Source organism: Akebia trifoliata, chromosome 1 (genome assembly GCF_017979445.1).
Source record: "Akebia trifoliata isolate Shusen 1 chromosome 1, ASM1797944v1, whole genome shotgun sequence".
NCBI classification, from domain to species: Eukaryota; Viridiplantae; Streptophyta; class Magnoliopsida; order Ranunculales; family Lardizabalaceae; genus Akebia; species Akebia trifoliata.
The window spans coordinates 30,149,737-30,219,125 of NC_141375.1; the positions used below are offsets into that span (position 1 = coordinate 30,149,737).

General features: G+C 34.6%; 5 protein-coding genes across 7 annotated transcripts; all 5 read right to left on the bottom strand.

Moving 5' to 3' along the window:
* Positions 1 to 2,461: 2,461 nt before the first annotated feature.
* Positions 2,462 to 9,532, bottom strand: LOC147411628 (chromatin remodeling protein EBS-like). Of its 2 annotated transcripts, XM_086450543.1 has the most exons (6): positions 8,925 to 9,315; positions 8,473 to 8,815; positions 8,292 to 8,360; positions 3,537 to 3,675; positions 3,200 to 3,267; positions 2,462 to 2,895 (listed from the first exon to the last, which is right to left on the bottom strand). In XM_086450543.1, the coding sequence occupies exons 1-5, from the start codon at positions 8,995 to 8,997 to the stop codon at positions 3,241 to 3,243; spliced, it is 651 nt and encodes a 216-aa protein (XP_086306669.1). In that variant the 5' UTR covers positions 8,998 to 9,315; the 3' UTR covers positions 2,462 to 2,895; positions 3,200 to 3,240. The 2 variants fall into 2 exon arrangements, with proteins under 2 accessions (XP_086306669.1, XP_086306677.1); XM_086450551.1 differs by lacking the exons at positions 2,462 to 2,895; positions 3,200 to 3,267 and adding an exon at positions 7,852 to 7,921 and having other exon boundaries at positions 8,925 to 9,532.
* A 1,237-nt stretch (positions 9,533 to 10,769) lies between these two features.
* On the bottom strand, positions 10,770 to 23,018 carry CNX5 (co-factor for nitrate, reductase and xanthine dehydrogenase 5). Its single transcript, XM_086450530.1, has 11 exons — positions 22,656 to 23,018; positions 22,082 to 22,174; positions 21,656 to 21,711; positions 18,809 to 18,873; positions 18,538 to 18,612; positions 18,351 to 18,429; positions 15,779 to 15,817; positions 15,496 to 15,604; positions 14,746 to 14,864; positions 13,619 to 13,735; positions 10,770 to 11,509 (listed from the first exon to the last, which is right to left on the bottom strand). Exons 1-11 carry the CDS (start codon positions 22,906 to 22,908, stop codon positions 11,117 to 11,119), a joined length of 1,398 nt encoding a protein of 465 aa, XP_086306656.1. The 5' UTR covers positions 22,909 to 23,018; the 3' UTR covers positions 10,770 to 11,116.
* A 3,502-nt stretch (positions 23,019 to 26,520) lies between these two features.
* On the bottom strand, positions 26,521 to 36,325 carry STM (KNOX/ELK homeobox transcription factor). The gene is made up of 4 exons (XM_086450564.1): positions 35,257 to 36,325; positions 34,223 to 34,466; positions 27,515 to 27,759; positions 26,521 to 27,001 (listed from the first exon to the last, which is right to left on the bottom strand). The coding sequence occupies exons 1-4, from the start codon at positions 35,515 to 35,517 to the stop codon at positions 26,798 to 26,800; spliced, it is 954 nt and encodes a 317-aa protein (XP_086306690.1). The 5' UTR covers positions 35,518 to 36,325; the 3' UTR covers positions 26,521 to 26,797.
* Positions 36,326 to 51,987: 15,662 nt separating this feature from the next.
* Positions 51,988 to 56,726, bottom strand: LOC147411631 (plant UBX domain-containing protein 4-like). The gene is made up of 4 exons (XM_086450577.1): positions 56,469 to 56,726; positions 55,723 to 56,011; positions 52,762 to 52,857; positions 51,988 to 52,660 (listed from the first exon to the last, which is right to left on the bottom strand). Exons 1-4 carry the CDS (start codon positions 56,615 to 56,617, stop codon positions 52,274 to 52,276), a joined length of 921 nt encoding a protein of 306 aa, XP_086306703.1. The 5' UTR covers positions 56,618 to 56,726; the 3' UTR covers positions 51,988 to 52,273.
* A 1,843-nt stretch (positions 56,727 to 58,569) lies between these two features.
* On the bottom strand, positions 58,570 to 67,552 carry LOC147411632 (P-loop containing nucleoside triphosphate hydrolases superfamily protein). 2 transcript variants are annotated; one of them, XM_086450589.1, is made up of 14 exons: positions 67,280 to 67,552; positions 66,534 to 66,688; positions 66,279 to 66,443; positions 65,018 to 65,148; positions 64,680 to 64,824; positions 64,243 to 64,538; positions 63,006 to 63,130; positions 61,805 to 61,848; positions 60,942 to 61,073; positions 60,644 to 60,721; positions 59,663 to 59,745; positions 59,438 to 59,560; positions 58,989 to 59,049; positions 58,570 to 58,899 (listed from the first exon to the last, which is right to left on the bottom strand). In XM_086450589.1, exons 1-14 carry the CDS (start codon positions 67,401 to 67,403, stop codon positions 58,732 to 58,734), a joined length of 1,830 nt encoding a protein of 609 aa, XP_086306715.1. In that variant the 5' UTR covers positions 67,404 to 67,552; the 3' UTR covers positions 58,570 to 58,731. The 2 variants fall into 2 exon arrangements, with proteins under 2 accessions (XP_086306715.1, XP_086306724.1); XM_086450598.1 differs by lacking the exon at positions 67,280 to 67,552 and having other exon boundaries at positions 66,279 to 66,453; positions 66,534 to 66,682.
* Between the last annotated feature and the right edge of the window lie 1,837 nt (positions 67,553 to 69,389).

Here is a 69,389-nt window from a genome sequence, read left to right on the forward strand (position 1 = left end):
AATGATTGTTCCCTTTATAGATGAAAGTTTATCAAGAAAGTAAGTTAAAAAGGATAACAAAAGGATGATGTTTGGATGCAAGGTTTAGTCTTGCTATACTGATGCAAGTTTTCTCTTATTAGATGGCTATTAGGCAAGGTCGTTAGTGTAAAACATTTCTTTTTGCTGGACAAGTTTGTTTAGACCAACTAGGAAAACGTTGGACTGACTTCGTTTGATATTGCAATCCAATTTTCCTTATGTTAGGCTCCAGCACATACACACACACACACACACACAAAATTTTATATTTTATTTGTTATTTTTTTAGAAAGAGATTAAAAGATTAAAACACTTCATATCTTGGTGGTGGTTACTTTTTTGTGTTGCTACTGTGCTGACATGGCAGTGTGGAGAGAATCAAAGATTTATTTTTGAGTCGTGATAAATGCATGTGATCAATACGCGGCTGACGTTGCAAGGGCACATAACCATAGATCTTTTTCTTTGGAATACATAGAAAAAAGATTGTATGGTTCTATACCCTTGCTACATTTTCAACCACGTACCAAAATCACATGCATTCATCATTATTCATTTTTTTTCCTTGTATTTTAAGGTAAAAAAATCTGGGAGCAGATTCTCTGAAGTATTTTATTCCCAAGTTTCTAGTAATACTCTTGTAATATTAAAGAGTCGATGTTGAAAATTGAAATCTAACACTTTAACCATGTCATGATTGTGATTTAGATCAGATTTGGAAAAGAAATTTAAAGAAAAACTCCTATTCAACTCTGATTTGTGGCCTTGAAAATGAATGGTCACTGACCTCCTATGTTTCAACCTCAAGATTTTGTTGGGTTTGCCAAGTAGCGCTCTCTGAACCATATAACGCCACCACAGGAAACTTCAAGAATATCAAACTACAGAGGAATGCTCCCAAAAAAATCTTTGGTTCTCTCCACACTGCCATGTTAGCACAATTTGAAGGAAGTCAATTTAGACTCCATCTGTGTTGTATTTTTTTTATTATAGAAAATTGCTAAAGTGACATACTACAACACTGCATTCAACACTGGGCTGACGTGGAGGTGTGCATAGAACCATAAATGCTTTTCCTCAGGATACAAGTAAAAAACATCTATGATTCTGTGCATACCACAATGTCAACTTAATGTCTAATGTAGTGTCCTGCAAAGTCACTCACTCTAGAGGATGGTTGCTTTAGGTTGATAATTGATGTAAAAATCCATCACAGCGTAACATGAATCCGTTGGCTAGGATTCCTCCAGGAAAACATCACAAAGAAATAGCCGATCCCAAATCTTTAGAATAAAACTTTGATGATGATGATGATGATGGTTAGAAATTAAACTAATTGAACTTGACCACAATAAGTCCTACAAAGAAGGGTGAATCTAATTGAAAGACCTAATTCAATGAGATAACCCTAACCCTATTTTTTGATCGTTCACTTGGGGGGACCCTAACCAACTAAGGCAATCAAAACCATGACTTTTATGGATTGTGTTTGTCTAGATTTATGTTTTACTTGAATGTACCAATCAACTATGATTAAAATAAGAAATACGGTCTCCACAATTGACCAACTTTCCTTCTAAAAAGTTCCTGTTTAAGACATCCCTTGACCATGGTATTCTTGGAGAGGCTAATACCAGTACAAAAAACCTCAGTATTTAACATCTTACCTCCCAAAAAGACCATTTTCTTCAACCTCTTCATCTGTAATATATAAGCTTTGATTTACAATAATTTTTTTTTTCCACCAAAAGTTTTGAATTTTCTCAACAAAAAAACCAAAAAAAAAAATTATATTCTTTTCCTTTTCTTTTTATCTTTCTATAAGCAAGCCCATCATATTCACCCTTGATTTATTTGGCAAAAGTAATTTCAAAGTACAAACTAACTTATTTTCTTCCACTTGATTTAAAAGATGAAATAATATTGAAAATTAAGTAATTAATCAAATCATGTGGAGATTGAAGGATTTTTGGGTAAAAATATGGGTTTTCTTGCAAGAGGTTAAAGATGGAGTATTTCAATCATTTTATATTAGATGAATGTGTCCAAGTTTTAGAAAGAAATGCATTCGGATGAATGTACGAGTTACGCCAATAAGCAACAAATTACGAGAGTCAACTCAAATGTTTGGGCATGTCCAACAAAGGCTTTGTTAACCCTAATTGGAAGAAATATTCAAGTTGAAGCTTCCATAGGAGTGAGAAGAAGACATAAAAGAACAAGGAAGGAGAAAATGAAAGCAAATATATATATGAAGCCTCTTTCAATACCAAAACCCCTGCTCTTGGACAAAGTGGAATGGAGGGAACATGATTCATTTAACCAGTCCCAAATCCTTGGGATACGGATTTGAGGGTGAGGATGATTACGTCTATTTAAGCAAAACTACAATGCACCCCCTCACCCTAAAAGATTAAAAAAAAAAGGTTAAAATACCCCATTATTGTTGAGAGAGCAAAAACCAAGACAAATGAATTAGAGATAAAATAGTTGGTCTCAACATGCACATAGGCTACAATCAAGATTCTCAAATACACCATTCTATATAAAACTATTATTGTCACCAACTCCAACGGACAAAATTGAGAAAATGGTACACCTTTTCACCATGGTCTTCATGGGAGCTGCAGAACCAGAGATTCTTGGATACGTAGATCATCTGGTTTGCATAAGCCATCTCAGTTTTGCCGATTAAGAAAAATGTAATCTCATTTCAGCATTCAAGAAAACATACGACATTGTAAAGATACCAAGAAGGAACATGTGATTCACCGATTCTCTTTCGGTGCTCCATCTCTTTGATTGACCACTCTATAACGGCAAACTTATCAGATAGTCAAACAATCCAATGAATAGGTTAGGGTTTTCGGCACACTGCAATAATTATAAGTTTCAACGATAGTAAGCACACTATGGAACGAAAATCCACTCTCTCTTCCCTACAGAATCCTAAACTTGACAACGAGACCAAGTTCATCAGAGATAGTACACATTAGACAACATAACACAAAGGTAACAAAGTCAACTCCTACATATAGCACACAAAAACATATGTATAAAGTTAAAACACCCAAATTGAGAAAAGGCTCCTGTTGGTGCATGCATAGCATATTCTCTGCACTATACAATTCCACATAAAACCAACAATGAAGAGCTAACGTGCAAGAAAAACAAGTACCTCCTCATCATGCACCACATGCTCTTCTCCACATCAACTGGTCACCTTTTCCGGCGCTTCGGCTCCACCTGAAAGAGCCAACTCACGCCATAAATATAAGATGACAGTCATCAACAAAAGTAACAAAGGAGGGGGCTGAAGAAGGCCTAGCCATTACAACTAATTCTTCTTAGCAACGAGAAACTCTTATGGCTGTTCCACTCTTCTCTTGCTGAGCAATTGAGGAGAGACAACTATCCAATCGAATATGCTTAATCTTTACTGAGCAATTGAGGAAAGACAATTATCCAAGCACACAAAGAAAAAAAAGAGTATAAACAAGAATCATTATCCTCACCTTAGGCTCAACAGGTGGCGAAACAGGAAATGAGTTCAGGGATCTTTTGGCATCATCATCAGAAGAACAATCAGAACATAAGAAGCGATCTAATTTTTTTGCTTGTTCTATAGTCATGCCCATACATGAAGGATGAAACCTGCTAGGACAACGTGAAAGGAAAAACACATCATGCATCATACATGGATAGATGACTAGAACTAGAAGTAGAACAGCTCATCGTACAACCTAATTGCATCTACTAAATTATTCACAATTAAAAGCAATCTTTCTTCTCCAAGGAAAACAAAACATATTTCTCAAGGATATTGGGCAGAATAAAATGCATCAATGCTATAAATAACGGCAGTACATGATTATAAACGTAATCTATATTCATTTTTCCAATTCTGATTTGCCCAATTTTCCATTTAGATCAAGTTAAACGTCTCATGTGGTCAAACCTCTATCAGGGTGCAACATTATCGGAAAATGGCATGAGACAAGTGCTGAATCAAACTAAAATGCCTCGTGTACCCGACATGATTGCATTCTTACTTCTTTCATTTTTATTTTTATTTTTGATAAGTAAAGATAATTCTATTAAGAAAGAAAACAGGGGCCGAGGTAACCAGCCGAAAGGATACAAACAGACACAACCTATCAAAAAAGAAACCCGAAGAAAAAATACTCCATCGCTAAATTACAAACCCCATCCCACCTTACAAGAAAATCTTCTTAGAAAACACCCCTAAATTCCTTATACAACTTAGACCAAAAGAATAAAAGAGAGAATATCCAGCAAGATGTCCTGAAGAGAAGAAACTTTCCCCACAAACGTGTGATTGTTTCTCTCCTTCCAGATACTCCAGCACAAAGCAAAAGGCAGCAAACCCCACAACACTTGTTTCGATCTAGCAAAATGATACCCCCAGCCCAACCAACTACCAAACAAAACCCGCACAGAATAGGGAAAGCAACCCTCCAAACCAAACAGAGTGGCCCACAAACCAAAAGGAGTACTCTAATTTAAGAAAAAGGCCATTCTTAGCAGAGACTTAAAAGCAGTAATTACAACAAAAAAGAGAGTAAAGGTAGCTATAAAAAAGAGACCTTGCCATCTCCTTTTTTTTTTTTTTTGTTGGGGGGGGGGGGGGGGGGGCAGCAGTGGACAATCATAAGAAATAGGATAGCTGTACTAAATAAAGAGATTTTCCATACTAAATAAAGAATTGGGTGAAAGGGTAGAAGTGGACGCTAGTAAAGCCACTCCAAGAGGCTTAAAAGCTTTATTCTTTTCACCTCAAGAAGAAAGAATCAAGTTCGTTAATATCTTTGTTTTTCAGATAAAATATCTGGATCACCGCTCATATTAAATGATATGTTCAATAACATGTGCTAATTCTTTTTTTTTTTTTTTTTTTTTTTTATGAATAAAATTATATTTATTAACAGGGGGGTCGAGTGACCTAAAACCCCAAAGAAGAACAAAGCGAGTGAAACAGAAAAGAAACAAACAAACAAAACCTCCACGTGTGCTAATTCTCCACTGACATTCCATCTTCCTAGAAGCACAAGAGATATAAAATGGGTCACTATCAACCTATGGAAGCCTCGTTTTAAGAAGAGCATATACATCTTACTTTAGTGGAGTTACTTCAATCCAATTGAATCAAACACCTTCAGAGTTGCTGCTTCTCGTCCTAAATAGGCAGGCCTATGGGTTGCAGGACCCACCCTAGATACATTTGAGAACCCCATCAAAATTTTGACTCATCCTCCTCTCACAGTCTGAAAATCCATTAATCTTCCTAGTTCCTACTATCAATTAAAAATATTATCAGCTACTACTATTGTTTCTTTGCCACAACCCTAAACATTTGAAATCTAAGGCCTTGAACTTTCTCAAGATGGAACCAAAACTAATTACTTCAAATTTTATACCCTGAAAACAATTTCACTAATCTCATCTTATTGCTTCTCTTATCCAAATTCCACAACAGAAAACATAAAGACATTCAGCAGAAACTTGCCCCGTGGTAATGCCTGGTACAGCATGTGTCTGACAAATACACCACCTTGCCAGCAAACTGTTATGGGAAGAACGAAAGGAGGAGAAGCCTTTATGCTCACATTGATATTCTTCAATTCTCATAATCAATCGGTACGTCATTTTCAACCATTCAAGCTCGTAGATCATGCCATCAATAGAACTATATTTATTTAAGTTTCAAAAAAACTTGGAAGTTCAACATTATTGCCACCTAACCTGTAAGCACTATATTAGAATAATACTACCTTAAGTAGGAATTGGACCATTCTACGTAAATTATAAACTCAGAACAGATTTTTTACTCTCCACACAAACTCCCAAAACCTGATCCAATCCCATTAGAAGTTCTTGGTTGAATCAATAGTAGTTACAGCATCATCCATACATATCCCCGATCTAGTAAAGGAATTTAAGTCTGGAGCTTGATTTGGAGACCCTTGCACCACTTCAAACGAGGTCCTTCTTGTAGAACGATCAACTGATTTATTGTCAGAAAACTCAGTCTGAAACAACGCCAAATCCCATTGTTTATGTCGATCCCCATGGCGTTTGTCTGTGTCTTCATGAGACAACTAACATCTTCATGGCCTTCTAAAGCCGCATTAATCAGAATGAGAAGGGTGGTGTTGAAGTCCACCTCACCACAAAACTCCCCTCATGCTATGCTACCCCCCCCCCCCCCCCCTCCATGCATCACATGACAAGTAGTTGATCGAGTAGAGCCTGCTCTAAGCAATCCATCCAGGACACGAGTGCTACTATAAGGGGGCATCAAGAATCCTCAAAATTGATTACCATCAAATCCCATGATAAAAATTGGATGAAAGCTTGGCCATGGAAAACTCAAGTTTGCACCAATCAATTGAATCACACAAGATATGAAAACCTAACGTAGAAGAAAATGAAAAGAAAAAAAAAAACAACTCTTTAATGCTTAAACAATGGGGTTCAATGCATATTCATGCTACAGATGACCACTTTCAATAAAGGTCTTTCCCAAAAGACAAGAAATTTCGCTAAATTCACCATCTTCTCCGTATTTTTTCCCCATCTCCAACAATCAAAAAGTAGTTTCTATTACAAATAACGTACTTAAAGTAACTAAAGTAAATAGAAGAGGAAAAAATAGATATGAAGTTCTCTAAAATAAACAACTAATAAAGCAAGAAATTAGATAAGTAAACTACATTATACATGATGATGCTCCACAGTCACAACCACACCCAGTGAGGAATATCAGTTCCTATCGTGATGGCCTTGTCTCCTCATTACAGAAAATGGTAAGTGGTAGTAAATGATTGATTAATTTTTTTGTTTTTTATTTTTAATTTTTTTAAAATGAGAAACTAAGACACGAGAACAAGGAAAAACACCATGATGGTTGAGGAGACCAGACCAAGGAAAAGTCACCAAAGAAAGACAACAAAAGGTGAAAGATCCATACACTTACAACCCAACTCCCTAGTATGAAAGATTCCCACTTAAACATTAACACCTCAAAGAACACCCATTTAAACTCCTGATGTAGCTGATATCAATAAAAAGATATTTGCTGTCACGTCATACATATATTGATAAAGGACACTTCAGACCCCTCAAAAGCTCTTGGTTGCCCTTCTTCCAAATACTCCAACAAATCGCAAAGGGGAGCTTGCTCCAGTGAATCCATCCTCTAGCATTGAAGCATGGCACTCTTGGCTGGAAAACAAGCTTACCACCGAAGAACAAAGAATCGAACAAAAATTTAGAAGAGGAAAAAATGGGTCCACACAGAATAAGCGATACGATAGTGAATAAGGAAGTGGTCCACTGGTTCCCCACAAGCTTTGTAGATATAGAAACAGTTGACACTACAATTTCCATGAGCTATTAAGTGATCTATTGTCAGAATTTTTTCTAGAGAAACAATGACAATTTCAATGGAACCCAGGGCCCCCAAATCTTGGATTTAGGAAAATTGGATCCCTAAATCTTTAGAGAGGCGCACATTTTATTCTTAGAATTTCCACTGAACAGACGATATCTATGAGCTTTTCAAGTAAGCTTTGAAACATATAATATGTAGCCCTAACACAATGAGATAACTTAAACTTACTAATGCGAGAAAAAAGACATTAACCCAATCAACGGTTCACATTTTTCGGTTACCATGTATGTTACGCTGTTAAAAAAAATGCAGTGCTTTGCTACCAATTAAGTTGAAGTTCAGGTAAAAATTAGCAACAAAAAAAAATACAAAATTTATAACACCATCATCGTAGAATAGCAGAAAAAGAATCGTACTTCACTTTTAGAGTAGCTTTGTGGATGCTAAAGCATAAGCAGAGGGGTAGCAGCAATCAATGCAACCAAACTGGCAAAGTTTATATAAAATAAATTTAGCAATAACTACTTCTCAAGTACTAACCGCTCATGTAAGTGCACTAAATCCATTCCTCCTATGTGAACTTCAAATGATTAACCTAAAAAAATTAGCTCCCGAAATGACAAATTCCAAAGGTCTTGAAATAACAAAAACCTTTAAAATCAACCAAATATATGGAGGCCAAACAAGAAAGAAGAAACAGTATGAAAACTCATCTAGCAAACTAAACCTCTAATCATAATGTCCTTCAAAGCAGAAAAAAAAACTACGAATTTCAAACACGATTAATTATCTTCGTCGATGTCAAGCTCCATTAACACTAAAACCAATATGTAACAAAAAGAAATCGATAGATTACCAGTCCTTGCATCCTTCACACTGAACCATGAGGTCGTCCGGATTATAGGGCATCTCGCATTTGCAATACCTTCAAAGTTAAAACAAAATCCAAAAGAAGAAAAATAAAAAATTCAAACACCAACAAGTACACCATAAGGACTTCAACAAAAAGGATTAAAATCAAAAGAACTCTAACTCACACTGCAACTCGATCGGGAGTGAATCCACCAGTAGATGCCTTGTACTCAAATCTACAGAAGTAATCCTCAGCTCCAACATTCTCAAGCTTAGTGTAGTTCTTGAAAGAGTGAACAGTGCACTTCCCCTCAATAGTGTGAGCACTTTGAACATCATAGTGGTCAGATAAAAACAGCTCCTTTGCTCCATGAAACTGTCTCCGCCCTCCCAAAGATTCCTCTGGACGATAGTACCATCTCACTCGAACCTTCACATTGTTTCGAAGATCCATTTCGATCTTCTCCACTTTTGCCACATAAGGTGGTTTATCGGAATCCGAAGGACGCATTAACACACAATCTCCAGCTGTGGAACTCATCCAAGAGTTAAAAATTATACAAATTAAAACCTGATTCATCCGAATACTTGATATAACAGTTGAAGATTAGTAGAAAAATTAGAGTTTTTTTTTTACCTCTGACGACCTTATTGGTGCCTTTGATGGTATAGGAATCCAAATCTTTCTTTCCTGGTCTAGTTTTCGCCATGATTGTTGAGCTTCTTCTGTTCAAAATAGAGTATTTTAAGGAGTGGAGACTGAAGAAAGCTTAACAAGTATCGATCCGAAGGTATTTTAATGGCGAAATCGGAGACCTAAATCCATCGTTTGGATTCTATTACGATCTGATCGAGGTAAAAAATGGTGGTTTTTAAACCCTAAATTAGTTGGGGGAGAGCAAAAGGCCTTGTAGTCAGAGTGATTAGAGAGAGGGAGAGAAGTTCGGGGCGCTGCGAGAAAGATTGGTTCGGATCAATGCGAGCATGAACAAGAACAACCGCGCTCGTATGGTATCCGTAATTATGTTTACACTAGCAAACGCGTATAATACGGAACAACACAGTATTCGGGTATATTATTGGGTGTTATGCGGCTGTATATTTTATGCAACAATCGTTCTTGACTAACGGTAATAAAAGGTGGACCCATCACTAGATCAGAAAACGACGCTTAAGATGAGCTGTAATTTTGAATTACGTACTTTCTGTTCTACTAAATAATCTGGACCGTACGTTTAGTGGACCAACTCTTTAGTCAAAGATGAAGAATAATTACGATTATAGATCAATCTGTGTAACTTTGCTATCAAGATCTTAAAAGCTGTGGGCACCACAGGGTATACTTTTTTGCCTTTTTGACAGTTGAAGACAAGGGACCAAAAGGTCTACTAGAGAGAGTAGAGCCTAGGCTCTTTTGGGGACTAAATAGAACTGAGTCACATTGCGAAGACCCGTCTATAGTGCATATGTGGTATACCATGAGACATGCCACATGTTCGAACAATCTCTATTGTTTGGTCACATTAAATGCCTAAACTAAGAGGGACCCATCAAAATATAAACCCTGACTTTCATGCCACTTCACTCCTTGCAATCGTTATGATGGATGATTCAAATTGTCAAGAACATTTACTCAAATCATTGACCTTTGTTTCAATCATTGTGATCGACCTTTGATTCAATGTTTGAACATGAATCATTGAGTTCAACACTGCTCGGATGCTGTACATTTTTAAATTTTGTTATTTGTTACAAGCACCTGATGCCATTGGATCTTGTAAAATGGATGACATTCAAGAATTGTAAAACATGTTTGTATAAAATCTGCCCTGATGATCCCATCGCTGTAAACATCAAATCCAAACCACCATTGGGACATACTCGAGATAAATTTGAATGGAATACATTTTATCAAGAACCATATAAAATTTCCATCCAAGTAAACCCCATTTTTTGTGTGAATATAACTGTCCCGATGATCTCGATGGTGTAAACATGAAATCCAACCAGCCATCGGGACATCCTCAGGATAAAGAACCTTATAAAATTTCCATCTAAACCCCATTTTTGGGGTGTGAATATAAATTCTATCTCCTTCAAAGAAAATTCATTTTCATAATATATTTTACAGGCACACTGACTGCAAAAATGGCCACTGAAGATATATGAAGAGCAAAAGATGACAACACACTGATTTCCACGTTCTGGCCAATATTTCTCCCTTCTCAACCACCACTGAGATCATACTCAATCCTCTTTGATTATAATTCCAGGCATCAGGAAGGAAAGATGCTTTTAGAGGTGAAATGGATCAAGACACCATATTCAAGTTCCGTGGCCAGTCTACAACACTCTGTAGTACTCGTCATTGAAGGAAATAACAAGATATTTTTACTAAAAGAATTCATTCACCCAATCAATTTTTCTACATTTGAAATTTTGGGTTAAATCATCCATTTCCATCTTTCAAAGCAACAGAACATAGCAAAATCAAAAAAGATTTTTTATCCCAATAATTATTCTTCTTTTTTCCTTGGATACAACCCCCCAAAAACATCTATTTAAAATATTACCAACTAGGAACATGAGACTGTTTACCAGACTAGGTACATACTATAGTTACTTTGAAGTTCATACGGTATTTGCACTCAAAATGGTACATCAAAACCACATCAGAGGAATGATAACTGCGAAATATAAATTAGAAAACAATTTAAATTTAAGAGAATAAAGGAATCACACCTAAGGCATCTCTTTAAGCGAAGCCCACCTGCAGCCATCAATCAACAAGAAGATGGAATTGTTTGAAAAAAGTTAAGAGCGCACCGACTAGTAAGTTGGGAAGCTGGGATCGACATCATGGGCCCACGACTCCAGTCCCCCAATAATATCTTTGGCTGAAGTGAAACCCATCTTGTGCAGATATTGAACAGCTCTCTGTGAATCGTTACCTCTTCTACATAAAACATATAGTGAGGCACCAGAACCAGAACTGAGACCAGTTTGTTGTTCCGCTTCCTTTAAGGCGGAAGAGATTGCAGGAAATTTACTCTCCAAAGTTGACAGTGGAATGTTCAAGGACTTGGGCAGTGAAACAATGTCAAAGTGGTGTGTCGGACGGACGTCCACTAATATATGTGCCTCACCATTAACTACTTTCTCATTGTACTCTTTACTAGTTATTCTGGCACTCTCTGGAAGAAGGTTCAGCTTCAAGGGTGACTGCATTAGTTGAAAGCCCAAAATAATTAAGTTCAGAGGATTCGTATGTTTTGGATATGCTTTAATGATCATTAAGGTGGTGCTTTATCAAGATATGCAAGGCATCCGGTTAAAGATTGCAGAAGAAAATTGAAGTTTAGGGTATATATCACTCAAATTTATATATTTCTTCATTTATTTATTTTTGAGTGTGGGTGTTTGTTAAGTTTGAAAAAGCAGGAAAATGACCAATATAGAAAATAAATTGTCGTTACTCATAAATAGTTCGATACAATCTAGGCATATAATGGCCACTAGCTTCCCATTGGTCACTGTGATATGGCAAATCATAATGGAAAAGCCTTTTGTTTCAGCACTCCCAGCATTCCTATTGGATAAAATAACTTGAGATCCATCTCATGTTAGCCTTAACCACTATGACAAGAAATAATGTATCAATTTAAGGAACAGAGGGTGAAAGCCAGATCATAATGTGTTACAAGCAATATCAACATGTACATGTTACGTCTGTGTTTTTAGAACAAAGGACATTAAAGTATGACAAGACTTGGGCACAGTGTGTCGTGTTTTTCCCACAACCTTTCTTTTTTAGACCAAATATTTTTTTGGGTTAAGTGCAAGTGCAAACATATATTGACCCTATCTACCTGTATGGTTACAATATGTGCATACAGGAAAGGACTGAATGCTATACACAATGTAATTGATTGTATGGGACTCCCTTGCGAACAGATGTATACAGATCAATGAGTTTCAGATTCCCTCACGAAATAGAAAGCCTCGCACAGGTGAACAGCTTAGTAAAAACATCAAATATGCACACTCTAGATACTTCTAGATACTTTTTTTTTCCCAATGAAAGGAATCAATCTCAATATCCTCCATGACCTCATTTAAGACAGAATGATATGTGACATTGATTCCACTATGCACACTCAAAATTTTAAGCTCTCAAATCCATAGAGTCTTGCTTCAAGCTAAGGACACGACTCCATAATTGGCCTCACCTACCCATCTTCGTGGGATGCTAATTACTTCTTGTTCAAGCTGTAATACACAGTAAATTCTAAAATTTATCTTTTTAATCTTTAAAAAAAGTTCACACCTTTCTTACAAAATTTTGTGATTTTCTGATAATGACCATTGAAGACAAAATCCATGATTGCATCATGAACCTTCGGCCCAACTATCTGAGATCGGCAATGAACGAGACTGGTCATTCAATTCTATCTACAACCAGATCTTTCATTAACGCATGCACCTTCAAATAATTTATTAATACCTCAATTCACACTGATTCTGGCCTTCCCTTGCTGTTTTGGATCCATCGACCTGTATATTTCCCTCTCTCTGGTTCTGTAATGATCTTTCTAGGGCATGACTAAACCATCTCAATGTACTCTATAGCATTTTATTTACCTATTGGGGCCACCACTAGATTCTCTCAGATGCCTTCATTTCTGATTTAATCCTTCATCGTCTTTCTACTCATAGAAAGGGAAGACCCAACAGAATGTGCAGTGAGGTAGTGAAAGCAGATATGGGGACACTCACAATAACAGAAGATCTCGCTCTAGACATAATTGAATGGAGGAACATGATTCATCCAATGAACCTCAAATTTTTTGGATGAGGCTTTGATGATGATTAGTCTTTCTACTTATCCATCTCGAAACCCCCAACTCGACATCCTTATTCTATGAATTCATGTCTTGCTAGAGCTTCTCATTTCAGTCACCCTAATTCTACACAAGTTAATATGCTCTCTAGTTGGATCTCAAATCAGGTCCGGTCTAAAAGCATTAAAGTATCTAGCCAGATAGTGAACTGAAAATTTACAGGTAGCTGAATCTGAGCAAGTTATTAATCAGGTCCCAGAACATTTAAAAAATAAAAGTATAATGGAACCCACACCCAACAATCAGGTCTATATAAGCCTGACAATCCTGTAGCCATTGACACTCCTAAGCTTAGGTGCAATCACTTAGCAGATCTACTAAGAAAAATGCATCTACTCCTCAATTGGAGCATGAAACTATAAAGAATGGGAGCATGGATTCATAGTTTAGGTGCATTTGAGAATAGATGATGATAGGAAGTAAGAAATACCGTCGACAAAGGGGACTGGGTAAACTTTTCGTAGTCAAAATTTTGGAATTGATCTTTTGCTAATGCAGCCTTTTCTCCACAAGCTTCACATTGCAAAGACCTCCCTCTTAGCTTGACCTAAGAAATGTGACACGATGTTAGGGAAGCTACAATTGAAAAAGGATTGTAAAAGTGAAATAATAATTATAACAATAGGAATAATAACTATTGGATTAGAAAAGACTCAACCAAAGCTAATTCAGAACAAGCAACCCAAGTCATATACCTTATTTTTCAAACCGATTCTTATTTAGCAAAATTAGAACCACATTATTTTATGCAAAAAATCAAAATTCTAGTTTTGAAATTATCAATAATAAGAAGCCACTTCCAGTGTGAGAGGAAACAAATATGCATCAGCCTCTTAATTAAATGTTATAGATATTGATAAAGCTCAATAGTTATTTACACCAAAAAAGTTCTCCAGGAACGGCACATAGAAATTGGTTTAAGAATTTTGATCAAATCAGGTGTAGATGGGCAGATCCATCTTTTTGGATGAAAAGGGAACCAGTACAAGACCAAGTCATCGTAAACTTCATAATATCTAACAGTGACTTGATCGAGTCCAGATCTAGGCCCCAATTAAGTATTACACTTCGTGTCGGCTAGGGTGCTGGAAAAGTAACTCTCAAAATCCCAGTCTGTAATCCTTCAGCAGACTAAAAGCATTGTATCAGGCTCATCCAATGTTTGTCTTTAATGGTCTAAGGTTTCCATCTGTAGAAATAGTATAGATGCAGTATTACACTAACATGATCACTTAGGCCTATAACATAATTGACAAGCTCCAGTTTTCTCATGGCATTACTTCAGCCCATGCAAGAAATTCCAATTTTCTAATTTAGTTTAAAATTTTCATCAAGCATGAAAAAAAAATGTCTACTGTCCAAAAAACTCAATTAGTTTCGAAGAGAAGTAAGAACATACACCATTAAACTGAGGATAGAGAGAGAGAGAGAGAGAGAGAGAGAGAGAGAGGGGGGGGGAGGAGGGGGAGTGTGCCCTCTAAAAGCCATATTGACAAGAAAACAGGTATTTGAGACAAAATAAAAAGGAGTTCAAAAGATATGGAAAAAAAAACAGACAATGCGTATCCGTGCTGATAAGGCATCAAAAAGAAGCATCCGTCCCGAAAGAGGTTCACCAATGGCACTTGCAACTTTTATAGCCTCCAGGGCTTGTAGGCAGCCAATGACACCAGGAACTAGAAAAAGGAAATAAGATATAAGATGTTAGTAGAAAATTCGATGCCTTGTAAAAAATAGGAAGCTGAAGAAATTTTGGGACTCAATAAAAACAAACGCACATATCTACTAGGGGCAAAACATAGTTTCAGTTTGGGTGAGAGATGGCTATAACTGGAGCCTTGAAATATGCTTGCAAGCTCCCATTGCTCACAAGTGGCTATTTTAATGATTAGGTAAGAAACTGCCCACCATAATGGACTATGTGAAAGACAAAGTCATCCTTCAGAAAGTTTAAGTTTCATTGAAGTATGCTTTCCTGTTCCCCACGATTATCAAATGACTTGTGTGGTTGTACCACCACCCTTTGCTTGATCATGCCCATTATCGTCTGACAAATTTAGACAAAATTTAACATTGGAATAGAATAAAGTGGTCAACTCTCGAGTCTAAACGGTAGAAATTTGACTAATTTCTAATTTAATTCTGAATCAAGTCCCAGATAGAGATTCTCTTGTTCTAAGGCCTTCTCCAACAAGGACACAAAAAATTATGTGCGTTACAGATTCCACCTTGAAGAATTCATATTTTTCATGGCTTTAAGGTAGTGGTTATTGGATGTCTAGAACACACCCGAAGTCAGTAACTTACCAACTCCTAGAACTCCACTGTCCGAGCATCTCTGGCACGCTGCTGCTGGAGGTGGGGATGGAAATAGGCATCTATAGCATGGACCTCCATTGTGATTGTAAACCGTGAGCTGTATAAAAAAAATTAGGAGATCAGCTGAGGAATACGTAATACTACTAAAATATGAATTATGAATTACCCAATCTCGAAATGATAAAAGGTTCTAGGAGGTCTATCCCAATATAAACAAGGTATTCTAATACCAAATGTAGAAAGCCTTCGTCTATAACTAATACTAACGTACCTGCCCTTCCAATCCCAGTGCAGCACCTGATATGAGAGGCTGCAAGAATAAAAATGAAAAGGTCAGATAATTACATGGAATATTTTTTATACAAATCTGAACGTTTTTCTTCTTCAAGTTTCTAATTTCGGGTAATGGACTAAAAATATCAGTAATATATGACCAAGTAATGTTTAGATAAAAAATTGTGAGCAAAAATAGTTAACTATAAGGTGCCAAAAGAAAATTTGAGGCCTCAACGTTTCCAATTTTTGGTCTATAGTAAAATCAGCATTCATAAAACAATATATTGTACACTAATATCAAACATATAATTGTAGGAACCTTCTACACTAGGTGCCACTCTCGCTCCTCCCACTTCCTAAACAAATTCAATTTTTGATAAGTTTCAAAATAATTCAATTATAAAGATCAACCACTTAGCTAAGTGGTAAGACCTTGTGGAGGTTGTTCCCAAGGTCATAGGTTCAAACCCCTTGAACCCCTTCTTATACTAAATGCTAACTGTTAACCACTAACCCCACCAAGCCAAAAAAATAAAAATAAATAAAACTGGTATCCAACAACTGCTTCCAAGCTCCCATATCAGACTTCCCTCTCTCACCCACTCCAACTACAATCGATTAAGATCAGACATCTGTAGAACCCTTGGATCATTTCAGATAAGTAGTGTATGTCCATTGCCTCATGGATGTTCCTTACAGGTGCCCTGTAGTTGTTGTTTCAATCTTCTCGACGAAGTAATCTAGATTTATTAACTAATTACTTGGTCTAAAGAACACCGCATACCTTTAGTGTGCTCTCAAGCCTCAAGCAGGCGTGGTGTTATTGTGGTGCAAATACCCAAACAGAGGTGTCAAATTATACATTTAATATAAATACATACATATATATATCATCATCATCATCATCGACAACAACAACAACAACAAAATTGGTGTCAGCTGAAAGAATTTTGTTTCTCCATTCAATTATTTATAAAGCAATATCTCTCTTAATTCAAGAGTATTCACATTCACTATCACTATCTCAATCCACATTATTTTTTATCTTCCTTTCACTCCTTCACATACTCGAATAGCATGGTCTTTCTAATTTGGACTCTTATTGGCCTTTGTTGCACATGACAAAACCATCTCAATTGACTTTCACATAGTTTAACACCTATGGGGGCTACTACTACATTTTCATGCATTTCTTTTGTCTTTCTACTCATCCATCCCAACATACTAATCTTTGCCATTCTTAGTCTATGAATAGGCTGTTTCTTGATTGCCCAATTTTCATCTTCATAAAGCGTAGTAGATCTTACTATCATCTTCTAAATATTTTTCATTTAATTTGTTTGGGATGTGTCAGTTACATGACACACTAAAGGAAAACTTCCACCATAAGTCTATAACCACCCAACCATAATTATATAGACATCATAATCCTCAATCTCATCATCCTTGTGAATAAGAGAGCCAAGGTAATGAAATGTACGTTTCTGGGTATTTCTTGGCAATCAATTTCTACAACCTTCCTTTCTCTGTGAATTACAACAGAAAAAAATACTCCATATACTTTGTCTTAGTCCTACTCATTCCAAAGCAGCTCTTCAAAGTTCTTGTTTTGGGTCGACTCCCTCTCAAGTCTCATCAACTGATGTAGAACATCTTGCATTGAAATTCCTTTAAAAGCCTTTAAAAGGAAGGTAAAAAGAAAAACATTCATTTGTCCTCAGTCTAACCATAGCATGAACCAACTTCAAGGCCACCCACACCTCTCTTTTTAGTCTTCAAAATGTTTTTGAATATCTTGGTTAGCTAGAATAATCTAATGCTTCCCATCGATTTAACTGCATCTTTGGAATACCATCTAGTCATAAATTTATACTAGTCTTCATATTTGCTAAAACTGCTTTTTACTTTTGAAATTGTAATTGTACGAAGTATTTATGATCTTTAATTCCAATGTGCCTTCCTAGTCCCCATGTTCAATCTTCATATAATAATTGCTAGAAATAATCATGCAACCTTTCCTTGATTTCTTCATGTTTACCAAGACTTCATATTTACCCTTAGCTAAGTGGTAAGACCCTGTGGAGGTTGTTCCCAAGGTCTTAGGTTCAAGCCCCTTGAACCCCTTCTTATTTATATTAAATGCTAATTGTTAACCACTAACCCCACCAAGCAAAATATATATATATATATTTACCCTTAACGCATCTAACATAATCTAAGTTTCTAAATTTTCCAAAGAGAATCTCTCCTATGTTGGAGAACCCTAATTTTTTAAATTACTTACAAGATCAATGCTATGCTTGCATGCTTAGACACTTTAACCCAATCGAAGGGTGGGCAGTGAACACCTAAGGATAGCGGCACTCCTACAAATAGTTGAACATTGAATGTCGATAAGAAATATTAACAGGTATCAAGAGGAAAACACAATAAAGGCCAGCATCACCCAACATGCACATTCAAGCAAACCAAATTGTTCCAGATGAATAGAAAATACTTCCAAATCAAATCATAATGCATTCAGCAAACTTTTCCAGACAGAGCTAGCACCAAACCAACCAGTTTACCTTTCCTAAAACAACACAGCAATCACTAATCATGTACCGGCTTGGAAGATTGTCGGTTGCATCTACCACTACGTCATATCTGGTCAATGTTTGCAGTCATGGAAATCATAAAATTTTAAATGTACCGACAAAAGAAGAGCATGGAAAGAGAACTATCAGAAACTTCACATATAGTTACGAAGGATACTTGCTCAAAATTTCCAAAGCATTGGACGTCCGCAAAGCTTCTTGGTGTTCCACTATCTCAATAGTGGAGTTAATCCTGAGAATTTAGAACTATAATATATTATATAAATGCCACAAAATAGCTACACTTCAAGCAATTCCAAAAAATAATTCAAAATGTATAAATCAGTAAGTATCCTTTGATCATATACAGCTAATATACAGTTGTCAGAACTTGACATCAGTTATACATACTGAAATAGGCAAATAACAAAGATAAAAGTAATCCATACATTCGACAAGCAGCAGCAGCAGATTTCACTTTTGACTGACCAATATATGCTTCGGCGTGGATGATCTGATTACAATCACGAAAAAAAATCAGAAGGTCAGATTCCATCGTCACAAGCACTCAATAAAATAATTGAAAAATATTGCAAGAAAAGGAGCCGGGAAGCAAAATAAAATTAATGCAGGATGATCAAGAATAGGTGAAAGCATGATATTGAGAATGCACTGAAAATATATGAACAAGAAAAGGAGCCAGGAAGCAAAAATAAGAGGAAAAGAAACTAATAATCCAGTATGTAGGTGCTGCTGCTGCATGCCAACACTCTCTATAAGATGATTAAGAGAAACACACAATCATGATTTCTTTATAGAGAAAAGGCACCGGGATATAATTCAAAGACAAACATATTGTGACCACAATTTTTATTTTATTTTTTGGATAAGTGAAGGGACCTGCAATTGTTAATTAAAAATGATGCGATGTTTTATCCTTCACACTAGCTAGTCATTCATACCTACATGAAATTTCTGACTTCAATGAAGTGTTTTAAAAAATGTATGAGATGTACACCTCTAGGCGTGCCTCGTTAACAAACCATTTACCCCAAAAGACCGATCTGATGGGGAAGGTGCAACTATGAGTATAAGAGGGTCACAGGTCGAACTGGTGCACAATACGTGAGCACATCGCACCCGGGAGCAGGGGCGGATAACACAACAGTCAACACTCCCCCTCACCCATAAGGGTGGAAAATTCCCTCGAGGAGACTCAAACCCGTAACCTATACGAACCTAGCGCTCTGATACCAAGTTGACAAACAATTTACCCCAGAAGACCGATCTGATAGGGAAGGCATAACTATGAATATAAAAGGGTCACGGGTGGAACTGGGGCACGATACATGAGCATGTGACACCCGAGAGCGGAGGCGCATAACACAACACTCAATATGCCTCAGAGCGATAGGCACAAAGATGATAGTAAGACACTAAACAAAAAAAACACAAGACACGCGTCTTAGACCATGAGGTGTCAAAAAGGAGTACACCTCACTCAAGGCGTGATTTGAGACAAATGCTTTTTTCCCTATTCTCAGGGTTTTTTCCCTTTTCTTTTTTTTCTTTTTTTGGTTTTTTCTTCTGTTTTTCTGTTAGTTTAAAACCATATAGAAGCCTCGAAACTTTGGTCAGCTGAACATCACACCTCGTGCCTTAGCGTACGAAAATATTGCTTCAGTGGATGATTAGATCCTACAAATCTTAAGCAAACTGAAGATTGGAAACAGAACAGTGTGACTTGCAATTACTATATTGGTTGGAAGGTAGGTAACACTGCATGAGATTAATTGAAGAAGTGACTAATCAAAAATAAATAAATAACTGAAGAACTGAATGCCTAAGAGAAGATGTGTTGCACTAGATCCCTAGATTGAATGATGATAAGAACTAAACTTAAAAAAGGGTCCTTGGAAAACGACATGTTGTTTGGATCAATGAGGTCAATTTTGTCGATGTCCTACATCCAGGATACCTAGAGATCTAATATCCATGTAGTATTAGAATTGACCGATCATTCAAATTGATTAAGAATCCATTACAGCTTTTGGGTAAGACTCTCATGATGGGTCAGATCATGATCATTACAAGGGGCTTTGAGGCCAATTTCTATGGTCTTTGTAGGGAGGATGGGACGTCAGTAAATCATCTACTCATCCACAGTAAGATGACACGGGAGATATGGTATCATCTGGGCCATGTTTGGAATTGTGAGGTGCCTTTGTGGTTTTGTGCATCTTATGCTCAAGTCTTGGTCATATTTGGGTTTCCCTTTCATGGTCGCAAAGAGGATTTCGTAGCATCTCTCTCCATTTGCAATTTGCTAGGTGATTCGAAAAGAGAGGAGCCAAGGCAAGGAGCACTCAGTGCACGAGATAATTATCTCAAACTCTCTTTTTCTTTTGGTGTAAAATTTTTAAAGAGTTTAACAGGTGTTCTTTAAGGATTTCATAGGCAGATGGGATAGGGTTTGTTGTATGTTGGCCAAGTAATGGCTTTTTTCGGGCAGGTTTATTTGCTTTTTGTTCTTCTTTGTACTTCTCGCTGATCATCTAGACCAGTTGTTTTGACGAATTTTACTTTTTTTTTTAAAAAGGAAGATGGTAGGCATAATGATGCAGGAGCTGTACCCATGGGTCAATGGATGAAATTCAGACTTTTTGGGACCCTCAGGCTAAACTCTGATGTAAAATTGGTAAATTTTCTACGCCCATATCAAGTATGCTTAAAAACTCAATTCCCTATAGGCATCCTCAATCCCATAGCCTCTGTCCTAGATACCAGATGATGTCAAAGTTCGACACACCAAAAACAGTAACTCTGAAACCTAAATTTTAACCCTTAAAATTTTATCATCCAGTAGCATATACCTTTTTAATCAAATCTAATTTAAACCCTTAATCTTTTGTTCTATCCATCATCATTAAACCCTATCTTGTACTACATCAATGTGGTGCCAGAGCTAGTTGTCCCACATCACTTAAACAAGATAAGGGTTTCTCAATAATTTCTTTTTTCTTTTGATAAGGAAAAGATTCTATTGGACAAAAAGGCAGAAGGGAGGTTGACATTTTTTGCTTAATAAATCAGTAGTTTATCAAGTCAGTAAATCATCTTAACAATTGTTAAAGTAACTCAATCTAGCACTAACTCTTGAAGCAATTTTACTAGGATGCTGCAAGAGAAGCTCCAACAAAAACACCTCAAAGAATTTCAAGCGAGAAAATAGAAATCAGTTCATTGAGTAACACCAAGCAGTAAGCTAATAATTGATGAAATTTTCAGATATGTACCTGTCGATGGAGATTATTCAGCTCAACAATATCATGATCAACAATACCCAAGCGGCCTAGAGAGAGAAAACTCATGAACGAAGAGTTCTAAAAACAAAAATATCCAAATGCAACAAGAGAAGTACTTGCAATAGACAACATAGACGCACACATCCATTTAAAATATTTAAATCATTTTTATTGCGTTGAAATTGAAAAAAGCTCGACAGTAAAGCCCTTCCCCTTGTGAATAAAAAGCTTGAAAAGCCTTGCATAAATGTAACCACAGATTAAAAGAAGATTGTGCCAAGTAAAGATTTTAGTTGTACATATGGGCATTAAACATATTCTAGAAAACTGAACTAACAAAAATAATTCCCCACTAAAGATGCTCAAATTACATTAAAAGATGTATGGTTCGGACTTTCTTAGGGAACAAAATATTACCGATGCCACAAGCTGCAAGGTACAACAAAGCAGGTGAGCCCAATCCACCAGCTCCAACCACCAAAATCGAAGACTTCGAGAGATTTGATTGTCCTACAGTCCAAAAAGCAGTAAGAACAAGAGAACAATATTTAACTATGAATATATGTCAGGTTTTCATGGTATGAAGATATCAAATCCAAATATATAGGGAACAACTACTGCTAATCCATTCACCGAATCTAAAGCAAGAACTCCTAGTCAGCTAAGAAATCTAGGTTTTCAAATTCGACAATAATGCAAAATTGTTGTTTATAGAATAAGAACGAAAATCAAAATAAAAAATTGGGAGAGAAAGCTGCTTAATCTCTATTAAAAACACATCACAATTTCTATAAATACAGGAAACGCACCACAATTTCAAAATGTTCTCATTTTTTTTTCCAAATATACCAATACGGATGCCAACCACTTCAATTTCTAAAAAAAACATCTTTCAAGAACTAAAGATTAAACTCCACTCTAGAGCATCGACTACCATAATTCGAATCAAAATCAATAACAAAGTTATAACAAGATATCCAAAAGAACCAACCTTGGACTCCAAACGAAGGAAGCAAAAGATGACGACTGTATCTGTAGATCATCTCTGAAGACAAGCCATGTTCAAAGGAGGCATCTTTGAACGGTACATGAAGAGGAGAATTAGAAGTGGTCTCCTCCTTCGCTACAATCTCACCGAGCTGAGCTTCAAGAACTGAAATTTTGTTCTCTATATCGCTCTTCTCTGCCTTCAACTTCTCGATCTCTTGAAGAATACGAGACGAGTCTCTGCCATTAGACTCCATTAGTTGAGCTGATACAGGGTTTTAGAGTTCAAGTTGCAGACAAATCAGGAGTTTAATCGACTCAAAAACCCTAAATGGGACGAAAGTAGGCTAACTGGGCGAGCCGGTTACGTTGACTTGGATTTGGATATTTTGGCGGTAACTAGTGGATTTTTATAAGTCCTAAGGAGTACAGTCATCTTTAGGTCTGTGCCGCTGATCTATAAAACGAATCCTGAGGCAAGAAATTAATTAGAGATCAAAGGTTTACACGTGTATGAGACATATGCTTCACACGTGATTATAACCCACTCAAAAAATTCGAAAACAAAAAAATCATATTATGTGATGGTCACGGTGATAGTGATCTGATGAAATTAGTGGTATTAAGGGTAGCTGTGATGGCGATAATAATGAGAGCACTGATTAAGTTTTTCATTGATTTATGAAAGAAGACCCGGTCAAGAGGTAAATCATTAATTTGAAAATTGAGCCGTGCTACCGTCAGAAAAGAAGGGAGTTGATCACACAATAGCAATTGAAAGAGCCCAGCCAAAGAGTTCGGCCAATACTAGAATAATCAACCCATAAGTAAGTTAGAACAAACAAGAGAAGACCAAGTCGAGTAAGAGGGCACAGTCCGAAGCGTTCAGCGAGTGGTCTCACCTAATCATTGGTCAAAGTGAGGTTCAGCCTACTCTGAAACTCGTTTATTCATCAATCAATCGGGACATCTTGATGTGATGGCGTGCATATTTATAAATGTATTTTACTCATATTTCTAAGAAAACACATCTACGAGCATGTGCGCAACATCAAATCAAGATGTTCCTGTGTGCCCTCCACTAAGGTCACTCCTGACATTAATCTTGAAAAGTTAATATATTATCTCAAATAAATGTAGAGAGGAATGTATGAAATTCCAAAGGAAAATGTTGAAATGACAAAAGGAATTTACTGCAATTCTCACAAGTCTGATGTGAGATGTGCACATAACTATAGATGTTTTTCCTCACGAAGTAAAAAATCATCTACGGTTATGTATGCATGTCCACGTCAGAATTGTGAGAATCACAGTAAATCCTGTGTCACCCCAGCACGACTCAATTCCAAATAATTTGAAAATCTAGATGAATATATTTACTTTGAAAAAAAAAAATCACGAATTAAACAGGAGATTGCAACTAAGGGTCAACAATATCGTCAATATATATATATATATATATATATATATATATATATATATAATTATTAATTACTAAATTAATGGTGTATGAAATTCATCCGAGAAACCCCCAAATTTATGGGCGGTTGCTTCATATTACAGTTAGTAAAATATTTCTTTCTAAATGCCCCAACATCTAAGAAAAATTTTAAACTACTCAAAATATTTCTTTCCTCAAATATTTTTAAGTTAGGAAACTTTTTTTTATTAGCGATTGTGAATCATTCTGATGGTCTGTGACAATAAATGACGAATAGAGAACAATATATTCATAATTTTTTTTTAAGATTTAATTAAATGTATTTTTTTTTTAACTTTTCGGCGAAGAAAATGATGGTTATATGTATAGAAGTTCAATGTTGAATTAAAAATATGGTCAATCTCAATTTTCTAAAATTGAAGCTTAAACGAAAGCATCGAGCATAGACTTTTGATTATTGTTTTTGACATTGCAAATCTCAATCTCAACAATCCAATTTTATATATATATATATATTAGCAGTTGTGAATCATTTTGATGATTTGTGACAATAAATGACGAATGGAGAACAACATATTCATAATCTTTTGAAGATTTAATTAGATGTAATTTTCAATCTATTTGAAGAAAGTCTCAAATCTTTTTCTTTTTATTATAACTTTTTGAAAAGAAAAGGATGCTTATATAGAGAGATTTGATGAAAAACGAATGTTTCAATAAAGATTCGTATAGAAGTCCAATGCCGAATTAAAAAGATGGTCAATCTCAATTTTCTAAAATTGGAGCTTAAACAAAAACGTCAAGCATTGACTTTTGACATTGCAATCAATCTCAACAATCCAACTGTTTTTTTTTTTTTTTTTCATATTTCAAGCATGACATTGGATTAGGGTTGCAACTTGGGTTGGATAATCAACGTGAATCATCCACCACATTGAGATTTCTTTCATTAAAAAGATTTGTGTGCGGGTTCATCCTAAATCATCAAACTTTTCTTTTATTTCCTTTCCAAGAATACTATCTAATTTTTTTCTTCTGTCTTTTTCAAAGAATACCCCTTCAACTTTATATATTATCTTTCAAATTCTCTTTTTTCAATAATTTGTAATTTTATTGTCTTTCCCCTTCTCTATCATTTTCTAATAATATTCCTCTAACTTTATTGTCATTTCTATATTGGATTGTCAATTTGGTTAATCCATTTGTATGGTTTCTTAATGATGAGCATTGTAAATTAATTTGCATATTCCCCCTATACTTTCTTTCATCAATATATTTCTCATTTGCTTTCTTAGTGAAAAAAAAAAATGTATGTTTTCTTAATATTGAGTGGTTAAAAAAGTCTCCCAAAATTTAAAATCTCATCTGAAGATAGTGTTTAAATCAAAACAGCCTCAATCGAAGTATTCTAAAGTATACTTCAAGCTTGATCAATTCAAGCTAGAGTGTCTTGAATAAAAGATATTGAAATATTAATATAAAACTTCAACCTTGTTAATACAATTTACGACGGACAAAACTTCTATTGCCACCATATTGTTACTTATGACATAGAATTTTTCCAAATTACCTATCGAGATGTCCCTCATTTTATTTCTTTTTTACTGTTATAACCTTTTTCTTCTACGATTTTAGGGTTTAGGGTTTCTTTATTTCTATTTGGGCTATTAGGTATAATTTCATAAATTGACCTGAATTATAAATAAAATATGATGTGATTATATAAATTATCTTTTAAAATTACAAAATATTACATCAATTAACCTTTACACATTAATTTTTATTATTATTATTTTTTATGAGGGGGATCCATACTGATCTCAATACCCCCACAAACCACACTTCCCAGTGGGGTGACCAATGAGGAGCTTGACCACAAGACCTTTTGAACTAACAAAATATGAAGGGATGCCTTGGCCAGTGTGATAAATTAATTATTTAACTAAAATTTCTTTAATAATCTCTTGAATCAACTCTAACCAATGCTTTAAAAATTATTTTAAAAAATTCAATTAGAAAACATAGATTACATCTTATTTTATCATTTTATATATTGTATAACTTTTTTGTAACGTAAATATTAACTAAGACAATTTTGAAGAAAATATTATTTAAATATTAAATAATGTGGTTATTATAAGAGTTGTGGGATAGTAATTTTATTCTTTTTGACAATGACCTTGATAAAGTAAGGTTACTTATAAACTGTAGGATTATTTTTGATCTTTCGATTTTTTACGGCAACCTTTTACTCCGCCTTCAAAGATTATAATAGTAAAGAAGATAACTCTAACCTTGTAACCTGAGACGAGACGTGCCCAACTCCTTATCCACAGAAGCCATTTGAGATATATTGTAATTGAAATTCTAAAATAAATCTGGTAGGAAACCAATAACCATTTTATGTGTTGTAAATCCTTTTTTAATGCCTCATCTTCCAATCAGTATGCCTCTGCACCATGTCCACATTACACGGATTATTTGATACCTATAATTACATTAGTCTTTAAATAAACAAACCTTTCTTCACCATAAAAAACAGCATAAAGAAGAGTCTCTCTTAAGCAACAATTTCATAACAATACCATAAGGTAATAAGAGTTTGTAGTCGCTTGCTATCAATAACCAACATACACATAAAAGTAGCATTATAATCGAAAGCGGTGACAAGTAAATAACCTACTAATGGTCTCAGCCCGTCGCACTCAAAGCAACGAGGGCGTGCAATCCATAGGATATTGATTACCCAATACACTGTCCATGTAGTAGTAAGGGTGTGCCCCATCCATCACGACAAACTGCATTTCTTCTGAAGGTTTCCAATGCCGCTTCCTCTGATTGATAAACCAGTTGTTTATCTGTTTCTGATCTAGGCCTGTCGACTCTGCAAGCGCCAATTTTTGTGACTCCTGAAATCCAAAAGTGGCACAAAAAGTAAAATGGTGATAGATTAAAAGAGCTGCTGCTATTGGCACTAACTGTAACTTATTACATCTCAATTTCTTAAGTTTATTTATCACCCCACAATTAAAGATCAAAACACATCCAACTACAACAATTGTTTACACTTAGGATTAGGCTCATATAAAATCCTAAATCTAACTAGAAATCTTAAAATAAAAAAAAAAGTTTCTATTGGCACCCCAACTTTTACTTATTCTCCGCATGGGCTTATTTTTTCATTATTTTAGTTGGGGGTTTAACAAGTAAAACTTGGGGTGCCAATAGCAGCTCTCTTGATTTAATGAGGTAAAACAAGAAATTCAAGTTTTCATAACAAAACTTCAATTGATCGAAATGAAAAAAAATAAAATATGGCACGTAAGTCATGAGAGGTAGTTTGGCAGGTAAGAACAAGGAGACCTAATACAATGCACCTCTTTGCTCTAAAAAAAACAACCCAGCTATAAAGGAAATGATACCGATGGGTATGGCCATTTGTAGTGTCTGCTCCACCAGTCCAGCAACTGCTGCCTGGCTTCCTTGGGAAGCTTCCCTTTCTTTCTCTTCTTTGAGAATTCCTGCTTGAGACTGCCAAGATATCCACTGTATTTGCGCAAAAGCTGAACTTTTAGATCTCTGTCTTCTGCTTGTGGATCTACGAAGTTGTCACTTGCATCAACCTCTTCTTCAGATGATCCATTTCTATCTGCTGCCTCAAGACAAGCTAATGATGTGTGATCTGATTAGCAACTTGTTCCATGAAATTATAATTTTGACATGCAAAAAGACATTATTTAATCCTCAATGGTCACTAACATAAATCATACAATGTCATTCAATTCTCTGAAGCGTTTTTTTTTGTGGCTAAGCAAGCGATAATTTAATATACAAGGAAAATGTACAGAAGGGCCAGCCCCTTAGTATACAGGACAAATGGATGAGAGACCAAGCCTATCACCCATAAAACAAGATTTAGCAATGAGAGGGAGATTGGAAACATCAAAGAAAATGCTAGAATCACAAGCTTCCATTGCTGCATTAGCGAGAGCATCCACTGTAGCACTCCCCTCTCTGAAGGTGTATCTTACATTAAGACGTATATAGACACTTGTATAACTGATTTTCCAAACAGAAGTGTTGATTCAAACAATCTATATCATCTTTGGAAGGTTTCTATGCTGCTTTGACTTTATATATATATATATATATGGGGGCGGTTCAAGGGACATATGTAAAAACAATGGTTTTTCACAATATAGGTTAGAGGCTTTGGATTGAGCTGATTTTTTGCGAGGATGGTCACTATGATGAGAAGATCATCCTCACAAAAAATCAGCTCAATTTGAAACTTCTAAATCCATCAAAAGTGATTTACAAATTATTGACAAAAATTGGCAAAAAATCTACAGTCCACATTCTAAATCACTTTTAATGGGGCTAGAAGTTTCAGATTGGATTGATTTTTTTTTTCAGATGATCTTCCCATCATAGAGATCATCCTCACAAAAAATCAGCTCAATCCGAAACTTCTAACTCATATTTTGAAAATTTATTAATGTTACATTGTTTTTACATATGTTTTTCACATGTCCCTTGATCTTGACCCTATATATATGTTTTTTCACATGTCCCTTGATCCTGACCCTATATATATATATATATATATATATATATATGTTTAGCACAAGTACATAACTGTTTCTCCGCATACACCTCCCACCCATACTACACACTCCCAAGAGAAGTTTTAATATTATAACAAAGATCCAATCCAGGGTGGTTAGTTTCATCAGGGGATATTACGATTAAACTACAAGATGTACATTTTTTCTGCTAAGCAAGCTAGGGATTAGTGGTTAATGGAAGTGAAGATGGGTCAAAGGGATTTGAATCTAGGTCATGGGATCAACTTTACTCAAGCCTTTACCAGTGGCACCTCCAACTACAAGATGTACGCGTTCTGGGAAACTTAATGGGAGTTTTCCTCACTGCAAGATGGCATCTTTAATTAAGAATCACTCAAATCTGTGAATACTTTCACCAAAGGTTACATATTGCACCATCGAAACTCCCTCGAGTGCATTTATCCGAGGGACATGAGGGAAAAATATTGTGCGGATAGTAAATCCACGTAATAAAAAGTACACTTCTAATTCAGCTGGCACAGTCATCAGCTTATCGCAAATTTCACTCTACATTTAAACGCTTGAATGCATTTCTTTCTATTTTGAATCTTTGTTGAATGATGACAAAAGCTACCACAAAATTCCTATTCATTCATTCCCGAGTTCCTATTGACCACACAAAACTAAGTTTTTTGAGAAAACAAATACACACCCATAGCAAATTTTACAGTATCATGCATGACAAGGGTAAAAGGCAAAATTCATCCTTACCACCACAAATGCTTGCCACTTCATTACTTGATGAACTACCCTACCACACAACAATTGAAACTTAACAGTTGCTCAAAGGGTGAAAATTATCCCCACTAAGTTGATGGAAAATAAAATACATCATGAGATAGTGAAATATACACACACATACACATAAAACATTACTAAGGGTAGGCATACCGGCCACATGATAAGATTTACACTTAACTAAATTGAAAGAAAAAATGCATGTCTTTAGCTGAGCAAGGTGTAAAACCTTTACTAGTTCCATATGAACCTAAAAGAAAAATATTCATGGTACAATTTTTCTTTACAATCTCAATCCTGACTTGAGAAGGAACAACTGGTTTATGAAAAGCAACTCCACCATTACATCTAATGAAGGTCATTACAAAAGCAAAATTGAAAAGTGAACCAACATACATCCTTTAAAGATGCATGAGATTCATTTTTAGTGTATACAAAATGGCATGTTGTGATGGAGAAGTTTGTATCAGGTAGTAACTTCTACAATAAGGATGCATTGATCATTAGGATAATTAAATTTAAATAAAAGTCATTTAGTTAAGTTAGAATCTTTATATATGATCTCCAGCCTTGTGTGAAGGAGGTTATTGAAGTGTGGAAAGAACAAAACACAACTGCTATATCTTTATCTGCCTTTTCTCTGTGGATAGAAAGCCTTCAAAAGAGGATTTTCCAAGGCTTTCTAGATGTGCTTTTTTGGGTCTCCCCCCTCTTTGTGTAATTTAAGGGGTATGCCCCTGATAAACTTGTTTCATTACTTTTCATTAATTAAAAACTCGCTTGCTTCGAAAAAATAAGTTAGAATCTTTATAAAGATTTATTTTCCATAACTCAGCTGGTGAAATCTATATAAATACCCTATCAAGGTTTATGTAATAATCATGCAAGAAATTCATTGTAAAGTTTAATTTTAAAATATTTGAAGAGCTTAAGCTCTTCATACGAACTTAGTATACTGCTCTTTGGCTCCTGCACAATCACAAACTCTCGACCAAAAAACCTTTTTTTTTAACACTTGCTTAGTTTTTTTCTTTTTCAATTTATAAAACCTTACATTCCACTAATAAAACCCTCTAATCCCCACACTTGTCTACTCTTTTCTTTTATCCAAGATCTCTCCAACCAGAGTTATTTTAATCAAGCCACACAATCCTACTTCTTATGCTTCTATAATAGATCATGATGGATCTGATCGAATAAGCCACCAACTATTATAGAGGGGGATGCAACCACAATGGTTTTGACAGATAGGCAATGCCTACCAAAAAATACAATCAAACATTTTCTGGCAATGCATCAGAATTATTTCTTTCAGAATAGAAGCAACACAACATATTCAAGACTACAAAATGTTCAACCTCATGGAGATCCTTGATCCCCGTGAGTTTGAGGGAAGGTATTAGATTAAAGATGAGTATTGAATCAATGACCATGAGATAGACCAAATCAGCACTAGTACATACCAATGAAATAAGAAAGTTGCATCCCATTATCTATGAGAATATTTAGGATTATCTAATTAGGAAATACCAATTAATTAGGTAATTAGGATCTTTCTAAATAAGTATGCTCTCTATGTTTTTGGTTGATGTAAATCTCTAGAAAACCCCCATTAAGGATCCTGTAATATTCTTCCAAAATCACTAGGAAGTTATTTCTTTTACATTTTTGTCACCTCAACCAATTAAATTCAAGTAATTTTATACAACTCACTACTAGAGAATAATTTCAAATAACTATTGGACAACGATAAATATGAAGGAACTGTTCTTACAAGAATCGTGACTTTTTTCTCTAAAAGTGCAGCATGAGAGCTACTATTCGACATAATTGGATATGGGTGGGAAGATATAAGTTGTCATATGCATACCTCCCTTGCAAGAAATCTATGCTATACATTGTTTTAGACAATGGCTATAGAAGACCTCATGTTACTATACTCTAAAGGGCAAACTCTTACAAGTCTTCGTAAATTCAAAGTAAGAACACAGCACTTACTATAAAGTAGTTTCTTCTATGATACTAATTATAACTCCTTGCAAAGAGAAATTAAAGTCCATAGACTTTACGACAATTAAGATGTGATCGGAAATAAGGGAACTACTAATGAAACAAAAAATAAGGTTAATTTATTTTATTTTTGGGAATTCCTTAGCTTACAAAATGAGTATAACAAAGGATAACTTGAGGGTTTTCCTAAAAGCTTCACAGATAAACATTCTAGAATCTACAGCCACTTGTTGATAAGGTACGAAATGGGCGATTGCCCATTTTCACATTAAAGATGGTTATCTATTATTAATTGTTGGGCTAGCTACAACTCTTAAATAATTCACACCAGAGCAAAATGAGGTTGGGACAAAATACATCAAAAAGAGCAATCTCAATGACTTTGAATTATGAAGACATTGAGCCAGTCAAATATGCATTTTCAACGAGTAGGAAATAAAATACACAAATGTGCATAACCAGCTGGGTATCTCATTACAATGGGAGATTGTGATAAAGATATCTTTGTGACAATAATACCTGTTAGAAATTTGTATTTGTGGTTTGTATGCATAAAAGTATCAATTAGCATTGTGGGATCTTTCTAATTAGGATTTCTTTCTAATAGATCTTTACCATAAGCTTCCATTGTGATGAGATACACCTGTAACGAAAAAAATGCATTTTGTTCTTGAATACAACTAATATTTTCTGCGCAAGGCTTTGTGTCCAATACCAATTGTGTTCCTTGCACCACATTTCTTTTCCAATACATCAGGAATTCTTTGTTCATGGTCTATAACATGAGCAACATCTACAATTTTTAATTTTTACAAAAATAATTTACGGATTTATCAAAATAGATCATTAAATTCATGAAAGAGAAGCAAACAGACAACAATGACAAGAAATTTAATAAGAAATTAAAACATTGATGCATACATTGATTACAAGAAATTTAACAAGAAATTAAATTCATGAAAGAGAAGCAAACAGACAAAAATGACATCTCTTAGTTATGTCATACAAACATTGATGCATAAAACATCTGTTGTCACATGAGTCCTCCAATAAGAAATGGGAGGGAAAATCTAGTAACTTGCTAGGCCAGTATAAAGAGCTAGTGCTTATCTCAATCTAACCGATAACATAAAGTACATAATGCAAGTAACTTTTTTTAGGCAAAAGGATTGACGGTTGAAAATAATTAGTGGTGGCTTTTGAACCATGCTTGTGGTGTTAAACCTTGCAAATATCACCAGAAAAAAAAAAAAAAAAAAACATCTTGTGCAACAACTCAGCATAAGCTTAGTGAATGCCCTTTCTAATAACTTATAATAAAATAGTACCTGCTATTCTTCACTTTGCTCTTGTTGGATACCAAAAAGTTCGTTCATTTTCAAAGGGTTTCACACCAAACTAACTCTCATCCCATGACAAACCTTCAATCCAAGCTATTTGCCTTTTGGTTGAGTATTTTACCTATCTTCACCTCTTTCAAGCTGAGCTATTTGTTCTTCTACTCTTTTATGCTTGGCGATCACTTTATCCGAAAGGTCACACATTTGACAGTCGGGCATATGATCACAAGCAATTGTTTAACAACAGCGTTTACCAAAAATGATAGCTCGACAATCATCATTAGTATCATTACGTGAAAAAATGGGGTAAATTTGACGCAACTCTTTTAGACACTATGTGAAAAAAGGGCTAAATTAATTTACGCTTTTTTTTTTCAGTGTATGATAGATAACATTAATGGAAGCATTATACTGGGACAAAACTGCGTAAACGTGGTTATAAGAAGGAAAATATTGAACAATGGCAGGCTGCATCACGTAGAAGGAAAGATCAAATAATGTAAAGTATTCACTTCGAGTTACTATTAATTAAGATTTTCTTTTATTACTTTATAGATTAGATTAGATTGCCTATGATTGTCATCCTAGCTCTAATTTTACAGAGAGAATTCTCAAAACAAACAATACTTAGTGCTGGTGCCCCAGCGTCCAATCATCCAAAAAGTTCATTATGTATCACCCTTCTTTTTAATATATTTTTCATTTTATAAATAAACTTTTCTTGTTAGTAGCAATTATCATAAAAGAAGTAACAAATATTATTACCAGTCCAGATATAACAGTCACAGTCGGGTAACAACATAGAAACTCTCTCTCTCTCTCTCTCTCTCTCTCTCTCTCACACACACACACACACACACACACACACACACACACACACAATTAATTAATTAGAAATATCTGTAGGGTTTAAAAAACACCAGTCCTGGAAAATTTTCAAGTGCTGAGAGTGAGAGACATATGCATGAGAGACACTAGCTACAGCATCCCATCTCATCATAAGATGGCGTGAGATTGCTTAGCATCAATAATCAGTTCATATCATTAGGATTTGAGTAGATCTGTTTAATGTAAAGCATCCAAGTAACCGAAAAAGTTTATTTTCTATTAACAAACAGAACTTAACCTGGTCTAACTTATAAGGACACAGCAGTTCATTTGTTTAAATCTCTCTCTCTCTCTCTCTCTCTCTCTCTCTCTCTCTCTCAACATAAAAGCAAAGAAATTTTAGTAATTTAATAATAATATCTTATGCCACTCTAAAATACAAAAACCCACTTAGATCAATTGGTTTTTGTATACATCAACGTGTATGATTTCAGATTTAGAATATAGTAATTTAAACAAAAGCAGTTAAGTTGGAGCTATATGTAGATAATATTAATAATAATATGAAAAGAGTTAAGATCTTCACCAGAATATGAAGAATCAACAGTGAGAGCCTTGAACTGACATTCAATCCTGGAGAGGAAGATCATGGCTTCTTTGAAGGGTTTTGTGAGTTCTTGCTCATACTTGATGAGCATCTCACAGTAGGCCTCCATGAACTGATCTAAAGCTGGGTCTTCTCCAATGCAACCTGTCCTTGTTCGGCCCACAGCCTCCTCCGAAGAGCAAGCATCTTCTAACTTTGCAACCACCTCAGGAGGCGCTCCGATCTGCTTTTTTATTTTCTCTCATAAGTATTAGATCAAAGAGGAGTATTGTACAAAGGTATATGAGATGCATCTAAAAATATCTAATTATAACTACAAAGTGTATCTTGTCACAGTATAGAAAATTAGAAGAATTATTTATACAAATTTAGGTTAATGGGTTTTTTCTATTAAAGAACCAAAACCTTCTTTCTCTCTTTCTGTCCGTCTCTCTCTCTCTCTCTCTCTCTCTCTCTCTCTCTCTCTCTCTCTACAGACACACAGACAGCAGACAGAGAGAGAGAGAGAATTATTTTTTTAGGTTTGTTTGGTATCTGATCTTCAGATACAAACAAGCAAAATTGGAGGAAATTTTTGTTTTAAAGATTTAGGCTAATGGGTTTCCCGGTTTTCTATCAAAGAACCAAAAAATCTGTTGAGAGAGAGAGAGAGCAGTTCTTATGTTTTATTATCTTACTTTTAGATCCAAACAAGCAAAATTGAAGAAAGAAGTTGTTTTTATAGGTTTAGGCTAACGGATTCCCACCCTTTCCATTAAAGAACCAAAATCTTTTGAGCCAGACAATTTTTTTTCCTTTTGGTTATCTGATTTGAGATCAGAAGAAGCAAAGTTCCAAGAAGAAAACTGTTTTTTTTTAATACAGATTCAGGCCAATGGACTTTCAGTTTCCAAATCAAAGAACAGAAATCTTAATTATCTTTGTGTTTTGATGAGTATTTGATATTTGAATTAATATTCCCTAAGTTTTTTTTGTTTTTTTCCTGCTAGGCTATATTTCCATTAGGTTATTACCTTCTGACAACTGACGTACGCAGCCAAGAGACGAGGGTAGTGAGGATGAGCCATGATCTTAGCCTTCATAGAGCAAATGTTGCCGTCGTTGTCATTGTTGTTCTCCATGAGATAACAATTAGTGTTGCTGCTGTTATTTGTTTCTGGGTTAGGAGTAGAAGAAGTCATGAGAGGCATCATCATCTTCATCATAGAAGAAAACCCATTACTGTCATCTCCAAAACCCATTAAACAAGAATTACTACCACCACCACCCTCCATTCTCTCTCTCTTTGATATTTTCTCCCTGGATTTGATACAAATACAGTAATATAATAAAGTTTGTTTGTTTTACTTTCTAGGCTCTACAGTCTCTCCTTTCTCCTTTGATTGTTGTCTCTCGAGAGATCTCCCGGATTTTACGCTATAAGTTTCAGCCTTTTTACAGAAAATCCTAAGTAGAAGTAGGTCAGTTATGGGTTTTTTTCTTGTTTGCAGCTCTGTAAAGGCAAAGTGATGGCAGATTCAGACTTCCATTGGAAATGGTTGCCTGCATTTATTCACTATTTCTCTCTATTTCTTTTCTACAACAAGGAGTGACAATGAGAGAGAAAGAAACAAAGACGGAGAGAGAAAGATAGAGGAGCAGAGCGCACGCGGTGGATGCAGAGAGAGGGTGTTGTTATCTGGCGCTTTTGCTGCAAATCTTTCCTTCCCAATGAAAAACCCTTTCCCCCCCAACACTTCGTTCTCGTTTATTGCACTAATAGTGCAGTACTACTGACAGACGAGAGAGAGAAGAAGAAGAGAACGAGAAACAAGAGAGAGAGAGAGTGATTAAATAGAGAAAGAGAGAGAGAGTGGTGGCATGGAATCAAAATTCAGGGTTTGCGTCTGGTTCTTCTGAGTGTGTGATAGCAATCCATCCACTCATTTAATATTCGCTTGTGGGTTGTCTGTCGCGTTTCTCCTCTCTCTCTCTCTCTCTTTTAGCTTTCTCTTTCTTTCTTTCATTCTCTCACTCTCTATCTGTCTCTTCGTAATCTTTCTTACAGTATTACTGTCCATTCGATCTCTTTCATAATTAAGATTAATTATCTCATGAGAAATTTAGTTGCAGTTGGTGGGACACTCTCTCTCTCTCTCTCTCTCTCATATTGGACGTCTCTGGTTCTCTTTACTTCAGTTATGAAACCCTTTGAAATTTTACACTTTGCCACGTGGGTTAGTCACCATTGTTTTTTTAACTGTAAAAACTTACTCCAAACCTTAGAGGGTTTAAAACTTACGAGTCATGTTACACTGTACTGCACAGAACGATAGATTTTTTTTTTTTTTTTTTGTAGATACAAGTTAAAAAATCAACGATTCACTATCACGTCAATTCAGAATTGAACGCAGTGTCCGATGAAGTCACTCCAACATTTTCCAAAACTTAAAGTATGAACTGTGTAATCTAACCCTTACGTCTTGCGTAATTAAGCATCACCCTCCGTACCTCTTCACTGTTTTTTAACAAATTTATTTTCTCGTGATAGGAATCCATTTTTCTAGCTCAAACCTTCATATCTGAAAAATATAATATACTATAATGGTATTTAAGTTATTTTCTATCGATCACTCAAAGAAGTCTATAGTCCATGGATATATCATCAGTTTGAAAAATACAGGGTATCTCAATAAGGTATTCATCAAAAGTCAAAGGGGTATGTCAAAAATGGCTGACGTGACATATAATGAGATGTTGGAGGAGGGTTTCAATCGTCCACTTGAGTGTATAAGATCCCTAATTTCGGTGAAGTACTCAATCTCGAGGCAAATATCCAATATGCCTGTAACGTCCAAGATCAAAAAGAGCTTTTCCAGTTGACATGTTGGTGCTGATGACCAGCTTATTTTACATGATTCGTTGGTTTGATTCGAATTCACATTCGTGTTTCTCACTTTATAACAAATTGATTTATAAAACAGATCGTATCTCGATTAGTTTATGTTCGTAAAGTTCGTTATCATGTGCGAATATATAATTCAAGCACACAAGTTATATGAGGGTGGCATTCTGAGGCCTTGAAGAGAGCCAAACATTGCTAAACATTTTTCAAAAATCATTTTATTTCGAAATTTATAATCACATCAAAAGTGATTTACAAAAAATAGACGGTCTACGATTCTTCAACTAGTAAATTAGGGCTGGAAGTTTCGGAATGAGCTGATTTTTTGTGAGGATGATCTCTTCACCATGGAGATCATCCTCACAAAAATTAGCCCAGTCTGAAACTTCTAACTACTATTTTGAAAAATGTTTGGCACAATGTTTAACTCTCTTTAGAGCCTTCAAACGCTTACCATTATATAATTATAAAAAAACTTGTAAAACCAAACAATTATGTATAATAATCAAAATATACAATAAGAAATAAACATAATAGAAGATTTACTTCTCTTTTATATATTCAAAAAGAAGACTAAGGCATGTAAATGTCATAAAAATAAAACATATGAAAATACGTAGGATGTATGTTAGGTAAACCCAAATCAAATTTTCGGGTTCAGTTGTGGTTTGGCAAAAATTGCGACCAACCCTAAAGTTTTGGATTCAGGTTCAACTGTCAATGAATGGAACCAAACCCGAATCGAATCAAGCTTTTCAAGTTCAGGTAAGCTTGAAAGTTTGAATTCAAATTTCAAATTTTTTGTTTCAAGTTTTTTTGTTCAGTCTGTGTTCCAGTAGATCATAAATTCAACTTATAAATATAAACTTATAACTATATAAGTTTATATATTTATATGGGTCGGGTTCAATAGACAACAAGATAGCCAAAGTTTTTTCTAAAATATGGACTAAAAGTTTAGAATGGATTGACTTTTTTTTGTGAGAATGACCTCCTCACCATAGAGATGATTCTCACAAAAAATCAACCCATTCTAAAACTTCTAACCATATTTAAAAGTTGAAGAATCGTGGACCATCATTTTATAGTGTTAATTTGTAAATCACTTTTGATGGGGATAGAAGTTTCAGAATGGGCTTATTTTTTGTGATGATGGTCTTCTCTCTTTATAGGCCATCCTTACCAAAAATCAGCTCATTTAGAAACTTCTAATCCTATCAAAAATGGTTTAGAAAAAAAAATTGAACATCTTGTTATCCCTTGAATTCATCCCTATTTATATAACTATATAACTTATATATAATTATATAAAATAAGAACTATATAAGTTATAAATATACACCTATTTCGATGTATCTATATAAATTGTTATTTGTAATTATATAAAATATAACTTATAAATAACTATACAACTTATACTTATAAATCTATCACAAGATATATAAACTATAACCTATAAAATAACTTTATAACTTACACTTATAACTACATTATAATTAAATTTGAACTATTACACTTTTATTGATGAAATTGTAAGATTACGTCACTTAAAAAATAAAAAAATAAATTGAGACATTGAGTGCATTACATTGAATATAAAAGTAAATTGTGAAATTAAACTAATCATAATTATAAAATTAGGGAGACACTACATCACAATAGTATGAATACATCGCAACTATGTTGACATTCACTATTATAGAGATTTGAGAATGGTAGGTTGTTGAGTTTAGTCCCACATCGGACACTCATTGTCTTGTCTCTCCTTATAAACTCTTGGGTTTCTCCTCATTACCAATTGACTTTGACTTTTTTTCTCCTCTACATTACCTAGTACATATCTCCAAATTATTTCTCTGACTCAATCCGACCCACACATTCGGCCACATATTGCATTTAGTCCCACATCAGACACTCGTTGCCTTATCTTTCTCTTTATAAACTCTCGAGCCTTTCCGTTCATTGCTAATTGGTTTTGAGTTAAACCCCCAAAATTTATCATTTGAATAAGTATGGGATTTTTGTAATGTTAACAGAGCAACATAAACAGTGTAATGATAAATAAATAAATGCAATCCCTCCCTCCCAACAGATTTATGGGCGTCTTGATTTAAAAAAAAAATGAACAACGAAGTTGAGATTCGAATATTTTTTTTTTTTTATGATTAAGCTGTAGTTATTTTTATTTGCAGCTATGATTTATACCTTTTGGGTGTTTAGATTTACCCAATATCGATGTTGGAAAAAAAACTGATTCACATTTATAACTTCGAGTTAATCGATTTTCATTGTCTAGTTTACCATTTAATTATTGTCAAGATTGACAATTTTTTTATTCTTATGAAAATATTGTTGAACTCAACAGTAATTATATAAAAAAGTGGTGAACTCAACACTAGGTGCCGAGTTCACTGCTTTTTATTTGACTACTATCGAATTCAACAATATTTTCATAGGAAGAAATAGATTAATTTGACAATAATAAAATGGTGAACTCGACTCTGTAATGTAAACCAAATTTTGTATTTTTTTTTTTTGTTGGTTTTTCCAACTTTGATACGTAGTAAATCCCCTCAAAATACCCAATATGCATCAATCATAGTTGCAAATTAAAAGTTACGATGTATTTAGTAAAAAAATTAACTTCCTTCTTTGTTTTTTTATTTTATTTTTGTATTATATATAAATCATAAAATAAAAAAAAAACATTTAGATGTTCAAAATTAAGAGAATATATTTCTTCATTCATGATCAAAGATCGTTGGAAATGATCGCAATTGCCGTTGTAAAACCTCACTAAGCGAAGAAGATGAGAAAATATAGTTTGGGTGTATCAATCACATTATACTCATGAGATGAGATCCAAGGACGGTTAAGAAAATAAATTTTTTATTAAATGAACTATTAAGGGATCACCCAAAACCTAGGGACTACTTAGAAATTCAAAGGTTCCTATGCCAGGATTTTTTAAGTAATTTTCTTTTTTTTTAATTTAAATATAAAAATAAGGGCATTTATGACCACTCAAATTTTGGTGTAAACCACTTCTACAATTCTACCCCTGTCATGTCTCATTAAAATATTAAGGAAAAATTACTCAAAGGACCACGGCAAAGGGATTTCTTCATTTCTTTCTTAATGGTCCCTTGTTATTAGCGAACTCATCATTTTTTTATTTATTATCGAGTTCATCACTTTTTATTTATTATCGAGCTCGACATATTTTTATTTATTGTCGAGTTCACAACTTTTATTGTTAAGCTCATCACTTTTTATTTGTTGTTGAACTAGGCAATAAATAAAATGGTAAACTTGACAATGATAAAATCCACCATTTTTTATTTTTGAGTTTTTTAGACTAAAATACATGGAAAGATTGATTAAAAACTTGAGATAATGACTTGTTTAGATGATTTCAATCAAAAATAATTATTCTCGGTCAATTTTCATAATAATAATTAATAATAATAAAAAAACTAAGAAAATAATTGAAAAAAATCCCAATTTTTTACATACATCCTCAAAATCATTGAAAATGACTTCTTCTTCCTTTTTAAATCTTTTATGATGGAATGAAGTCTCCGAAACTCGATCAAAATACCAAAATTTTAAATTTTTTTGTATGAAAATGATGTCTTTGAACGATTAGGATATTCAATCATGAGAAATATGTGAGGTGAGATCTAAAGCCCATTAAGAAATAAAAAGTTTACTAAATGAACTATCAAGAGATCACTCAAAATTTAGGAACTATTTAGAAGGAAGTCCCTCCCATTCGAGTCCTTTATTCCATGTTTGTCTCTATTGTTATGGTATCCTAATCTTGGTGTAAGATACTTTATCCACTGATTTTGTGTTTGTCTCACAAAAAAAAAAAGAAGTTAGCGATTCCAATATCAGAATTGTATAACTTAAAAATCCTATTAAACTAGGAAAAGTGAATCCCACCTAAAGACTAGGATTCCCCTTTCCCACATCTCTCCCTTCCCACATCTCTCAATTATAACAAAAGTCCTATTATAACTTAAAAAGAGAATTATTTTTCTTACAACCTTAGTAAAATCTCAACTGTTACTAAAGGTCATTAGACCTACATATGGATTACCAGAGGCAAACCAACACAATTTTCTAGATTTCATGGAAAACTTAGATTTAAAAAATAAAAATTATTTTGAGTTTCCTCCAAGATGTTAAAAATGGATGGCTACCAAACTCCCAAATCCAAAGGTAAAATTCAATGGTGTAAAATATATATTTTTTGAAATTTATTTTTTCAAAGTTCTTAAAATTTTGTCCTCTACATCCCCATGCCATCGGATCATTTTTTTGAATGCCAAAATGTGAGCTCATGTTATGATCTAAAATCTTATAATCTGACTCAGCTACACAAAATAATCTATTATACCTAAAGTAATTAATCAACATTTTATTGAGTTTCATGTTACTTTAGGGTCCTTAAATATGAAATGTAAAAGAAAAAAAACATACAAAGAACAAGAATAAAATTGTTTTACAAAACCAAAAACCTTAGTTGAGAAAATAATGAAAATCCTGTAACAATTTTAACTTTTGTTAGGGATGTTGAAAAGAGTAAAAAGGGGACAAAAAAATTATTTGTTAAGATTTTATTTTATGATATATATTTTGGAGTTAAAATTGTATATAAAATACATATTTAAATAATTTATTGCATTAGAATAGTATTTCATTGATATCTGACAAATAACATGTAGACTAATTTCATGTCAGGATTAATGTTGGACAAACAACTTTAAAGTTAATTTGGCCAAGGTTTACTATCATGGGATGAAGAAAAATTCAATTCAGAATACATAAAATGTAATTTGATGCGACCAAACAGAAACTTAAGTAATTTACCCTGGTAGTAAAGAAGATGCAAGGATACCTTAAATATTTACAAAATTAAGAGGGATATATATCTAAATTACCTTAAAACAAGAGGATGACTACGCACTTTTGTTTAACGGGTTGCATGTCTCTTAATAGAGTAGTGCTGTTGTACAATGAAATCGACAATCGTTTGGGACATTGGTTTGCTCAGAACCATAGATGCTTCTACATTGTATCTCGAGAAAAAGCATTGTAGACACATCCACGTCAGCAGTATCTGAAACGATGTCAATTTCAATGTTACTTTAGCGTCTTCCCTCTTAGTATTAAAAGTTTGACCATCCGTACTCATATGGCTATAATTGTTCCACATAGTTACAAACACTACGCTCAAACCCTAAACCTTGGGTTGAGGTATAAATGGTTAAGTCGTAGTTCCCCAAAGAACGTGGTAACTTTTCATTGGTTGTGCTGTTGGCTCAAAGCTCTGTGTAAGATCTTATGCGATAGGTTACGCCCCCACTACGAAGTAGTGGTACCTCTCTATGGAATCACCACTCAATATTTTATATATTTATATATATAAGTTTTGATCTAGTACTTCTGGAAGTTGTGTACCCGAATACCAATCTCTCCAACTTTTCCCACGTGCTGGAGTAATATTGAAAGTGACATCGTTTGAGACATTGGTGTGAACAGAACCACAGATTCTTCTCACTTGTATCTCGATGAAAACCATCTATAGTTATATAGATACATTCACGTCTGCGATGTCAATTTCAATGTTACCTCAGCATTTTCCTTATTTAAATTCATGAGCAACAAACCCATTGTATTATGGCTTGTGGGGTCTCGTTAACAAGGCCCACGTTAAAGTGCAATCTTGTACCGAAAATGCCCTCAAGAAATATGTGTATATATTTGATCAAAATACCCTTTATTCCAAAGTGGTATTTATTGCGCTTTAGCGTGTGCCCTTGACAAGATCCGTGTTCGTGTAGCTTTTGAGAACAGGTAACTTTTCATCATTCCTAAAGTTAATTTTGTAATTTTAATATTTTCGTAATCCTACCGGTATGTCATAATAGAGTTACGATAATATGACTCACTAGGTGACATACTCAATTGATTCCATGTTATGGACAGATTCAAGAACCATAGATTTGTATGTCTTGGGATACATTTTTTTTATATGGGAAAGTGCAATTGTGTCTCCCGAAATGTTAAGATCTATTGTACCCGAATTTTTCACGTCATGAATTCATTTAAGTATTCCACCTGACAAGTCATATTATCACGACTCTTCATAAAAACCTAATTATATTTCTTAAGCATACATGTTTTTCTTTTAAATAATACTGAAGTGACCTCAGATTGAATTTTATATCGCACTTCCAGGTGTGAAAGAGTATGGCAATTATAGATACTTTTCATAGAGATAAGAGTGAAAAAGCATCAATGGTTCTTATCCAGATTCACATCAAGAAGTGCGATATGAGATTTGAGCTTGAGGTCACTCTAGCACAATTCTTTTTTTTTATTTGATGGAAATGTGCAATATTTAACAAAGATTTATTCTCTTTGTAATAGAATTATTGTGGATCCTCAATCTTGAGGGAATCATGTATATTTTTGTGTTTGTGTTTGTGATTGTGATTGTGATTGCATCTTTATTTATTTCTTCTTTGTTGTTCTTAAATTTGTTTCGTTACAAAATCTTTTGCCTAGAAAAATCACTTATTTTAAGGTGTATGTTGAAGATGGCATTTACATCATTTTCTAGTCTCTCAAAGAAGACTCTTGAGACTATTTTACTCTTGTTTTACATTCAATTATTTGATTTCTTGGGGGGAAAATTGTCTTGGTGTTAATGACAAGAATCACAATTATACATTGGCGTATTATCCTCATATTTTACATGCATTTGGATTAATTTTAGTAAAAAAATGAAATTTCTTAAATCTAACAATTCGATGATTCAATCCTCTCCATATATATAGATTGGATTGAAGGATTTCATCACATCCATTTAGGAAAAAGTAATCCAAGTATTTATTTTCTCTACTATTGGTTTAATCTTTTGCGGTGGAATATATACTTTATAGGTTACTGAAGAGAATGATAGAATAACAAAATTTCATTAAGAGAGAGAGAGGAAAAATATAAGATTCATAAAAAAAAAATTATTTGTCAATACTCAATAGATTTTGACAAATACAATTGATGATGAATGACGCATGTCTAATTGTGTGACAATAAAGAATATATATATATATATATATATATATTTTGGGGGGGGGGGGGGGGGGGGGGCGCTTAATGACAATTTAGAATCCAATAAGCGGTGAGAGTTCGTTGGTTGTGTGTTCAATACTCAGTATGAGCAATATTTCCTTCGGGTCATGTGCGAGGTTGTTCCCTCACTTACGTGGTGCATGTGATGTGAGGGCATTGAACTTGTCCGGAGGAGGGTCCCACGTGCTTTGGTTCTAGCCTTGGCTCATCCATTTCCTCTAGTCAGACATAGGTCCAAATAACCGTTAAAAAAAAAAAAATCAGAAAAGAGGGTAGTATGATAAGAGAAAGGAAAGTACTCAAAATAAGATTTTATATTTAAACTGTTTTATAATTTTTCATTTATTGAGTTATTTGTTTTAGAAGAACGAACATAAATACTAAATAACTCATATAAGATCAAAATGTCATGAAATTCTTTCTGAAAGGTTGAATCTCACTACTGTTCTAACTGATTTTTATGGAACATTTAAAGAAGTGGGTTATTTGAGCATTCCTCCATCCCTAAGATTTTAGGGTTTAGAGCATACCAGGCTCAGTCTAACTTTGATGAGTATGATCAGCCTCAAAGGGTCAATAAAACCCCTTCAACATGCAACACGTGTCCAAATAATCTAAAATAAGACTTTATCTTTAAATCATAGGCACGTGTCACATTTCAAAGGAGGTTTCTCCATGCAACTAACCCATCAAAGTTTTCCCACCTAAGAAGTTAGGGTGAGGCAGGGGGGGAGATAGGTATATCATGAGAATCCATATAGAGAAGAAAAGCAAAGCAGAGGAGGTTGAGAGACGTCACTGGTGTGAAGGTGGAGGACAAGGAAAGGTAAGACAGAGCTTGCTTTTTGGGTGAAGTTCACCTTTAAGTCTTGTCCATCACTATGAAACAATGAGGAATAAACATGAAATTGTCACAACCACTAGTGTATGTTTAGATATTATTAAAAATAAAGTTGGAACAAATCTCAATCACTCTCATCCCCACTCCACACTAATAATAGTACCAACATTACTATTTAAACATTACAAATCAATCCCAATTGGGTATGTTTAATTCTCCATCAGTCAATCTATTAATCTCAAAACATACCAATCATAATCTTTGAACTTTATGTAATAAACTAGATTATCTTATAGACTTTTACCTATAGATGTAGGCTTAGCAAAAGTGATTAAAAAAATGTGAAATCTCGATTGCTAATTTCGAATTTGAATGATTATGATAAAAATATTTGAATCTATTTCAAGTACTACCGTGTTGACATTTATCCCGACCGATGAATTTCATATTTTAACGGTTAGGTATTTCATGTTTTTTGTATAGTTACTTTTGTTGAGTCAACGAATCCCAAATCTTTTATGTTTATTTTTTATTATATCTATAAACATCAAAAATATTCTTCACCTTTCGGTGAAATGAAAGAGAAATTTAATTTATTTTTAACTTTTCAACACTAGCAATTGCATTACAATGACATTCTAATTGTCTTAAAAATAATTTATATCGAGAAGAGATGTTTACCTCATTCGATCTTGAAGAGATAGTATAGATGAATTATTTTTAATGATGTTTCATATTACAAAATATATATAATGGTAATTTGATAATTTCACTAGCAAAAAGTCCTTAGATCGTTTTGAGGAAAGATTAAAATCACAATTATTTTGTCGCAATCAACAAAATTGACTATTAATCGAGGGACAAAGACCTAATCTTGCATTTGACGGGGTAACCTTGTTTCAAGTTTCAACTATTTTGTGGGGGTGTTGGGGTACTAGTCACATGATCAGTGACCGATTCCTCCGCAACCACAACACGTACATTGCAATCACATGGTTAGAAAAATTTCATTGTTGGTCATAGTACTTGTCCCCCATGTTGGTCACACCAAATAAAGCCGCGTGGAAAACTCTTTGAAGCATCATGAACTTTTAACCATCTTTTGGTGAACTTTCATAGAAATACATCACTCTAACCTCAATGATTTTCAACAAATACTTGAAATCTAAATAATTTCATGTAATTTTTTAAGGAGCATTGTAGAGTCCACAGAGTTACCCACACATAGAAAGATGTTGCTTAGAAGCAAATAACAAATAAAAAAGTTCCATACACAGAAACATGTTACTATTTCAGAAAGAATCGTGCTACATTGACTGCTTTGGACATTGGGTTTAACACTGAGCTGACTTGGTAATTCACAGATAATCACAGATTTATTTTCTTGAGATACATTTAGAAATCAACAGTTCTCTCTATGCATTGCCAGGTCAACTCAATGCTGAACCAAGTGTCAAACGCAGGTAGTCAAGTATTTCCTTAAAAAAAAAAAAAAAAAAAAAAGACCTCCCCCCTCCCCACCTACCCATAAAGTTTATATTGTCACACCAATTTTTCATTATAACACACTGTCTATTGAAATTAAATAAAGTTGTTGAACGCAATAACTATATTATCTATCAATCAGGGCATATCTTTACATTTCTTCTTCTCCTCCACCAATCCTAGCCCCACCTCCCCCTTCCGCACAATCATGTGCCATGCAACTTATAAATCTTCTATAGGTGGGTCATATTGAAAATATTGTTGGTGAGTCTACATCCTTACTTGGTGCATTATAAACAATTTCATTAATTGATTTGATATAATAAGTTCTTGGTGTGGCAATATAAGCTCTTAAAAATGTCACATTATTATGTAGATGTTAATAAAAATGGGAGTTTATTATATAATGATTCTCTTCTACTTTCTTCTTGAAATAGAGAGATTCCATGTCAATTAGGAGTGTCATTGGTTACGGGATTAATTGATAGTCAACTTAAATTGAAAATGATTACTCAAATTACTTGTATACCTATTTCATTACTATTTACAAATAGATGCCAGTAAACACTTCTACTAATGATGTGGTTGTTTCAAATTTTTTTTTTTATTGTAGTGTGGAAATGCAACAAACCCTATCATAATTAAGTACAATAATAGGCAAAGAAATATAGAACACACAGATAAGATAAGAAACTTACGTGGTTTGACAATGATGTTTATGTCCATGGAGCACGATCCAATCTTTTTTACTATGAGAATCAAAAGAGAATAATACAAAGACAAAAAAAATTAAAAGTTTAAATCCCAAGCACAAACCCTAGAACCCTTGTACACCTAATTTCATCTTCTCTCTCACACCCTAGAAGAAGCATACCCAATTAATATTAAAATAAAAATAAAAATAAAATCCCAACGTTGCTATTTATATGCTTATAAATGAAAATTTTATCCTAATTGTTATATAAAATTCCCATCTAATTGTGGCTACTTAAATGTTATAACATGTGATAGGATGTTGGATGGCGCATGCGGCCAGGTATATTAGTCTCATCAAAGGTGGGGATACTCCCTGATTTAAAAAAAAAAAAAAAAAAAAACAAATCATCTATGTCAAAAAAACAATTATCTAATGACATAGATAAAAAACCAATAAATAATAAGTATTCTTTAACGAAAATAGGGAATAGGGTTTGTTGACAATCAATTACTAGTCAAAAGAAGAGGAGTTGCATACTGTCGACTGTCACATTAGCAATAGTATAAGTGTGTAAATTGTCTTTAGAAAGTGATGTGAAAGTCGATCTCTTTGATAAATTGATTTTTGAAAAAAATTAAATATATAGGAATCACTTTTCTAGGAAAAATAGATTTTTCAGATAATTTTCCATGCTATCAAACATGCCTCCAAAAAGGTTCTTTAAAGGTATGTATGATTGCAAAGAATTTCTCAAAAAAATAAAAAATCATTGAAGAAATTAGTCACGGGAAATCACTTTGATGGTGCCCAGGAAAACGTTAGAAAAGATTTGGTTTTAGTTTTGGGGCTTAGGCTAATCGTGAAAAAATAACAGTGGGAGTTTTCTCCCACCATCATAATCTGACTCATCCTTAGAAGCCTTAGCCCTAAGATTTGTGATTAGTTATTATTGGGAATTGAGATTTCTAAACCATGACTCTGAATTCACTTTTAATAATATAAATCCTGATTCTAGAATACTGGAACGGAGGAACAAGATTCATTTAACCCTCCCAAAACCTCGGGATAAGACTTTGAAGATGATAAGTTGAGAATATTTTTATTATGACTTCAATTATTTTCCTGGGAGATTATGATGGAGAATACCAATACCAATGCATTGAATGTCATCAGAACTCTATAATCAAGTGTACTAAGATGAGAGTAGTACTAGGTAGGTGTAAGCTAACTTAGTTGGTAAAGTCATTAAGTGATGATATCAAAGACCAGGTTTTGAATCTTACTAGCGCTGAGTCAAGAGTACACTTATTTATGTAAATATCATAGTAAATAAATAGCAATCTATATAGTGGAATTTCATACTTTAGAGGGTTCACAAAGGTCATACGTATCTTCCAAGAGACAGTTTGATGCAAGCCTCTGGCATAAGAAGTTATGAAAAATTAGAGAATTTAACCAATTTCTTAGACAAAAAATTCCATGAATCCCATGCAAGAACTTTCCAAATGCTTATGTGTCCACTAATGGATATTGTGATGGAGTTATATAAAAACATTTAATTTGATTGGTGACTTATTAGGTATGATTATTTTTAATGATAGATTTCTATTTTCTTTATTGGTAAATCTGCTTTTATTTAGATTAAAACCTCGAAGACAGTGGGGAATGAGTCCAAGTTATCATTTATTCAATCAATACTTTCGCAATTAAATTCTAACCTATTTATTCAATTATCACGAGTTGCAATTACAATTCTAAATTTCAATAAATCTAAATGAAATATACCAAAATGTGTATTTCCACGAGGTCCAAAATTTATCCATTCATTCATTTTTTCTACTGAATTCTCAGGCTTAAGGTGTTAGGAATTGTGTAGAAAACGTCTCTCGCCTGTTTAAACTACACTCACCATTAGGATGAGTGAAGTTATCGACACTATATCACAAAATTTTATGTAGGGTTTCTGTTTTGTATTTATTGAAGGAGAAGTCACTTCAATTCTTGAGATATTTTGTGAAATATAAATTTTGAACTACATAATCAAATTATAAGTATAAAAACGTGAGAAAATAAAGCAACAACGTTATAGCCTCAAAGATCTCTAACAAAACACAATGATTTATGTGGTTCAACAGTATACCTACGTACATGAGTCAAATTGAAATCTAATCATACTAAATTGTTGAGTCCTAGATATGTCTAGCAAAATGAGAACAAAGAAAACATTTTTTTCCTTTCCCCCAAAGATATCTTATACGACTTTCCTCAAAATAATCTATATACTAAAACAAAACGGTATGACCTACTACGGGGACAAACGTTTCATCACAATGTGAAAAAACCCGTATTCAATGGCCCAAGGCCGTCGAATTTTTCATTATAGAATTTTTTTTCTTTTCAAATTAATAGAGGATGGGAAAATTTAGATAGCTCTAAATTGTCAAATTTGGGAACATAAAAAATTTCAATGGCCCTAGGCCATCGAAATCCAATTTCTAAAATTTGTGGGCCTTTGACCTGTCGAATTTCCTATCTAATTTTCCAATTTTCACATAGTGCATCCGCCACTATTGCTTTTCTCCTCCCCTTCCAACTTTATTAACTTTAATCTCCTACTCCTCCACCCCTCCCTTTTATAATAATACCTCTCTAACTTTACTATCTTTTCATTTTTACACCTTCAACTCCAAATTTTTTTCAATAACACCTCTCTAATTTTATTATTTTTTCTCTTTCACCCTCTTAACACCTAAAGAGGATGCTCGAGCTATAGACACAAATGAACTCTAGTCTATGTGATAAAATATAATTATAGGATCCACTTTGCTACAATTGTGTGAGGGATGAACGTTACATCCGTTACAATTTGTGTAGGATAAACATCTATTTAAATTATAATTTTGGTTGACCCACTTTATTTTCTTCACTTTTCACCTCCTTTAACTTTACAATACTTCCTCTTTTTGCCCCTTTAACCTATTTTATTTTTTTTTCATCTTTTATCCCTTAATCTCAATTTTTTTTAAAAAATATCCCTTTAACTTTTTTTTTCTCACTTTTACCCCTTAACCCTAAAGAGGATGCCCTTCACCCTTTGTAATTTTACTATAATTTTTCTTTTACTTCTTTAATTCACTTTATTATTTTTCATCTTTTACCAATTTAATCTCAATTTTTTTTAATAACAACCCTCCAACTTCATTTTTTCTGTTTTTATCCTATATATGGGTTAGGATCCATTGACTCCTAAGAATGACTCATGAAAAAAACACATGATCTCAACCCTTTAAATGCAAAATGTAAGATTAAGACTTATCCTCAAGATAAGTATCTCAGAGATTTGAGTTATCAAGATACTCATAAATCTCTACCATTGGATTTTGTGTTTAAAGGATTAGGATCATGTGTTTTTTCACGAGTCATTCTTAGGAATCAATGGATCCCAGCCCTCTCTCTCTAAAAGGTGCCTTTTGATTTTGCCTCTTAAAGCCCAAGCCCAAATAAGAACACAAGAAAAACAAGTGTTCTAGTGAAAATATTCCATCAATAGAAAAAAAAAATTTGACAGAAATATTCATCTTAGAAAATCATTCTAGAAAAACTAATAGAAATTGCATAACACAAATTATAATTATTTGTAGAAGGGGCAAATAAGTTACACATAATATTCAAAATAACGAAGGTGCCACCCAACTCACTTGGTAAAGACTACGGGGTAATGACACCATCGACCGAGGTTCAATTCTTGCCATCGCCAAGACACTAATCTCATTAAAATCAAGTTTTCCATAAAGAAAATAGTAAAAATAATCACTAATAAAAAAAAACTGCCCATAATATTTATTCATTAATATAAATGATTTATTATTACTTTTGTCAAACAAACATAAATGTACTTTTAACATAAAAAAGTGTACTCTCGACAATACTAAATGGAGGAGCAAAATTTATTTAGCTCATAAAATCTTTGGGATAAAACTCTGATGATGATTGTTGTCTTCTTGTTAAAGGCATTATATGGATCAAAGTCAAGAGCAACGAAAATTCAGTTTCAAATACAGAATTTAACAGGGATCATAGTTTGATCTCAATTTTTAAAAAGCATACGATTGATTCATTCGTCAAATCCTATCAAATTGATTCTAACATAAGATACATGAAATTTAGGCACAACTCCAACTTTTTTTTTTTTTGCTGATTAAAACCCCAAGTCCATTTAAAGGAAACTGATTTTGGGATTCAATCAAAACTACCATCACAGATCCAAAGTCTATAAATCATATACTGAACTCAATTTAAGATTCAGACTTACCTTGAGCACCCAGATCAACTTAATTTTAGTTTACATCAGGTCGGCTTTCAAGTAAAATCTGAGCCATTCTGCGATCCTGCAAATGGTAGCTAATCAAGAAAAGGCGAGCCCTTGATTGGCACACTCTTCCACGCTGTTGACTCTTTAAGTATATTGGCCCACATCTATCCATTGAATTCCCACCCAGGGGCCTTGTAATAAAGCCAATGATGAAATATGCTCAAATTTTCTGGGTTTATAAAAACCATATCATCATCATCTTTGTCAAGGTCATCGACCTTTGTTTATTTATTTATTTCTGTTCAAGTATAAAGGAGAGAGAAGCTATTCTTACACATCCCTTGATGGGATACTTGCCCAAGTTACCAAAGCAAACAAATAGTAAAGCTATTCTCCATTTCATAATCAACAGCAATTCAAACTGTCTAAATTATTTTTTCATATAAGAGTTTTCTTTTACTTGGAAAAGACAATAATACAGTACTCACAACTTTTAACTTGTACAGTTCTGTTGATTCTAGAAACACACAGTAAATCCCAAGTAGATTTCCTGAACTATATAATATAGATCCATAAAAAAAACAAGGTGAAAGTAATTCGGTTCCAACAGTAAATGTGACCAGAGAAAATCATAAAACACACCTCTCTCTCTCTCTGCAGCTGACCTAGAGTTTCTGGATGACAACTGAGTTGGCAAGGCCGGCCTGTTCTATTGTTTGGGTCACATCGGTAAGTTGCTTGGGAGGGAATCCCATTGTCTGCAACTGATAAGTTGTTGCACCTGCGGGCCTCGATGCATCAATGAAGGAACGGATATCACTGATTGTATGGTGATAGTTGAAACGTCCAACCATGCGTGTGCCATCGGCCAACCTGAGCTGAATAGAGGTAGATGGCAGGGTTTCATCCACAATCAGTGGCATGGATGGTGATGGGGCAGTGTTGAGAGAAGTGGCGGGTACAGTAGGTTCAGGGGGCCCACTGTTGCTGCTGCTGCTGCTACCTAAAGTTCTTCCTACACCCTGAAATGCAACCTGACGCTTCTCTGGTTCCTGGAAAAAAAAAATTAAATAGAATGATGAGAAAAGATGGCAATTGAGTGGGACTGAGTGAGGGAGGGGGAGTAAAAGAAATTAAGGAAACAAGGACGCACTGGGCAGTTTTCTTCCCGCCTTATGAGATTAACATGAACTGCAGTTTTCCTGTCTGCTGGTTCCAGCTCTTTTGGACACTCAGACTTCCCGATGCTCTGCATTGTAATTAGTACAATTGTAAGTGTGCACCATTATCACAAATAATACCATATTACCATGGAAAATAATATAAAAGGAGAATATTATTATTTTGATACTTTATAAAAAAAGAAAGAAAAGATGTTCTCAGCCATCTAACATTCCAAAAATGCCACATAACACTCTTCAGAGCCTAATTAACCCTTGAAATTTAGGCACACACCTTGGTACATGTACTCCAGCAATCACCCTAACTTTGACAACTTGCCATTGGATTCGAGCATCCCCCAGATTTCAGCATTTCTGTAACGGGCCAAGTCCACGGGTAAAACATGGGGTTTCAAGCTCGTGATGAAAGCTTTCTCAAATCCAATGGCTCGAAATCACCAATCAAGTTTCCTTTTAATTCTTATGCTCTTTGAATGTTGGCCCAACACTCATGGGGTCAGTGGGTCTGAAAGCATATGCCACGAGCCATTTTTAGGTTGCGTTGCAATCAAGTAGTCAATGATCCAAGGTCCACAACAATATTAAATGAGAGATTAAATTACCTTGAAGGTCTTATCAATCAATATCCTTGAATTGTGAAAATTTTAGGTAACCCAAAGGTGATTAGATCATTTTTAATAAACATATCAGAGTGTGGAGCAAAAAACCAAAGAAAAATGTAATTTTGTCTTCCTGAGAAGTCAAGGTAAGTGTTACGCTGTTCCATCACTGTATTAGCTTTGTTTGATACATAAAAGAACCTGTTGGACAATATGAACAGACTGAAATCAAAATTTATGTGGAGACTAGTGCAAGAAACGTCCTGGTTCATTAGATCAGATGCTATAAAGCAAAAGATAATCATTTGATATAAGAGATGGTGTTCTTGCTTATTTAATCCAAAAAATCCTTGGAACTGATTTTTCTCACCAAGCATATAATGCGTATAACCAAATCTGCTGAGTGAAGCCAAAGGACTAGGGAAACAGAAGAGTAATATGGAAGCTTTTTATTCTGGTGCGAGAACTCATGAGTGAGAAACAATTGAATATATGATAGCAATTGAAGACACTGACACCATTCTCAGTGGCCGAGAAGAAATGACATGCTTAGATTGCATCTAATCTAGAGTCTATAAGCTGTTGATGTTTGCCAAGTGATGGAATTTTAAAGCTCCCTCTACAAGAAAGCATGCTAAATAAAATCCTCACAATCAACCACTTGATATTTGTTGGATTCTTAAGGATGAGTACTTCCTTCCTTTTGAAGAAGGTTTCAATGAGGCACTAGAACAGGGAGGATTTGTTAACATGTCAGTCTCTTTGGAAAGGAACAAAAGAACTTTCAAGGATATCAAGGTTAATCATACTACTAGACTTTCGGAGTGATCAAATTTGGAGTGTGCCACTTTGATGACTTTGATAGGTCCTTGAGAGGAGACAAATTTACATTGGTACAGTTTTATTCGTCTTGAGCGAGGTCCTTTCTTAGATGTGTTGTAACATTATGTTTTTGTTATCTTTTGAATAAAATTACTTTCTTACCAACCAAAAAAAACTTGTTTTGGTCAAACAGCTAAGTGGCATGATCAAGTTTAGATTTGATGGCCTCCTTTCATTCTTTAAGTTCTAAGAGACCACAGAAAAAGCAACCTTGGAATGTTTACATTCTTGATACTAACCAAGAGCACTTCACAAAATTGCCTATTTTTTAAAATTTAAATACACATGGTGTTTACAATTCCTATTTTACTTCATTTACAATCAGTGGAGACAAAATAGTTCTCAGGAGCTACCTAAAATTTCGCCTTCAAGAACCCCCCCAACCCCCCGCACCACCTTCCCAAAAAAAAAAATTCATAAAATCTTTAAGACTTACATGAAATAGAAATGCAATAGCGGTTTTGGAAAACTTAAAGATGGGAAAGTGTCACATTTAGATATAATTATCTGTATTGGACTGCCATCAAAGAACTCTCTATGAAGACGGGTGTTCTAGAAGGATACACTTATTGATAATATCTTATACTCCAGTTCCATTAGCATAGCTAGCCCAAAATAGAAGGATGACATTTTTCAATTCTAGAAGCTGGCCACTTTTTAGATTGAGGAAGCCTTAAGTAGAAAGGTAGAGCTTATGGACTTGATGTGTGGGGCAGTGGCAGTACTAAAGAAAGAATAGATTTTGAGTTATACTCAAAATAAACTGAGTTTTTGAGACATTCTATTTTTGAACAGAACGTATACACAGATTTAATATACCATTCTTACAAACATGAAATTGGTCTCTATTACACTCCCTACAAATAAGTAAATATGTTCAAGATAATGTTTGAATACAATTAGAAGTAAACCATATTATATGTATATCATTCAGTATGGGTAATAGATCAAACTATGGCTCATCAGACTCTAGCAGAGACAGGTTACACACATCATGCAACCATAAAAAATGGTAACGTACTAACATTAGTACTCTTGTCTTTTAGAGTCACTTAACACTCAATGCTTAATGCAAATTCCACAAAACATGAGTTACAAACAATAGAAAAAGCATGAAGATCGTAAATCACTATTGCATCCATAGTAACAAAGTTTGGATTCGGTAATTAATTGATAGGGATTCAATTGGGTTAATTTGATAAAAAAAAAAAATGGGGATAATACAGAAATGATGTTTTTGGGTTTCTTACCTGAATCCATCATCTTTCTTGTTCTTCAGATTTTAATGTTGAAGATAATATAATTTTGAGGGGAAGGGGTAAAATTGTTACTATATTAAAAAATTAATTGAAATTCATCAACACGCCAATTTAATTAGTAGTCCCTTACTAGGAGAATTTAAGAATTTTGTGACTATGTTTCCATCAAGAAGGTAGAGCCAAGTTATATTACCTCTAAGAAAGATGCATTTTCAGGGTCATCCAACCTCCTCAATGGACCATCATTTACAGTAAATCCGTTCCTCCAAAACACAATATTATGAACAACAGCTTCGGGTTGTTGAGGAGCAGTTGGTACTGTCTCACCAGACAGTAATCTCCCAGTCCCAGTAAAGCTTCTTGAGCTAGAAGACGGATGAAGGGGATCAGCAGGAGGTCCTTCCATGGCTCCCAACTGCCGAGCTTGATTAAATATCGCATCAACATCGTTACGTTTAGTAGGATCCTGGACTAGCATTCCACTGCAAAGTAACATTATTAGTTATGTTAAATCAAAGATTTTCAGCAATGTAGTCAAAATTGGTGATTTTCAAAATCAATTCTCAAGATTCAAATAAGATAATTGATTAGAAATTCAATTTAAATATATATGGAGCAAATAATCCAAGTCCCCATTAAAATACTCTAGAGATCCTGAAAATAAACGTCTCGAACAAAAAAATTACTCCCACAATCCAACATGATATGGCGCTAAAATCATTAGAAAAAAATTGGTAAAAATTAAACAACTTCATAGATCAATTGATCAAAAGATGCACCATTTTCAAGAAGAATAGATCCAATGGACCGATACGCACAAATCAAATCAAATCACACAGGGTTCCCATATTTTACAAACCGAAAGCTTGCTAGGGTTTCTTGACAATCAATTAAAAACCTCAATTGTTCAAAAATTAGGGCAAGAGAGAACGTGAGTACCTCTTCTCGCCACCGGTGTAGTACTCCTGAGGTCCATCGGAATCACTGTCGGAATCGGGACCAGAGCGACGATTCAGATCAGAAAGAGTACGGATGCCACCAGGTCGGCTACCGGAGGGCTTCGATGGTTTCTTATCTCGAGAAGTCATGGCGACCGTTCGATTGATACTGCGGAGAGGGAGATGTCGAGTGGCGTTGCCTTCTACGAAATTTGAGAGCTTCTCGACTCGAAGTCAAAGATGTGATCTTGTGTTTTTTTGTTTGGGAAAATTACCTAAAAAGGGTTAATTTCTTAATTAAAGTATGCGCTGGACTGTTCCGCGTAGTCTGAAAACGCTATGATGTAAAACACTTCCCTTACTCATTTAGTAAGATTTCAAATCTTACTAAGGGTTCTTGAAACTCAAATTGGCAATCCAACAACATAGTCCTCTAGATTTCATGAAAAAAAAAAAACTCCTCAAATTGAAAAGAAATTCAAAAAAAATAATTATTTTTACCTTTTATCCAAGGTTTTGAAAATAAACAACTACTAAACTCCTATTGAACTCCCAAATTAAAAATTAAAATTTAACAAAAAGAAATACCTGTTTTGATTTTTATTTATTTAAGTTTCCCTACATCATGTGGTATCAGATGATGTTTTGAATGCTACAAAGTGAACTCAATGACCCTTAGTAAGATTTCAAATCTTACTAAGGTAGTAAGGCTAGTCTTGCTCAAATTAGTACCCGAATAATGTAAAGGAGTCTTAACACGTTGGATAGTCCCGACAGATTAGCGTATTAAATCGTTTTCAAGAATTTTTTTTAAATAATTAATTAAAAAAGCAACACTCTTTTTGTAATTTTCACTTTTTTTTTACTCCACGGAGACCTCGAAAATTCTAGGGAGTAGGCTTGTTTATTTATGGGTCGATCCAGGCCCGATTTGTTTTTAGAATTGGGCTTCATTAACCAGCCCACAAATATGCTGACTCTTTGAGGATCAGGATGGGCTTGGGACATTGAATTTCTTCGGCCCAATCCTTCCTGACTAAATCTATGTTACCTTGTTCATGGGTTCAATCGAGTTCTGGTTCGCCGGTTTTTAGGGAAAAACAGAGGTTGAAGATGGCTGATTTTGGAAAGAAAAATTCAAGGTGTTATAATTACAGGTTTAGGACGAAAATACCAACGTTATATCATGTTGGATGCTTTTTCAATACGTGGACCAATCATGCTCTCTATGTGTAGCAAATACATATTAATTTGTATCAGAGATTGATCTTAAATCCATGTTCATTTAATCTAGTTATGGATGAAATAATTACTCATATTCAAGGGCATGATGGCACTTCGAACAATCAAATTAACGAGAAGAAGAATTACGGTGCAAGAGGATCTTACCCCAGATATGGGAGAAAGATGTTTTTTTTTATTATAAATGTTTTAAGACCTCCAACCTCAGAAAGGTGAACTAACCATTAGAAGACTATTGTACAAATCTTGGTAATAGTCTGAAAGAGAGTTCAGACACCAGTTCTGAAGTGGTTCTCGCAGCTTGACCATAGTGAATCCACGTCTACAAAGACTTTATTGGTCCAATGTAGCTGCAAGCAAGAGCAGATTAGGGATTTGAAGGGGGAAAAAAAAAAAGCGAAGCTTCATTCCTCAGGAAAGTTTTCAAGTCTTTTTCTCCAAGTTTCATTTGATTTGAAGTGGATTTGTCTCCTCGAATGAAGTGGTTGAGCTCTCTCCTCAACAAACTACTCAACCTGAGGCTCATCGAAGTGTGCTCAAAATTGGGGCAGGAGGCTTATGGAAGATGACATACTTTGCTCCTTGTGAGCCTCGAGATAAGGTGATTTTGGTCGAGCTGAAAGGCATGGTCCCCCTTGGCCTCAGCTTTGTCTGAGAATGTTTCCTCCAGGCTGAACTTATTGACCAATTATTGATGGCAATGGCATGGACCTTGGGATGATGCATGAACGGCATGTAAGATGGTTTGGGGTGCTACCGCGTTGGCAGATCAAGCATGGAGTGCTAATGCTGCAATTTTGGAATCTAGGGTTTTGATGCTGGCTTTAAATGTAAAAAATTCAAGAAGAAATTCCAAAAAATAAAAATAAAAAATTCATTATAGAATAAAAGCTATAGATCTTACAATAGAAAATTCAAGTAATCTTTATGTTAGAACTAAGCTTAGACACAAAAAAATGCCCCATGTACCTACCAAACCATTGTGAATGCATTCAAGAAATTTTTCTATACCTTTTTTCTATTCAAACAAATTCCATGGGGCTCCTTTTAGCACGAGGATTAGGGGTCTGGCTTTTCTTTTCTAGAACACTAAGTAGAGCCTTCTGTCGGTCCAAAGCACATTCAATATACTCTTGGAGTGGTGGAAGGCGCCCTTGTTCGGAATCGCTGGATGCTTGGCCTCTAATAATCTATCAAAATCATTAAGTAGGGTTGGTATAGAAAACCATGGAGAATATAAAAGGAGCCAAAAGGGGAAAAAATAGCTATATGAAAATACCTTTGATGCCCGGTGTCGCTCCGCCTGTTGACAGACGTCCCTGATATCCCTTCCAGACATTCTAAATACAGTAGGTGAGGGTCAGACATAGATCACACATCGAAACAAAGTTTTATGCAAGACAGAATAGCTAATGCTTGGCCCAGGACAGCTAGGTAAGAAGATGTTACACTCCTGGCCTGTAAAAATACAACCCGAATTGCACCATTCCTAGGACCCACCATTCTGAGAGTCCCCACTAAGGGCATACTCTAGTTCAAGAAACTACGTAGAAATTTTATTCAACCACTCACCATATTATTATATTCTGAATGTCTAAGAGAATCTTAATTGATTGGATTATTCAAGATTCTCATGAGGTCGGCTCGATTAACAAGGTCTCCCAGGTCCCCACAAAGGTTTGGAAGATTTAATCAGAAATTTAGCTGCGAAAAATACAAAGAACTTACCCTTCTGTAGCTGCAGCTAACTCAACTAGTTCAGATTCGTTTAAGTGCTTCGCATATTGCACAGCTATTTCCTGGCGATTCTGTTGATCGGGTAGGTCAAAAGTAATCATAGAATCGAACCGACTGCAGAAAGGATACATAAAAATAAAATAAAATTAGACAATCATCCCATCAATTTAGGTATGGTCCCCAGCTTATACACAAGACGTAAATACACAAGTATACCTGATAAGAGCAGGATCAAGGTCTTCCTTTCTATTTGTTGCAGCGATTACCACCACTCTCTTCTCCTGATCAAATCCATCTATCTTCATGCAGAAAAGTAAACTCTTTACCAATGGTGCGAAAAACAATATAGTCTAAAAAAGGCAGAGCTTGTTAAATATAAATATAAATATAAATGCCAAATAAATCCTTTATAGAGGAAATATCTGCCCAACAGAATTTCCCTACAATTTCAAATTAAATTGGAGTTGATAAGCCTTCCCTTGAAAAAAAAAAGATTAAAAAGTTTTAGGTCAATAGTTTTTTTTTTTTTTTTTAAAAGAAAAAGAAAGAAAGAACTTCAAGAACTGGAGATTCCCAGGCATTGCAAAAAGCTCGGATGATTACTAAAATACACCTCTAATTTTAAACAAATCTAGGGTCCCAAAATTTTGAGAAATCCAGACATATATGCTCTTCCAAAATGGTAAAACTAGCTTAAACTACCAAGAACCACCCACATTCAATAAATGCTCTCCATTGGTTTTTAGGTGTCTTTAATCTTTTAAGACCACTAATATTGTAGGGACTTTTTAAGGTAGAACAATGCTCTCCAAGCTCCAGCCTAACAATCTGTGATCATTGTAATGTTAAATTAAAGTGTGAAGGTGTTCACTATTCAGTACACAACAATATGAAATTCAAACTATTCAAGAATCCCAAGGATGACGATTCCATTCTTCAGCTTCTAGAATCTCTATGTACATAAGATGCCTGATCTCACGCAAGTCACATCCATCGAGTCTTTTCCAATTTCCATGATATATACATTGTCCATTTTACCAATTTTTGGGTTCGAACTTAGAATTTTTCATATTCCAATAAAGGCGGATAAAAAGACAAGTGCAGGAACAGAATGGAAGGACAAAGGAAAAAAATTGAAAAACTAACAGATAATATGTGCTCAGTCCAGTAAACTAAGGAACAAAAATCCAATTTTACCTGTCGCAACAACACTGATAAAATCCTGCGTGTAGCTTCATGCATGCCATCATCACGAGTAGCAGCAAAAGAATCAACCTGTATAAACAAAACAAGGTAGAAGGTGAACTGAAAATGATGAAATACTAAAATCAACTTAAGAGGAAGCACACACCATAAAATAAAGTAGCACGCTCTCAACAAAATCATATAAATAGAAGCCCAAAAACAACCAAAATATGATCAGATATTTTTTGTACTTCACATTAATTTGAATGATTTAAAGACCAAGTATAATCTGCAGCTCTCAGCCAATTACCTCATCTAGGAATATGATTGCACCATTAGAGAGCTCATTAGCAAGTGAGAACACTGTCCCTAATAATCGTTCGCTTTCACCATAATACTTTGACATGACAATTTCAAGTGGCACATATAACAATGGCACACCCTGTCATAATAAACCACATGCTCAGAGGGTTAAAATTTCCAAAATAAAACTTCTGCTACTTTCTGCAGGAAGAACAAAAATACACTAAAATAGGTTTGGCATTTCTATTTCAGTTTATTGACACGCAAATATACTTGCAGTGTGATTTATTTTTACAAGTCCTGAAGATATGCATGTTATGAGAATTATTTCATTCTGTAGCTTATACCATCATGTTCATGCACAAGGAAGATCCAAAAGAATATGGATTGATAGCAGCTTGAGAAGGCACAAAAAGTAAGGCTAGCAGAGGAAGAGATGAGAAGAGAAGAGGTAATGATCATCAAATAGGGAGACGAGTTCAAAATCCCATCAAAGGGGTAAAACGATCCACTAATAAGGAAACAAAAGGTTCTGGCACATAGAAACTTGTGGGCTTCTCGAACTACATCATTCAGGATAGGAAAGCGGGAGTTAGAACACAGCTTGAGAATAGAGAGAAAAATGAATAAGATTTCAGCCAACAAACTGAATTTTCAAAATCAACCACTGGTTCTATAATCAATTTGGCTTTCATTTTTTTTTTTTTATGACGGGGGTGCCCGGACCTGTAAGGCCAATTAGCAGGGGCGAGGCATCTGGCCTTTTAGAGAGCACCATATCTAGCCCAAATGATAAAAAAAAATGTAAGCCTGGTATTCTGGCTAAAAAGAGAATATCAAAATGTAAATATGAAGTGCTTAATGGCTTACCGCTTGATTAGCAATTACCCGAGCACAAGATGTCTTCCCTGTCCCTAAAAGGTAAAGTTGCAATGGGAGTAAGTTTGGATCTCCTGGCAATTTAATGTAAGCTGTTTGCTAGAAAACTCAATGCAGAAATTTAAAAATAGACATGGATCAATGAAATATAATAGCACACAACAAAAATCCTTGGATCAATGAAATATAATAGCACAAAACAAAAAACCTTGAGTTAAGCTCCAGACTATGCTTATGACCTACAAAGAGCAAGATCACTCATCAACTAAAATCTTTTGACACTACCTCAACCTATTTTTTATCCATCTCACCCTTTTAGAAGTATCAATCGACAGTAAATCAGTCATCAATAAACCCATCAAAGGTCCTTGTCATACATGATCAAGACCATCTTCAATTCTCTCCTTTATCTTATCAATCTATTGAGGCTGCTCATATCAAGGACTCCATGGAGGCACTCATTTCTATTTTGTCTTGCCAGTCTTTCCATTCATTCCTTTCAGCATCCTTATCTCTGCTAAAACTCCTGTGTGCGTGTTGTTTCCTGATTGGCCTAAAATCCCACTTCATAAATAGTTAACAACATCTCATTGTTAGACATTAAGGAGAGGAACAAGTCCCTTTTTTTTTTTTGAAAAGTATAATATAATTCAAGGAGAAAGAAAAAACAGCATACAAGGAGGCCGAGAAAGCCTCATAGAAAGCAACAAAGAAGAAGAGCAAACAACATCAATGATTACATAAAGAGTTCCATCGAAAAACAAAATCATCAAACGAAGTTCCCACGAACAGACTAGCTGTAGAGGGATGGGGGAGAATTAGGAAACATGAAGGATACAAATGGAATCTACCGCTAAAAAAATGTACATTGCCACAAGTTGACTTTTCTTTCAACAACAGAATGTTGAACAGAGGGTATCCTCAGATCCATTTTCTTTAAGTGAAGAAGAGTAGAATATATTCACCAAGGAATAATTACAGTTAATGCACTGCCTTGTATTTCTCCCACTTAATTCAATTCCTACTCCTACATCCCCAGTTTTATAACATGCTCATTGATAACATAATAATGTGAATATCGATAGTACTTACAATCTTATGTAAAAAGTTCATTTAATATCAATGGCCTTTCTACATGAAGCAACATCAGGCAATCATACTCTCAACGGTCTATATTGGAGAAGGAGATAACCTGGTGGACCTTCAAAGAGGACAGCCCGAGGTCTGTTAGACTCAAACTTACGTCGGGTGCCACGAGCAATATCATCATATACTTCAGGACTATGTAAAGCCAGTAGTATGGTGTCCTCTATTTCACTGCACAACAAAAACTGAGTAATGATTTATTGGAATAAGATCAAAATTGAATTTTGGAATAAGGAAATTTGACAAAAGATATCAAAGCATTTGCATCCTTCACATACCAATTCACTTCAAATGCAGATGCATACAAAACTAACAACAATGCACAACACAAATACACTTGATCAAACATGTGTACATACATGACGAGAAATAAACATGCACATCAATATGTCTATACCCACATTGGTCTTTGTTGAACATCACCATCACCATTCACCACCACCACCACCACCACCATCATCAAAGCCTAACCATTTAGGGTCAGCTGAACAAATCCTGCTCCTCCATTCAATTCAGTTCCAGAGACACATCTTTTATTATTGAAAGTGTATTCATATCCACTTTCCCTACCTCGGCCCAAGTTCTTTTGGTTCTTGCTCTTGCTCTTTTAGAACCTTTAACTTGCATATCCTATCTAACTCAGTCTGCATGTTGAAAAGTGTTTAAACCACCTAAATTGACTCTCTTAGTTTATCATTGCCTTGAAAAAATATCCCTTTTTTTACGGACAGATCCAATCTCCTCATTTTTACGGATACTTGAACCTAAAATAAGGAGTTATTACTTTGGGCTATTACTTAACCACTAGATAACCCTATGAGTGTCCTTACTAAAATTGCTTTGAATTATATCAAGTTATATACAAGTGGTAATGTTATATAACAACATCAATTAATATGTTCCAATGGAAACAACCAATTATCCACTCTCATGTCTCCAAGTTCGTGATTCTAATAACTATCACTAAGACCATTTCTAGAACATGACAGCATAATCCATTTATTATCATTACCTTTAGGGATTGATGGCAAACATTTTACGTGAATCATTACAAGAATAAAGTATTGAATTTGGCAATGATAGGAACTCTTGCAACAATCAAATATAGTAAATTGAGAAAAATTCAGGGATCATTATAAAGGTGCCCACCATAATTACAAAGGTTCTCTAAATGGTATCATCTTGAGTTGATAAGATAGGAGCATTTTTAGAAAATGACCCAACTTGTTGAGCTTGATTAATATTATAGGGAAAAAATTGAAGTTCTTTTTCTTTCATCGTACCGCTTTTGTTGATCATATCCTGCAATATTGTCCCATGATATCTCACCATTCGATGAAACTGCATGGGTCTCACTAAATCCAAAAACTCTTACACCCATTGCCTCCAGAGCAGCCAGTGATTTTTGAGTAGAGGGCAAAAGTGAATCTGTTTTGTTATCCTGCCTCTCTGGATATCCCTTTGGTCTTCTTTCCGATGCTCTCTTTGCACCCACCCTTCCTCCAGCTAATTTCAGTGCAGACACCAAAGCATCAAGCTCCTTGGGGCTAAAGCTCCCCTTCTTTATGAACTCAATTTCCTGACAGCAAATAATTTATTTTTGTAAGAGAAACTAGCAAGTACAACATGGTTCATTAATCAGAAAATATCATTTTTGTAGAAAAAATAAAAAAAATAATAATAAGGAGTTTAAATGTATCAGAGAACATGAAGAACTAACTGCATTATCAGAACTGATAAGAGACTGAAATATCAGGATGCATAAATCTCCCTCATGGGCATCCTTATCTTCTATCAATTCCCTGTTGTCCTGAACTTCTTTCTGCTTTTCTGGATTACTAAGTGTCAGTTGCCAAGCAACGGGGCTGAAATCGAAAAACCAAAACAAGAGCCAATTTTCATAGTTCCGAAATCTTTAAATATATAGTATAATTTTTATATATTATAAGAAATGTTTCAGCAGTGCAACTTTTTACAGTGTCAAAACAGATTGATACATCACAATATAACTTAAGAACATACGATAGAAGTAACGATAATGCTGATGTTTCTACAAACCTATCCCAAGCACGCAATGTCATATCTGAACCGCCACCACGCTCTTCAACCTTCAATCCAAGATGTGAAACAAGGTCCACAATCAGGTGTGGTATTTCACATGTTGAAGGAATTTGGAATTTGATCCTGACCTATAATATAGAAGTGAAACACTGAAACCTTTTAGCAGTGTGTTCAGAATGTTGTAATGATAATAATCACATACTCAGATGAACATGAAATAGTACTGATGTAACAATAAACCTTTAAAAGATATCCAGCCAACATTTTTCTTGGAAAACAATAGCATTGATTTCATTAACCATTCATATGACATGAATGACAAGAGCTTTCTATTTGTAAGTTTCTTAGCATACTTCCTCGCTCAAATTGAAAATTTTCTCATTAACATGATCCTTCATACGGCTTTGAAAAGTTGAGGGAGCATTGGTAAGGCCGAACGGCATTACTATAGGGCAAACAAGGCATCTAAAAAATCTTAAGGAAAAAAAAAATATTAATTAACATAATGAAATAAACCTAGACAAGTACAACTGGAATCATTATTATTTTTTCAGATATATTCTTGCCAATAGGAGGTGGATTAGTAGGAGAGAATGTCTGCTCAGGAAGCCAGCCATCAGTATTTTATTAATATAATAAGTAAAGCATCCACTAAGCTACCATACACTTTGCGTAATCGAGATGAACTCTGTCATGTAGCGGGAGTTCCACTCATTTTACTGTGATGTACTCCACCATCTGTTGTTAGGTTCCACCCATCCAAATTCTACACGCTTTTGGCAGACAGATTCCACCACTATTGTTAAGTTTTGTCTAAGCTAGTTTTTTCTAACTGTGTTCTAATATGAATGGATGCAAGCCCCAACCTTTCTTAGGAGTAGCATCAATCAAATCAGCAAGACTTAGAAAACAAGAAAAAGAATCCAACACATTAATAGGCAATGAAATACAATATATATTGTTAGCCAACTTAAATTAGTTGTCAACCAAAAGTGGGATTGGTCCTTCTCCCTATTCTCTTGTTGAAACTGGCAACAACATCTTGAATTCCGCTAGTAGACTTCTCAGTGATTGATTCACCTTGGGTGTCCATCATCCCAAGGTGACACAAGTATGGTTAATACTTAATTAGGATATTTATTTCCGCAAAATGATTTGGTTTCCAGTATACATTTGACTAAATAAACCATAATACAATATTAAAAGCGGTAGAATTAAAATAAAAATAAAAATAAAATTGTTGAGAGACTTTCTTAACCTTCTGGCCCTTAATAGCAACAGTAAATGGAGGATAAGATCCGTATTGCATTCCCTTACTTCTAAGCAACTCTTCTAATCGATGCCTTTCTTGTCTAACAGTTTTCTCCACATCAACATAGCCTGATGGCGAAGATTCTGGTGATGATGGAGTTTGAGAATCTGCCTGCGCATAGCTAAGCTCCCAATAGAATCAACTTATATGCATAAGAAAGAGCAAAAAATTAACATGATTATAATCACACACGTGACACACCTCATTGGCATCGGCATGAGACACTTCTAGCAATCCCACTCCAAGCACACTCGCTAAGACAGCTGGCATGATATTAAATAATCCAGGAAATTCTGATACTGATTTGAAACTCGGTTTTTCATATGTATTGGGACGCATTTGATTTTCGAAAGGCCCTGCGTTTTGGGCAAGAGAGTGATTTTAGTTCAAGAATACATTTCAGGCATTTTTTTCGATTGGTCTTTTTTCCTTCTTTGGTAGCATTGTAATCTTATTAGCTTTAAGACGTCCAGAGAAGGTCGTAAATTTTCAAAATTTAAAGATCGTGATATGGTTTCAAGCCATTATATTAATTTCAACTAATTTGACTTGGCCGAAAATTTCTTCAAGTTGTAAAAACTTCTGAGATTTCTTTTTTATTCCGTCCATGGAAGAAACTGCTACCAAAAATTTCCAGAGATTAAACTCCAAAGAACAATAACTAAAATTAATTAGTACCGAGAAAATCTAAATTAAGTTGATTTCTAAGCATATTTCAGACGAATCGAGAACAAATTTAGGATTTTTAATATATTCTTTGTGCTTCTTGTGCAATTATTGAATGAATTTGATTTTTTGATTTTTATTTTTTCATCGTTCGATCAATTAGAATGAATAATAGAAATCAAGTAATCTAGTAAGAAAATTAATAGGATATAAAATCGATTAAGAACAAATACTAAACACAACAAAGCTAACAGATGCAGAAACTATAAGAGAGAACGTACGGTGGTGATACATTCGGTGTTGAAGGTCTCGAGTTGCAGGAGATGAAGGAGAGCTTAGGGTTTTGAGAGGGTTTATCGCTCGCAATGCCTGGCGTGGCTTCAGAAGACGCCTCAGAGTTGACATCGAATCTCTCTCACTGCGAGTCCTAAACTCTTCAATTTGAGTTTTATGTGTAAAATTAGAGCGGGTAACGGAGGCTTCAGTTCAGAACTATTGAGCTGAAGACGTGGAATGGTAGTCGGTTGTGATTTCTGAGAGAACTTCTCGTGTACATTTGAGGAGACATTTTAAAACTCGGTATTTCGTTTCGTCTAGCCCTGCTTAGTGCTTATACTGAGCTGACTCGTCCATATCATCTCATCTCGCGATAACTATTTATAGTTATTTATTTGAAAAAATTACTTAAAGGACCTGATGGAGGGATTTCTTTCTAATTTATCCCTCAAATTTTTGAACTTCTCTTGATAGTCCATTTAGTAAAATTTTCTTTTCTAATTAGTCTTATGAACCCGATACACCACATTTCTAACAATTGAATATCCTAATCATTTCATCTCAAGTTTTTCGTCCCAAAAAACAAGATTTTTGGCATCCCAATCGAGTTTTGAAGATGCCATTCCATCGAAAATGATTTAAGAAAGAAGAATAAACCGTTTTCACCTTTTTAAAAATAAGTATGTAAAAAAATTAGATTTTTTTTCTTTGTTTTTTATATGAAAATTGATCGAGGATATTCTTTGGATTTGAAATCATCTAAATAAGTCATTATCTCAAAATTTTAGTTGTTTTTTTTGTGTATTTTAATTGGAAAAACTCAAAAAACGAAGATAGGTGGGTTGTACCAATGTTGAGTTCATCCCTTTTAATTGTCGAATTCAACGATAAAAAATATTGAACTTGCCACGTATTTTCTCTTGGAACCCAAATCTTAAATCCAGATGTGAAGTTATTAGAAGAGATTGGAATGGCAATGTCTTGGTCGTAATGGCTGAAACAATCCATGGCCAATTTTTCTTGTACCACGAGCTCCAAGCCATAAAGACAGGTATCACCTTAGCTATCGAACAACACATCACAACAATTACAATCCGAGCTGACTCCAAGAATGTTGTGGACATTATTAAAGAAAATTGTGAACCTCCCTGTAGACTGAGAATACTTACCAAATCAATCAAGAACCTCACGACTACCTTCTCCCATTGCCAAAGTTAAATTTTGTTATAGGGAGACCAACAAAGCGGCAGACTTCTTAGCTTCTTACGTCCCCACTTTTGGGAGAATTAGACTTTGATCCTAGAGATTTTCCAGGTTTGTTGAAAGATATTGTTCCAAAGGATGCCTTTTGGGGGGGGGGGGTCAGCCCCCACCCCATTACTCTTATAAAAAAAAAAAAATAATAATAATAATAAAAAAAAAAAAATATTAGAAATTGGATCGGATTTTGGGTCTCATCCAATCCATGGACTGAGGGTGGCATCTATCCACGCATGATCTTGAAGTAAAATTTCAGATTTCATGGAAGAAAAAAAAAAAAACTGAGGGCAGGAGGACAAATCAAGGCATGTGTAAGGAATTTTCAAGTACATAGGACCAAAACACCAGTATAAAGAAGAAAATGACTCCATTTTATCATTAACCACCATTGGTTTACAATGCACCTACCCTCATATATGACAGAAGCGAATAACTCTGTGGGCCTCACCACCTTGATGTTTGGGTTTTGAATTTTGATTATCTTTTTCTTTTTGATCCGGATTATATATATATTTTTTTATACACAATAAATTTTTTTAAATTATTTAAATGCCATTTATATAAAATAAGATTTTGCTAATCTACCTTATAATAAGAAAAAATTATAATTATTTACACTCGTCCCTAGCCAGGCAAAGAAATTCATTAATATCAATTTCGGTTAATTTTAGGAAAATTACCACCCTAGTTTATGTATATATCTAACCAAGGGACAATGGAAATTACCCATTTAAAATGAGATTAATCAAAGGCAAATAAGTGCATATATCCATAATTTTTATTTTATTTTTATATTTTGGGTATCCCCACTCTTCAGGTGGAACTAATCCCGCAGTCTCACAAACCGCCCCTTGA

Bases quoted from the DNA above. Each gene is read 5' to 3' on its own strand.
- LOC147411628 (XM_086450543.1), bottom strand. From the start codon at position 8,997: ATGGCGAAAACTAGACCAGGAAAGAAAGATTTGGATTCCTATACCATC. The intron at 8,361-8,472 runs GTGAGTTAGAGT...TTAACTTTGAAG, and splicing joins ACTCCCGATCGAGTTGCAGT to GTATTGCAAATGCGAGATGC. The intron at 3,676-8,291 runs GTAATCTATCGA...TTGTCCTAGCAG, and splicing joins TGTGAAGGATGCAAGGACTG to GTTTCATCCTTCATGTATGG.
- CNX5 (XM_086450530.1), bottom strand. From the start codon at position 22,908: ATGGAGTCTAATGGCAGAGACTCGTCTCGTATTCTTCAAGAGATCGAG. The intron at 15,818-18,350 runs GTAAACTGGTTG...TTATTCTTGCAG, and splicing joins GCTGTGTTGTTTTAGGAAAG to CCTCTCATATCAGGTGCTGC. The intron at 15,605-15,778 runs GTACGTTAGTAT...TTTTTTATACAG, and splicing joins CACTGGGATTGGAAGGGCAG to CTCACGGTTTACAATCACAA.
- STM (XM_086450564.1), bottom strand. From the start codon at position 35,517: ATGGAGGGTGGTGGTGGTAGTAATTCTTGTTTAATGGGTTTTGGAGAT. The intron at 34,467-35,256 runs GTAATAACCTAA...ATAAAAAAGCAG, and splicing joins CGTACGTCAGTTGTCAGAAG to ATCGGAGCGCCTCCTGAGGT. The intron at 27,760-34,222 runs GTGAAGATCTTA...ACACATCATTAG, and splicing joins TGTTGATTCTTCATATTCTG to CTTGTCTTGAGGCAGCAGAT.
- LOC147411631 (XM_086450577.1), bottom strand. From the start codon at position 56,617: ATGACTTCTCGAGATAAGAAACCATCGAAGCCCTCCGGTAGCCGACCT. The intron at 56,012-56,468 runs GTACTCACGTTC...GTTACTTTGCAG, and splicing joins TACACCGGTGGCGAGAAGAG to TGGAATGCTAGTCCAGGATC. The intron at 52,858-55,722 runs GTAATATAACTT...ATTACAATGCAG, and splicing joins AAAATGCATCTTTCTTAGAG to AGCATCGGGAAGTCTGAGTG.
- LOC147411632 (XM_086450589.1), bottom strand. From the start codon at position 67,403: ATGTCAACTCTGAGGCGTCTTCTGAAGCCACGCCAGGCATTGCGAGCG. The intron at 66,444-66,533 runs GTGTGTCACGTG...AGCTATGCGCAG, and splicing joins CTCATGCCGATGCCAATGAG to GCAGATTCTCAAACTCCATC. The intron at 58,900-58,988 runs GTATTTTCATAT...TGATTTTGATAG, and splicing joins AGCGACACCGGGCATCAAAG to ATTATTAGAGGCCAAGCATC.